The 70,302-nt window shown below is 39.5% G+C and overlaps 2 protein-coding genes and 1 long non-coding RNA gene across 14 annotated transcripts; 1 reads left to right on the plus strand and 2 right to left on the minus strand.

The window, feature by feature from the left end:
- Positions 1-8,443: 8,443 nt before the first annotated feature.
- Positions 8,444-31,683, minus strand: LOC135301796 (ras-related protein Rab-26-like). 2 transcript variants are annotated; one of them, XM_064422235.1, is made up of 7 exons: positions 30,979-31,683; positions 26,383-26,463; positions 17,881-17,954; positions 17,376-17,469; positions 14,900-14,967; positions 11,605-11,675; positions 8,444-8,957 (listed from the first exon to the last, which is right to left on the minus strand). In XM_064422235.1, the coding sequence occupies exons 1-7, from the start codon at positions 31,666-31,668 to the stop codon at positions 8,908-8,910; spliced, it is 1,128 nt and encodes a 375-aa protein (XP_064278305.1). In that variant the 5' UTR covers positions 31,669-31,683; the 3' UTR covers positions 8,444-8,907. The 2 variants fall into 2 exon arrangements, with proteins under 2 accessions (XP_064278305.1, XP_064278306.1); XM_064422236.1 differs by lacking the exon at positions 11,605-11,675.
- Positions 31,684-35,698: 4,015 nt separating this feature from the next.
- On the minus strand, positions 35,699-43,895 carry SPAM1 (sperm adhesion molecule 1). 2 transcript variants are annotated; one of them, XM_064422234.1, is made up of 4 exons: positions 42,927-43,895; positions 41,362-41,451; positions 39,093-39,531; positions 35,699-37,436 (listed from the first exon to the last, which is right to left on the minus strand). In XM_064422234.1, exons 1-4 carry the CDS (start codon positions 43,893-43,895, stop codon positions 37,423-37,425), a joined length of 1,512 nt encoding a protein of 503 aa, XP_064278304.1. In that variant the 3' UTR covers positions 35,699-37,422. The 2 variants fall into 2 exon arrangements, with proteins under 2 accessions (XP_064278304.1, XP_064278303.1); XM_064422233.1 differs by having other exon boundaries at positions 35,699-39,531.
- LOC135301798 (uncharacterized) lies at positions 38,862-45,184 on the plus strand. Of its 10 annotated transcripts, XR_010363538.1 has the most exons (5): positions 38,862-41,283; positions 41,393-41,483; positions 43,436-43,851; positions 44,087-44,146; positions 45,148-45,184. It is a non-coding gene; the product is annotated as an uncharacterized LOC135301798 (long non-coding RNA). The 10 variants fall into 10 exon arrangements; XR_010363532.1 differs by having other exon boundaries at positions 43,436-44,146; positions 44,522-45,184; XR_010363535.1 differs by having other exon boundaries at positions 43,436-44,146.
- Positions 45,185-70,302: the final 25,118 nt, after the last annotated feature.

A 70,302-nucleotide genomic window follows, 5' to 3' on the forward strand; every position in this document is an offset into this window, starting at 1 on the left:
TCTGATTTTTGTGTAATTGATGCAAATGAAGCATGTAATAGTGTTTTGTCAAATGCATGAAAAACAGCTTTAGGACTCCCTAGTTATCAGAGAAATGAGAATGAAGAGAATTCAAGAAGTTAAAGGTTAAAAACACATTAGATAATTTCATTCATTCTTCTGATCAAAATGCCTTCCAATTCCTTTTCTGCCTCCAAGCCTGAGTGTGTCCTTCAACTGGGAAAGAATAAACCCAGATTACCAGAACTGGCTGGAGAATAACCTGCTGGAAAGCAACTCTGCAGAGAGGGGTCAGGAGGTTCTGTTGGACAACAAACTGTCAATGCCACAGCAATGTGTCCTTGTAGCCAAGGTGGCCAATGGAATCCCAGGGTGCATTAGGAAGAGCATTGACAGACACCAAGGGAGGTGATCGTGCTCCTTACTCAGCCCTGATGAGGCCACAGTGTTCAGACCTGGGCTTCTCAGGACAAGAGAAATGGAGCCCCTGGCGCAGGTCCAGCAGAGAGAAACAAAGATAATTAAGAGACTGGAGCATGTCTGTTGAGAGGAAAGGCTGAGGAAGATGGGGCTGTTCAGCCTCTAGAACAGACAGCTGAGAGGTGGCCTCATCAAATGCCTACAAATAACTGAAGGGAGGGTGCCAAGAGAATGGAGCCAGGCTCTTCTCAGTAGTGCTGAGCAACAGGATAGAGGCAACAGGCAGAAACTGATGCATAGGAAGTTCCACTTGAATATGAGGAAGAACTTTACTGTGTAGGTGACCAAACAACCAGAAAAGGTGGCCCAGAGAGGCTGTGGAGTCTCCCTCACTGGAGATGTTCAAGAAGTGTGCAAACACAATCTCATGCAATGTGCACTGGGATGACCCTGCTTGAGCAGGGAGGCTGAACCAGATGATCCACTGTGGTCCCTTCCAACCTGACCCATGCTGTGTGACATGCTAACTTAACTTTTCACAGATAAAACACATTTGCTTTCTAGACTATGCAGCAAACAGACCAAGGAGATTAGCAGGAATATGAATGGTATGTAGAATAAGTCATGTGCATTTGCTGATGGTCATGGGCAAAACAGAAAACACTTCTGGATGTTAGGCACTTACTAAGTTGTCACTATATTAAGTAAAATAGTATCTTCAAACAGAGGTATTTTATGTCCTATCCATTTTTTGTCACTCAGTGCATTTACAAAAGAGATAGCTGCTAATCCAAAAGGTTGAAACTCACAAGTAATAACATTTAAGAAGTTCAATACAGGTTGGGTCATAAACAGTGAAAAAATCTCAGAGTGCAGAGAAGACAGTGCAAAGCCAAAGAAATAGGGTCTGAGGTGACAAAAAGGTTAAAAGGCTCACTGCCTGGAATATCTGGCTTCCTCACAAGCAAAACTAACAAAATCAAACTCTCAAGTCCTGGAAATAGACTACAGCCCTCCTGAGAATTTTATATGAAGAGCATATATTCTCTTCCATTTCATTTCATGGGAGACTTGCTTTACAGTGACAGTAATTCATCTTTCTCAAAGATGATGCAATTTTCCAAGGCAAATGAAACTTACTTTTTGACCAGCCCATTTCTCCACTCCTCAGGAGGTCCTCAAGAAAACCAGTGGAGTTTTCTGTATAGCACAAGGGAATAAATCATCTGATAAATAGGTGCATGATAAAAATTGTTTCCTTCACTCAGCATGGAAGCTGAGGTTCTAGAAACATGAAAGTTGTCTTAATGTGGCAGTCGTCAGATTAACAGTCAGACCCAGAGTGCTCAGGGCATTTTTCAGCTGCTGCATACCAAGAAAATGGGCAGAGTGATAGTTTGGGAGCTGAACTCTGGGGTGCTGAGAAATGATCCAAGATGGCATGTACTGAAGGCTGTCAGATGTGGAGTGGTATTACAGGCTCTTAATTCATCTGATCTGAAAGCTGGATTAAGTGGCACAATGTATGATAAATACCAAAATTAACGTGGACTATCTTGATAGATTCTTTCTGGAGCACTTAAAGACCTCCATGCACCATAAATACACCAAAAATGCTCTCAGATAATTCACATTAATTTCTACAGAAGAGAGGCTGCGTAGGGCTCTTTCTTTCTTGTGACTGATGACCTCTCCTTCCAAATATATGGTTAATTTTTACCTTAATCAAGTAAGCAGGAGCCAACTGGATGTACAGCTGCATGTACAACTACATGTAAAGTACATGGATGTACACTTTTATGTTCCATCAAAGTTGTTGCATGTGTGTTTGGGGTTGCGACTGGATCAAGACCTAGGGTGTGGATTTAGATTAAAGGTTTAAAAATAAAGCTAAAGCCTAAGCCTTCAAAATACAATTTACTGCTTTCTAAGGACTGGAAAGGAATAGTGACTGTTTTCCTAAAAGTATCATTTTAGCTTTTTTTTGAAGAATACACTTACATATTGTCCAAGAGATGTCAAGAAATCCTCCTTGTCTATGTCTGATATACATTCAATCACTTCATGCACTAATACATGCATATATATATATATATATATATGCATTTCTATGCTGTTTTATGAACTATAGAGGCATCAGATCACCTCCTTCTTAGTCAGACTGTTGCATTTCTGGATACAGAAGCAGCAGTTTACTCTGTGAGATCTACTCATCCCTAGAGTTTCTGTGTCCCTCTGTGAGCAGAAAAGGGAAGCTGACACACCATATGTCACCACTAGACTTCAGCACACCTGCCAAAAATAAAGAAAAAAATACAGCTATTTGGGTGTTTTAAAACACTCTATTCAAGTTCTACTGCTATAAACTTTGGGAAGAAAAAAAAAAGGTGCAGGAAGGTACAAGATGCTGCATAAACAGTCTTGACTACCTTAGGATCTACTCCAATCTCTTTTTCAAAAGACTAGAGGACAACATCTCCATAGCATATAAGGAGGATAATCTTGCTTACATAGTGTTATCAACATTACAAGGAACAGGCTGTTCGAAAATATGGGATATCTTTTATTCTTGGATCTTTGCAACACAGTTCTTGGTCCAATGTGGCTGTACCATGTCCAAATCAAGTGACATGCTGCAAACTTGGATTTCTTGTCCTTTAATTGGTAAATAACTTTAAATACCAGGAGGGCACATGCCTGGTTTTACATTGAGGGATGGATTAGGGAAATATATATTGACTTGCTTTCCACTAGAGTGAAAATACTTTCCTTGAGATCTATAGATAACAATGAGCAAAGAGTCAGGCAATGCTGCTTAACAAATCCACTTACTTCAAGTGCACTTATCTGTAAATAACTTACCCAGACAAAGTATACTGCCTACATAGATGCATCACACTGCTTCAGTTTTTGAAACTCAAAGGTAGACAAGCTACCCTCCTTGGGGACCATTTTGCAAAATTATATGCACTAGGTGCAATCTGGTCCAACTCAGAGAAGAAACAAAAGCATTTTCTAAATTACTACCTTTGAGTCCCAGGAACAAATTGCCTCTATTAGCAAGGATTTGGTGTTCAAAGATTACAAAGATTTCTTCAACTCAGTGGAGCTTTTACTCCATCACAGGATGTGTTGGAAACATGAAAAGCCCATGAAAAGTAGACTCATCCAGCACAGCAGCTTTCAAAGCAAAATATTAAAAGGCTGCACACCTTGTCCACACTATCATGGCCCTGGAAAGATATTGGGAAAATCTATACAGAGAAGGCTAACCCTTCTCAGTATTTTATTTCAGTGCAAATCCTAATGCTGGCTGGCTGACAGTCACCTCCAGAGGGACCAAGGCCACCAGCGCATTCCAGCAGCAGCTGGAAAAAGTCTGTTCCATGGGAGGTCACAGGACTGCCTGTCCACTCCATTAAAAGCTGTACTCCTTCAAAATTTCTTAGACACAATAAATGATCCCATCCTTCATCAGAATGAGTGCACTCCCAGGTGCCTGCAAGGAGGATTGCCTAATCATGTCACAAAGAGTCTGGCACCTAACTGATCACGGAGAAACTGTACAGCAGGGCAGTAGTCTTCCTTATATTCCTCTCTCTTTTCCAAGTGCAGAGCAGATACTCACGGATGGCTGCCTTGAGCTGCACATCTCCTGTCCTTTTTCATTTCCAAGCCATCAGGCCTGCAAGGCTCAGCAAGCACTGAGCCTTGAGCAGGGTGCTGGCCACAGGACTATGGCAGCATCAAGCATCAGCTTTCTGCCCTTCCCCTGCTCAGCAGCCACACTTGAAAGACGAGAGAGGCAGTATTGCAAAGGCCAGAAAAATACAACCACACAAGTAGAGAAAATGTTGGGATAAGTGAGGGGCTTGGACACTGCGTGCAGCACTCAAGGGCTGCCACTGTCTGCTCCTTGACTCTGCCACAGCAGAACTGGGGCCTGGTGAAGGGACTATCCCTGATGGTGGCACACCACAAACTCATGTTTTCTCACACTGCCCATACAACTTGGACTGCATTTCCTCTTCAGTTTTTCTTGTTAACCCAGTTTCAGATTCCCTTTTCTTCTTGGGGTTCTGTATGTAATGCTGCAATGAAGAGAGTGTCCTCAAGAAACGGGACATGATGCATTCTTTCAAGGTGATTCTAGCACTGAGAAGACTCTGGATTACACCCATTTTGTCAGGAAGTGTAGAGAGAATGGAAATAAACAGCAGCTTCTGAAAAGGGTTAAAGCCAGGATGGACAACTGTCAGGTCACTTGTCTGAGTTGGAGAAAATGCCTGTCATGGCAGGAGCCAACTGAGAAAGGCAGAGCTCACTGCTTGTAAGGGTATCACCACTGCCAGTATGCTACAAGTAATCTGGAAAGGCTTCTGCTTAAAGCTGAAAACTCAACAGAAACCCGTCTGCAGTCTATCATGGAGTCCTTGTATCTGCTAAGCGAACAGAGTATGACTCCTCACAGATGTCCCATTTCTTCTGCAGTGGAGGAAAACGAAAGTAGTTTACCCTGTCCCATGCCCTGAGGCTTTTGGATGACCATATCTTCTGAGAGCCTGGAATACTGTGTTCTTTTAGTTTACTAGTGATGGGTAGTCTATGATGACATGAATCATTTGATTTGCATAGTGTAACACCATCTCTTGCCAGGGATAAAATTTGATCATATCACATTTGACGTCACATGATGTTTGTTCTTATTCATTGCCCCCCATATCTTAAAACCATCCTTCTCCAGAAGTAAGGAGGATGTAAGGACACCTCACGCTTGATTTCAATATCTTGTCCTCCACCAACCACTCTGTGCTGTTGACCTCTAGCTCTAGACTGGATTCACAAGCACTCCCCATAAAAGAGCGTGTCTGATTCTTAGGTCCCAAGCACAAACATATAATGAAGATATACTAAGGCTCTGGTCAGTGTACCCTGGGATCTTTGAAGGGAAATGTACAAATGTGTCCTGTGCTTTGAAGGCATTTAAGTAAGACAGATCCAGAGGAACAAATGCTGCACAGTGGAACGGTATAGATGGATACTTATTGACTCCAAGACGTGAACTGGCCTGGAAACCACAATGCAGGAAACAGCCAGAAGTCAGCCCTTCTCCCAAACTCCACTCCCTTACAGGCTTCCAAGTGATGATATTGTAGTCTGAGTTAGGCAGAGTTTGCTGTGCTGGCCCTTGCAGGATCACAGGGTGTGTGACACTGACCAGGCTGGGGCACAGCCAGAGGCAGAAGAGGCATGCTGGAGACACGAGCCAAAAGTACAGTCTGTTCTGTTCTACAAACTTTAAAATTTTGAGGTTACCATACACAATTCTTGTAAATGTTCCATCACCTGCTCAAAAATCTTGTGACAGCTGCTACATACACCCTGTCCTAAAGCATAAAACAGAGGCATTCAATTTAACATGCTGCTCAGGTGATTAAAAAACACCACCTCACAAAACAGCTTATTCAGGAACAAATTATGTATGTGTCACTGCTCTCTGCAATAAATGCAGAAGTTTTATAGTGCATTTTTTAAAAAACTTGACTTTGAGGGTTTTTTGTAATATCATTTAACCAAAATTTTATGTTCATGATTGCTTCCTACAATACACAATGTAAATGGAGAAGAAATATGGGGGGAGTTACATCGCTAGCAGGAAAAAAAAAATTATAAATAAAATATGCTGGAAGTAAAACAGATGGTTGGCACCTGGTGGTCCTTTATAATCCTGGGTGACAGAACTGATCCTACACTTGGAGAAGGAAAAAAAGGAAGTGAAACTTGTCTGTATCACTGTTACACTTGGGCTGCTTTAGGGTTCTTGACATTATAGGGAGTGGGATTTCTAGCTAAGCCTAAACTGAAGGTCACTCCTAGCTCCTCAGCTGTCCACATCCCCCAGTGCTGCTCTTTTCCCAGAGCCTGGAGGACGTTGTGCATGTAGATCAGACTACCAGCACTACCCATCCTGGGTGGGCACAGTAAGGTACTCACCACCTCCCAAGCAGAGCCAGAGCACAACAGCAGCCTCTGCTGCTCTGTCTTGCACCTTCTCAGAGTGCTGAAAAGCAGAAAGCAGTGTGGTCACTCCTTGTCTCTGCATGGCCTCCCTGCTTCTGAAACAGTGAGTGTGGATCCACGCAAGGCACTGCATCATGAATTGCTGCCTGAGCAAGTGGACACTCCCTGCACACAGGCTCCCTGGCTGGCATGTTTGTGACTCTCCAAACAATTTTGGTGCAATGATGTCTTGATCTGGTCTTGATCTCTGTAACTCTTCCTAGCAATATAGTCTCAGAACTAAGATGCCACAGCTGTCAGTCATCGACAATTCATCTTTCCCACAAAGCTATTGGATGTGACAGTAAACGCTCACCTTCAGCTAAGCCCATTCTGAAAAATTACTTGAAGGCAAATTGTTGAAAAACAGACAGGCGGTTGCAAACTGGAACAGTGAGACCAGTGCCTGTGCTGATTTGCCTAAGGTATGGATACAAGGTCACATAGTAGGAAATGAGAAAAAAATCAGCATATCATGCATAATGGGATAATTTTAATAACAAAATTGCTGATTTTCACCTCTTATTCCCAAAGATCCATTTGGCCAACCTGGAACCTGAGCTCCTCCTCCACAGGCTGTTCTTAGGTTGTGCTGGTACTTTTTGATACCACACACAGGAAGGTCACTTCATTGGTCACCTCCCAAGGAAATACTACACTGAGCAAAGCAAGGGAAGGATAGAAGCCAGCACTGCTTTTTTACCAACTGCAATAAACTTGCAAAGAATTTGTGTCCACTCCCACAAACCTTCTGCAGCAAGGGGTGAGAGAAGGGGTTCAGATTAAGGAGTGATTCAGTGAAGGGGAGCTCTTATGCCAGAAGCATGACTTTCCATGCCAGAATGATAGTTCTGAAGGACGAGGCACTACTGCCATAAAAAGCACAAGAGGGAGGATACTGAGACCACTGGTGCAGAAGTAGCTCTTCTCATGTGTTGTATGCATAGTGAGTACAATTCCAGCGTATTCTACAATGGCTCTACTCCTACAAAAGTCCACGAGCAACAAGAGCATTTTAAATTTACCACATTTGCGACCGAGTGCTGTTTTTTCATCATACAAATTGTCACTAGATGGATTACACGTCAGGTTTTGGAAGGTCATACGCACCATCCCCTTTCAGAAGCATCTACCACTTATTTATGTACTGAGCACTCAGCACTTAGCCAAATTGTTTTCATGTTACCCCAGAATAATGAGCCCCTGTAGCCACACTTCTGCAGGTGAGACTACAAATATTATCAGCAAGTGCTATAACATTTACCATGTCTGCAGTAGCATTCATATAACACACAAGAAACATGTTATCAAGTCTGTGCCGGATGCTCTTAGCAGCTTATCAGAGCCACTACCCTAAAAGCATTCTCAAATAGAAGTGAAAAAAAGTTGCTATTTCTGTAGTTGATGTACTTAAGTGCAAGAACTGCATACATGACTTATAGCCCTTTCAATACTATAGCAATCGATGGATTTATACCATCTTTAGAACACCATGCCTGAACTTCTCCCTCTTAGATCCGAAAGTGAAACACTTGGCCACTGAGTGTATCTACTGTTTCTTGACATGAACTTTCCATACGTAATAGAATTTCCATACTCACAGAAAAGTTCCCACCAGAGTGCTTTCTAAGTGAAGTACTTGGAAGAAGGTATCTGTAAGATGTCAGCAAAGCATCAAAATTTAAAAGTGAATTGCTTCTTTAATCAGTTTCCAAAGGACTAATCCTACTTCAGATACCAGCTATTTTATGTTGTATACTTGAAAATTCTAAAGGTTCAGGAATGGACAGAGTAGTCCATAAACACCATTTCATTTACAGTAACAATGCTTACGAAATCCATGAATTTTGGGAATTAATAACATCAGAGAAGATGCACATGATCTCAACTGCTCTCTGTTTCACTTTCTGTTCAAGAAGTGCTCTGAATATCATAATTTTGTTCAAATATAAGAAGCTCTTAATTACAGTTTTAATTGATTAATTTATTTAATTGATTGAATGTACTTAACTACATGTGTTCAGAGGGAAAACATTCTGTGTGAATAATTATATGCTACATTAAAAAAAAACAGTCATTTGTTTCCACTGCACAATTTATTCAGTTTCAAATTAGAAAAAAAAAGTACTATGTATTGGACAATTTGCATGCATAAACTCAAAACATTTAATCTCAAAAAATTATTGATTTCTTCCAGTCTTGTATTAAGGCGTTCAGGAATTTCACCTAGGCAGACAAATATCTGGATTCAAAAAAAACCAAAACAAACCAATCAAAACAGACAAGTTACAAGTCAGATTTACTTCTGTTAACAAATATGACCACAGTGAGTCCTGGTAGTAGACAGTTGCATTCCTTATCTTTTCATTGTGTATAGCTGATAGGAGTCAAAGTGATTGGGGAAGAGTTATCTTCAACAAAGTTTCTTCAACAGTTTCTTGATTTGGAGTGCTGAATAAGCCATTGTAATGTTATGTCTGTGGGGACAGATGAAACAAAATGAAAAACTCAACAGTCTCTTTGCAGACCACAGAAGCACAACAAAACACCAGCACGTTAATACACATACAAAAACCCCAACCAAACAAAACCCACAGGTTGTCATTCACACATAACTGAAGTTCACAATGTCAACCTCCAGGTGGCCTTTTATTTTTGTATGGTTTTAAATCATGTGCATTTTGTATTTTTTCAAATACAACATGAAGTTCTCGAAGCCATAGATAGATAAGGAACTGTTGAAAAAGCAAACATTTAAGATGACCATAAAACAAACTGTAAAATCCAGACTAGAATGAAATGCTGAGTGAGAACAAAGGCAAATACACAAACAGAAGGAAGGAGAAGGGCAAACATCTAACAATATATTAAGAAGCCATTTAGGTAGGTTGTAGGAGTCCAAGGTCTCTGAAAGACATGCAACATTGGACTAAAATTTGATAGCTGAAATTGGCACCCCTCCTGATGCAATCCAATGCACTGAGCTGAAAACTGCAGCAGTTCACAAACTGATTCATGAGCAGATTAGATTTTTTTGCCTCAAGGCAGTAACATCTGTCAGGAAGGCAGGAAGGATGTCAGGGGGCAGCAGCAGCTTTAGCCCTCAAATTGAAATTTGTTGCCATATTTGTCTTAAGTTCAAGACAGCACGCCATGAATATCCTTGCAGACCAGCTTAGGCTCTGAGACTGCAGAAAAGATCAACCCACTATTTATCAAAACTAATAACTATAATTATCTTCCACAGTCTCTCAGGACACAGTAACTGGCAGCCTTACACCTACACCTCCTGATGAGAACAGTTAGCTAGGCTGCAGTTCACACTGAAATACCAGTGTCATCTCATTCAACTTCACTGACATCAGTCAAAAATACAGAGGAAGAAGTCAGCTGCCAGTCTTCTCCTTAACAGACTAATAGTTTCATCACTTTAAAAAGAAAGCATAACAGTCTTTCTTTGTATATGGTACTTTCCAGCCATTTGGTCTCCCTCGCTTCTCACCCAACCTCTTTCCTCAAGGTCTTCTCAAATAACAAGCACATGGTGCTCCAACAGTCTGAAATGGTATACACAGTGGGCTCCCATTTTTTGTTTTGTTTTTGGCAAATATTCAAGAACCTGACTAGTCTTTCTAGGCACAACATTACACTGGAAGATACCTGACCAAGTCTCAGTTAGGATTTGAGCCTTTTTTGTCACTACTCCCAGAACGTTCACAAGTAAGGGATCTATAATGTTCTGCATTAATGATCATTCTTTCATGCAAATTTTATCATGCTTTTTGCTGCATGCTTTTCTTCTCCAGGCATCCAGATAAATGGACTGGGATCAAAATCTATTTCTCCATGAGTCTTTCAGAAATTAATCTGTTTTTACTAGTTTCCAGTCACAATCCCACTTTCAAGACTCTCCACTGCAGCCCTGCCAATTTGATGAGGATCAAGAACAGCATTTCAAAAACCTCAATTACATTCACTGCCCTTCAACTACTGAGATTATCCTGTGTTGTCTTCTACAGTTCTTATGTCGTGAAGTCTAATCTTCCCCACTGCAGCAGCACCTTCTGTGCATCTCCCTCACTCAGAGGTAACAACTGCACCCCAAGCTACAGTAAACATGGGTCTGGTCTCCTTCTAACATACCCAAGTCATCTACACCACTTGCAGGAGAAGCCCTCACTGCCTAACACATCTCTGCACACAGATGAACTGTCCCCCAGCTCACTGAAGTCCAGGTGCCATGGTACAGTCTCCTCGCCATCTCCACTACCTGGTTCTCTCTGTGTAGGTTGGAAATTTCCCCTGCTGCTGTGAGAAAGTGGCTATCTTCCTATTCCCACTCTCACAGTTCCTACAGAGCTGCCCAGCTCTTCTATCAAGTCTGGTTTCCTCACAGAGCAGCTATAAATATCTAGCCAAGCTAGATCCCATCCCATCCAGCACCACTTGTTTCAGCAGCATGCAGAGAAGGGTGGCACAGAGGTAGCATACCCCCAGACAATTGCTGCTGCTGCTAGCTTCATCCCTTCCCTTCCTCCTGCCCTGTGCAGGGAAGGGAGTGGGAGAAAATGACAGAGGAAAAGGACAGGAAAGTGGAAGATAGCAGAGAGAGAAAAGGCAAAAAGCAAAGGCAAATGGAAGACAAGTTCATGGGGGTAGATCTTCACTGACTACAGGATACACTCATTGCATTTCCACTTGGAAAAAACACTCATCCCTCAGTTCGAGGAACAGCCACATGCTCAGAAAACCATGTATGAAATAAATCATCAACATTTTTTAGGATCACCTAATAACTGGAAGGCCATCATCACACAGCTACTGTTTTTTCAAAAGTAACACAGGTTTCTTGTAAAGGATTCAATTACTCCAGGCTTTAAATACACTTTTCCATGATCCCTGTCAAATTAACTTCTCATGGAACTAAATACTTCTACAAGTTTTTTCCTTAATTAAACATATTTCTATTTTGAAACAAATACAGTGGCATACAATATTTGCAAAGTACCGTTCAATGTAAATTGAGATCTATTGAAATCTTCAATAATACAGTGGAGGTAGATGTTCAAACCTGATCTGATCCAAAATACAAACCATACACTGATGACACTAGAAACTGCTTACCTATGTTATCCCTCTCTTTACAGGAAATAGAATAGCAACAGATTTCTCTGTCTTGAATAGCTGCAAGATTTCTAGAGAAATAAAAACAGTAAGTACTGTTATAACCCCATAAACACTCAGAACAGAAATTTCCATTAAATTATGCTTTCTGCTTTTTACTCAGTGGGTTCAATTCTATTCTCAGATGTTAAATTCTTAAAATATGCCACTGCACACAGAAAACCACACATTTCTTAAACTATAAGGATTAAAAGGTTATAAAGTCATTTCACAAAAAATTTGCATTTCTCATTAGGTCAGAGTACTAGTGAGGAAAAAAAAACACAGAAATCCATAAGCTAAAAATAATGTTCTGTAGTTGCAACCAAGTATTACCCATGTCTTATCATTCATCTTTTACTCTTTTCACTTAGAATTCTGAGGTTTTTTATCCAGTAAATCATAACAAGATATCAGTGCTCAAATGATCACACCATTTATCTTCAGGATGTTTACTATATCGTACTTAATATATCACATCTGACTCCTACTGAAAGGATGCCTCTATATTTAGGAAGAAACTGATTCTCAATCAACTTCTTTCTGGGAATTCTCCAACCCCCCTCAGAGCTCCTGAACACTTTGTTATTTTTCCATTTACTTATCCCCACACAACTGACACAGACATGCATAAAAAAATTTCCTGAAGCACGTGGGAAGTGAAGGCACTGAGAAGTCTGAAGACCGTACAAGAGCAGTAAAGAAGGGAACTAAATAGGGACCTCCCTGGAAAAGTCCCATGTAGTTACGCCCCGTAGCGAAGAAGGACTAAAGAAAGCCAGTTAATATTCAAAATTCATCTCCAAATTTAAGAATAACCTATCCTAACTAGCCTGGAAAAAAAGCCAAAAGACATTAAGTAGATGAACAATAAGCTCTTGGCAAAACCCAGTAATTAAAAGGAAGCATACAGAAGGTTGAAGTAGAGACAGGTAACCTGGGAGGAATACAGAAACATTGTCCAAGAATGCAGAGACACTGGCAGGTCAGCCAAGGCCCAGCTGAAGCTGGATCTCATGAGAGATGTCAAAGAAAATGAGAAAGTGACAAATGGAAGACAGAAGAAAATGTGCACCCACTGCTCCATGAGACAGGGGACCTGGTTACCCAGGACATGAAAATGCTGCCTTAGCTAGCAAGATTAGCCTTCAGAAACCCCAGGCCCCAGAGATCATGACTAAGAGCAAACAAGTGGTACCCTTCCTTCATGTAAGAGGATCTAATCAGGTAATAAATAAGCAGACTTGATATGGAGAAGTCCATCAGCCCTGGTGGGAAGCACCTACAAGTGATAAAGGAACTGGCTGATGTCATTGTGAGGCCCCTTTGAACAACCAAGTCAACTGGGAAAGGTGCCTATGAGCACAGGAAGGCAAATATCACTCTTCAGAAAAAGGAGGACTTGGGGAAGTACATGACAGTCAGCCTCACCTTGACTCCTGGGAAGGTGGTGATGCAACTAATCCTAGAAACTATTCCCAGGCATGTGACAGACAAGAAGGTGACCAGGAGTAGTCAGCATGGATTCACAGAAGGGAAATAATGTTTGACTAACTCAAAACCTTCTACAAAGAAATCTACAGTTTGGTAGATGACAGATGAGCAACAGATATTGTGCACCTTCAGCTGATTAAGGCTTTGACAGTGCCTTCCATAATATCCCCATAGACAAGGTGAGGAAGTATGGGTTGAACACACAGGTGGCAAGGTGGACTGAAGACTTGCTGAACACTGGGTGATCAGTGGCATGAAGGCAAGCTGGAACCCAGTGACTACCAGTGTACACCAGAACCAATACTGGTCCACTCCTGTTCTACATCTTCATTTGTTGCGAATGATGGGGCAAAGCACAAATTTGCTGATGACAGAAAACTAGGAGGAGTGGCTGGTACACCAGAGGGTCGTGCTGCCATCCAGAGAGACCTCCACAAGCTGGAGAAAAGAGATGGCAGTGGACTTCATGCAGTTCAACAAAGGAAAATGCAAAGTCCTGCACCTGAGGAGAAACAACCCCAGGCACCAGGACATGTCAGATGCCAACTGTCTGGAAAAGCAGCTTTGCAGGAAAAGGACCTGGGAGTCTTGGCAGGTCACCAGGTTGAACACAATCAAGCAGTGTGGTAAAAATGCTAATGGTATTCTGGGGTGCATTAGGAGTGCTGCCAGCAGGCTGAAGATAATCTTTCCCTTTTACTCAGCACCACTAAAGCTGTACCTGACCAGCTGTGGACCATCAGTACAAGAGGGATATGAATCTATGGAACAGGGTCCAATAAAGGACAACTAAAATAATGAGTAACTCACAGACTAAGAAAGGCTGAAGAGCTGGGACTGTTTAGCCTAGAGAAGAAAAGGCTTAGGGAACTTCTTATTAATGTATACAAAACTCTGAAGGGAGCCTGTAAAGAAGATGGAGCCCAGTGATGGGACAAGAGGCAATGGCCATGAACTGAAACACAGGAAATACACAGAAACACTTTTTACTTCTGCGAGTGACCAAGCACTAGCAAAGGCTGCCCAGACAGGCTGCAAAGTCTCTATTCTCAGAGACATTCAAAAGCTGTCTGGACATGGTCCAGAGCAATCAGCTCCAAGGGGCAAAAGTCTCTGCAAAAGCAGGTAGATGACTTCAAGGTTCCTTCCAACCTCAGCCATTCTGTGAGCCCTGTTTAGTAGCCCTGTCTTTGGACCACCCTTACTATAGCAGAACTTCACTTTCTACTAATTAAAATTATGTGACTTGTGAATCCTATTTTAAAAAATTAGTGTTATACTGGTAATTTTTACAAAATTGTGTATTTTCTTCACACTTACATTTACTATGCATCCATCTCTTAGTTTCAGTAATCCCTAAGTTATGCTTTGGCATAAATATGGCAAAAATACCTGACTTGCATGAATTTACCAACACTAGATTGATATGGTCCTGTTCTAATGCCATTCAAGCATTAAATTGCACTGCATTGTACTGCAAGAAGTCAAAATGACCCTTTCACTATCCCTAGCAGCTCTTTCCTCAGTGATGGGAAAAGAGGATTATCTGAAATAACTCTGCACAACCAAACAACAATAAAGAGAGATTCAAATCTACAGTTATCAGCCTAGATCACTACATCAGGCGCCAGCAGAGCTTGAAGTGGAATATTTGAAAATGCAAAATAGCATTTTTTATAGTTATTGTCATAGACTACCAATAATTTGACTTACATATCAAACTTCACAGTGTCTCAGCATTTTACAAAAGCCAGCTACTTACAATTTCTCAATTAACTGCTTCTCATCCAGTGCACCTGGGAGGTCTCGTTTATTTCCAAGAACTAACACCTGAAAGAAATAATTCATATACCTATTAAATCCAGGAGCAATGAAATTTTGTCTGTAACTTTTTGATGGCATTATTCTGAATCTTGCAGCTATTTAGAATGTAACAGAGGACATATTCAAAACGACCAATGACTGTGGGAACATCACGGAAATCCTGCTCCTAGTCAGGACCAGATGCTAGATGCATATCCTCTGAAAACTGGATCAAATTATTTCTGAGTGTGTTAGTATCAAAAATCTCCTCTGGAAGTGAATCCCTCCATTCTGGGTGGCATTACAGGATGGTGTCAGATTAAATGCAAAGAAATGTGGAAGACAGCACACATCAGGTGCATTCAAGCCACCAAAGGATATTCAGTTCAGAGGACCAGACTGATGTTAATCAAAAGTAGGGCTCCAGCAGCAGAGGCTGGTCCTAAAGACCCAGACAAAATTCTCTCTATGATTTTTGCTCCCTTGTTTCTTAACACTGATGCACTGAACAGCTCAGCCTCTGAACCAAGTACCACTTAAGCACCAGCCACCTCTCTGTCCAGTTTGAGCATCCATGGTAAAAATCTGAAATCCAACCATTAGGAATTAAGTCCCAGAAATGCAGAAAATTTACCAAATAGATGCTGGAACTTCGGAGTTTCTATTTAAGGCTTCAAGTATAAATGAAGGTCAGATAAACGGGTTGAGCACACTCTAAGATGAAGTAAGCAATGGAAGGTTTTTCTAGTTATGATTGCATTATTGTTTTCCAGATGTGCTACAATTCTAAGACTGTCCCATTATATCCCATGAATCTGGAACATATTACACTCATTACTTGCAGTAATTTAGATTAATAAAGTTGCTCTAAAATCTATAGTGCCAAATCCTGAGCACAATAAATTGAAGGAAGTTCAATACTAATTACTACATATGAAATAAAAGTAAGTAAAAAATACATCACTGCACCTTGGAAATTACTGTGTGGGTCAGCCTGGGCATTATGGAATGTGATATTATAACATATGAGAGGCAAGGAACTTAATTAAATACTACTGAAGATATGAGAGACCAATCATTTCAGCAAGGAAAAGTGAGAAGCAAAAGAGCACGCAAAGAGAGTGCAAAGGACAGGCAATGTCACTCCCCATGAACAGCGTAACTGTTGAGTTCCATAGGATTTGTTCAATAGATAATTAACATATAAAATCACAACAAAAATAGCAAACCTTATAAAAATGGTGAATCACTTGAAAAACTCTCCTTTGAGAATAGTGGAAGGAAAGTAGGGAGAGAAAAAGGGAGACTGACTTCATGCTGGAGGTACCATTTTTATACAGACCAAGTCCCAGGTATCCAAGGGGTGTAGATGCCATTCCCATAACTGATGGCATGTGTACAAACACTTCTTTTCCCACAGTTTGCCGTGGTGGCAACATTCAGATAGGCAGCATGTTCAGATGCTAACTAAACATTCAGCTCCATTAGGCTGGAATTAGCTTCTGCCTGCTGTGGCATCTGTGCTTATCTCAAGTTCCTGCTGTGGTGACATATCTTATGGGAAGTTTCTTCTGTGGCTTTGACAGTGTTTTGACACACTTCAAGTGCATTCTTTAAGCCCTTACACTGTCCACTCACCCTCAGGTAACTTTGATTACTTGTAGTGGCCAAGTGTCCAAATTATTGCCTACAAAAAACGGAGCCAAGGAAGAGCCATCAAGTTGTAACTTCTTCCTCATTTTTATGGATACAGGACTGTTTTCTTTCTTATAATCAAGGTATGAACTCTTGTTTGGTGACATCAACATAAAGACCAGTGACAACCTGATGGATTTTTAAATTGGCAGATTACATTTAAACAAACAACATTAGTCTCTATCTTCGCATTCCTCATTAGAATTTCAGCTGAATACACTTCTTTGACACTTCCAACTGGAGAACAGATGCATATTTGCATTTTTTCCACACAATTTAGTTTGAAATACTGAGTCAAGAAAAAGTCAGGACAAATAAAGAAAGCTCCTACACAATGTCTGGAGACAGAGGACACTACTTGATGTTACTGTCTGCCAACCTGCAGAAACACTCATCTCCCATAAGATAACTGCCGGAAACATACCTGGGTCACTGGCTGAAACCCAGCCAACAATGGACTGACTGGAAGTAATTACTGTCTGATAATGCCACATGTGAAAACACAATTTTTCGAAATATTTTCTGACCTTTAGATAAGAAAATGTACAAACACAAAGCAGTGCTCCTAAGTTGCTGAGTACTATGAAAAAAAAAATCACAGTAATTTTTCTAAGAGTGCTCAATGTATCAAGGCTGCATCATATATAACCTAGTACTTTTAAGAGACCAGAGAAACCAACTCAGGAGGATTTAGGCCACATTGTCAACATTCAGGCAAGAACAATAATGAAAATACTTACTGGAATTCCATGCAATTGTGGCTTATCTATCAAACTATGAAGCTCATTCTTTGAAGCTTCTACTTTTTCTAAGTCTGCTGCATCCACCATGTAACTGCAACAAAGAATAGTTATTTATGGTATTGACCATTACCTGCTGAAATTTGCATTAAAACATCTGAAATGTGACAAAATGTTGATATTGGCAAGAGCATTAGAAAATGCAAAGTTTTATAAGCCCTGCATTTATTGATATAGGAAGATACTGATGTAAGAAGATAAGAGATTTAGGCTGTTAAATACAGCCTGTGGGGAAAAAATGGTCTGGAGTATGCAATTACTTACGTGTCTGGGTTGCTGCACATGTAAAACACACTACTTTTATTGTATTGGGTCTTCTTATGTGATGGAGGCAGGCAGAAAAAAAAAGTCTATTTTCTTCATGTATAATATAATGCAATACCTAATTACATAATAATATATATTACAAAGTACATTTTCTATAGACATGCAAAAGAAAACTTACACAACTGCATTGACTCCTCTGCAATAACGCTCCCACATGCTTCGGAACCTTGGCTGTCCTCCAATGTCCCACACCTGAAAAGGTAAGAACACTCCAGCCTCAAAATATTTTTTAACTACATAGCCCTAACACAACAGAATAAATTAACTCTTATATGCAGCATGCAGGCTGCATTGCAAATTCCAAAAATTTTATTAAAAGGTCTTCTTGGCCCCTTCTAGCTAATGGAGGAGAATATGTCAGGCCTGTGACACTAAAAGCACTAAATGCTCTTTTGCAGAATGTTACCCTTTCCCACTCACTGAAAGAAAAGTCTTACTCAGATACTGAAGTGAATTATTGCAAATGCACAGTCTCAAAACAAAAAAAAAGTATCATCATTGTACAAAACAGTTATGGAAGTTAATATTTAATGTGGCTAGGGAGACCTGAGGTAAGAAGGTTATCAGACTTTCAACAGGATAAAGACAGATAGTAAATAAACAAAGAGCGGATCAGAGACCAGACTGAATCCACATAAGGGATGATACTCCCCACTCCAAGGAGCTCCAAGACCTCCACAGTTCTCCCAGTGGTTCAACAAATGTGCTTTAAAAGACACATGGATTAATTAATCAGAACCAGAAAGGAAACAGTAGTACAGGTAGGCGTGAAGTAATTAAGTAATGTTTCTTGAAGAAAGCAAGCTCAAATTCTGCTTATTGTATTACAAAAGCTCAAATCCTATAAATACTTACACATGCTATTAATGCCCAGCAACCCCATGGAATTCCTAAATTTGTTAAAACATTAACATGCTATTTTTCTGTACAGGAGTTAGGTATTCTGCTTTACTTGCAAAAAAATTGGTATTTTTGGTGGATGACAGTATCTTGTTTCAAAACTGTTTCTCAGATCAAAGTACCAGGTAACATACATACATCATGCAGGTCAAGGTTACATGATAATGTATCTGTTACAGCTACATCCAAAGACAGTTGTGTTACAAGTGACACACAGATTAAGACAGTGATGAACACTGAAAAATAAAAGCAATGGATTTGTTCCTCTGCCAAGGACAAAGAGAAGTTATTATTTCTTATTTTAAGCAGATTTAGCTATCAAAACAATATATACTGTATACCAGATCTAGGAGGCATATATATTACAGAAGGAACTAAATTTGGAAGTAATATATACACAGCAACAAATTATTTTAAAAGTCGTCCTCACATTTACACTATAAATCCAAATTAAGCCATCTGTGGCAACAAAGCTTTTCACAAAAGAGCAAGACTTCACAGACCCATGGGATAGGGCCTTTTTCAATTAATGTCCACTATTTTTTAATTTCACAGCCTGCAAATCATTTTTATGTATCAATTTCTATATAATTTTCAATATCTTATATTTGTATTTTAGAAATAAGTATTTCCCAATTCACCATTAAAAATCTTTCCCTGATTGATATCTTAACACTCCTTCCAATATAAAATTATTGTATCACCTAAATGTAGAGTGCTTTCTGATCCCCTGAATAAGATCAAAAAATTTTACACATGAAAGAGCTTCTGACCATGAAATGGGTATCAATTAATATCTGTACTGACATTTGAAGCACTGTATCAAAGGTCTGAGTAAAATAAACCTTTATACTTTAAAAGCTTGAACGTAATGAGTATTCAGCATTATGGTTAGGTGACAAAACTTACACCAACACTAATTACTCCAATAACTCATCAAGACCTTGAAACTATCCAAAGCCATCTGGTGCACATCTGTGTGTCTTGAAAAAGAATCTGTATTATCTTCTTGGTAAACCAGAGGAAGAAAAAAAAAAAAAGGGAAGATGATAGGGCAGGCTAGTAGTCAGATTAGATTTTTGGAATGCTGATAGCCATGAAAATCTACAAGATGCTGTAGCATGGACTAATCACAAAATAAATAATACAAGATAAAAAAATCCTGGGTTTGTCCTTGCCTGATGATATACTATATCTTGCAGTATTAAATTGCACTGCAGAACAAGATTACTCTCATTAGGAGAAAAAGTCACCTTGAAACAATGGAAAGATAAGTCATTTCCAGTCAGTTTCCCTAATCAGGCTCACAGCTATTCATTAAAGTACAACAAGAAGGACACCATATAGACTAGGTGTTTTTAAAAGAGCTTTAGAACCAATTTTACATTGAACCATTTTACAATTTTACAATATAGTAATAATTATGTGAAATATTAAAAAAATGCATTCAATTTAAAAAAATCCTTACCTCTTTCCCTTTGAAGTCAAAATGGTTTTAACAGTAATTTTCTAATACTCTTTATTATATTGAATAGCCAATGAAAGAGTGAACTACTTAATTCAAAACACAAATTGCTGCACCAAACCATTTTCACAGTACACAACTGAACAGACAGAACTGTGAGAATACAAGAGGTACCCAGGAAGGAAAGGGGAGAGGTCTAAGTGTTAAAGAAGTTCTCTTGCATGAGCCTTGCATGTTTGGTATATCAACTATTTTTGCATCCCAGTATTTAATACACACGTAAAAAGTATATTCTGGGTATGAATGGGGTAGGCAGGAGACTAAACCTTAACAGCTGAACATACAGCTAGCTATAAAAAGAAGTTTACTTGGTCTGGTTGTTTTTAAAAAGAGGCTGGTCTTCAAATTTCTCCCATGGCTTTTACTGACCCCTCAGGAATAAAAGTTTCTTAATATTTAAAAGGTAATTTTACCCCAATTGATAAAATTGTGATTTTAAGAATCAGCAAAAGATTACAGAATGACTACAATGAGAGAAAGTTTCTTTGATACCCGGTACCATTGCCTCACAGGAGATAAAAATCTCAAGGATTTGTTGCTCGGGCTCAATCTCAAAGGCACATATCTTATTGGTACTGCATTTTAATCTGTTTTATTTATTCCTATCTACTTCTATAGTGTAGTAATTCTTATTGCTTGCAGGTCTACACTGTCATTAATTGGTGCAATATTTTAATCTGTAAACTAGATCACCAGGATGTAAACACTGTTTACCACGTACTTACCTGAGATATATCAAATTTTTCTAAAAGAGGAAATTTTGGATTTATCTCTTTCCAATTTTTTCAGGAGGATCTAAGGTTCCATCTTAAGACCATAGCTATTAGCCATGTTTAAGGAGCAGATCCTTTTATTTTGCACAGAGCTCCATCATGACAGTTGAGCAAAAATGCACATGAATAGGTTCAAAGATTTTTTAAAGCTTTCAGTTACAGGAAGGTTCATTAACACTCTAGCTGTGTTTCTTCAAATTAGCTCATATTGTGGGAAGGCTTGATAGTTCATGAGAAAGTTGCAGGAAAAGTGTTTCCTAGATGTCATGTTACATGGCTTTTTTCAGACATGCTGTGTAGGAGATTTCTGGACAGAGATCACAATGACAAATTTCTATCTTGCTGTCAGTGTGTGGGTTCAGTACCTACAATCTCACAGCAGTCAGCAAAGTCTAGACAGCCTTTCAGCTGATCAGATATAACATCTTGTTTAGGATGATAGAATTATGCTGTAGGCTTGACAGCACTGACTACAGGCTCCTCTGACTATTATTAAAAGAGCTTAAGCCTCACTGCATTCATATAGCTGTTTACATGCAGACATCTTAACCTGCAAGATGAATCCAACACTACAAATACTGGAACTCAGAAATGTATCTTTCCTCTTGGAAGCAGAAAGTATTATCCATAAAACCTAACCTAAACAAACAGGTGAGGAATTTGTGAAGCAGAGAGGAGTATTTGGACAGAACAAGGCAGCACCAGTAACATCCACCACCACAGTGTACACAGGGAAGCCTAAGATGCGACCAATGAGCTCACACACACACAGCAGTCATCACATTCACAGACAACTCAGTATGTAATACAGAGCAACTGGAAAGCATGGGACAACTTCAATCACCTCAAATTTAGGCCTTTAATCCAGGTGACCAAAATTTCTCATTGGCTACTAAAGTGCCCAGAGGGCACCAACAGCAGGAAATTGTTCTTTCACCCACCTTGCCTACCTGGAGAAGCATTCTTGCAAAGCACCCACTGCTCCCCAGCAAGTTCAGACAACTGGCTCAGACTGGGTTACTCACCACATGGCTAAGCTCATGAGGGACAAATCCTAAACAATCACCTATTCTAGACTGGAATCTTCAACCAAAAATATCCATCTTTTTCGCCTAATAAACAGAAGAATAAAAAACCTAATAAACTTTTTAATAAATTGTCCTATATATACAAATCTACACAGCCAGACCTGTAGTACCTACCAGTCTTGTAACTTACTGCTTTAGAATACTTACTACTTATTATACTTAATTATATATTGGAAATGCCTTCATAGTTGCTCTCAGAGTCAAAAAAGAAGTGCAAGATGGTTACATTTTCTGAAGGCAATATTTCTCAGAACAGTTATGTTCTTTGAAATCAGTCTTGGCCCTTTAAAGAACTCTGTTCTCCCTCCTCACTGGTGATGAAGTCCAACTTTTAAAATAGCATTTAGGCATTTTAATCACATATGCACATTTCAATGTTCATAATTTAATCATAATATTCTCACTAAAGAACTGGAAATAGACTTGCAACACAAATGTTCACAAATTATCTTCAACTCTTGACAACAAGCACAGAGGCATTTTAATGGGAGGGAGTACTTCCAAGTGATCAGGGGCTATTTGCCATTTCATCAGAGACACAAAATACAATGCTAGAAGGATCAACAGGTGGATTTTAAACACAAAATCAAAGTCCTTGTACTTCTTTAACTTCCAAAGGGTCCTACCAGTCCATTTCTCTAGCCTGTCAAGGTCTTTCTGGATGGCAGCAGAACCCTCTGCTGTACGAGACACTCTCTCTAGTTTTGTACTACCAGCAAACTTGTTGAAGGTGCACCCTGTCTGACCACCCAGGTCACTAATGAACACACTAAACAATCCCAGGGATTTAGCACTAGTAACAGGGCTTCCTGCTGCGGATCACAGCCCTTCTGAACCACCAGTACAGCTCTTCCTTAGAGACAACTATCATTAAACACTGGGACATCCAGAAAAAAATATTTTTTTACAGAAATAACCACTTTGACTTGAAATCAGGCCAGACAGCACAGCTTCTTCAGAGTGATCCAAGTCATACAGAATAGCCAGTATGTGCTGAAACACTGCTGGAACCACACTCTGAGCACACACACAGGCTTGTATTACTACATGACATTTGAAATAGCAATATGATAGGTAAGATAACCTGAATAGCAGGAGGAAGCACTACAAAGCAGGAGGATTCTGCTTCTATGAGGATGCACAGAGACATAAAAACACTACTGTCCAGAGCAGGAGTGCTGCAACAAAGGAAGCTGGCAGAGGAATGCACAGAGCTGGCATCCCTCCTTCTCCTGCCTCTCTGCCACACCAGAGCAAAGTGCAAGCAGCAAGAAGCTCAGCCTTGCTCTCCCGCAGCCAGGCTGTGCAGGGTGTGGTGGAGGGACACCGGCATCTAGCGGTGACAGCCGGGGTGACCACAGCCCACCCCGCCAGCTCCAGTCCCCTGAGCACGCGCTCTCCGCTCCCTCCGGACCGCTATGGCAGAATCCGCCTGGCCATGCTGTTTTAAGAAAAACAAATACAAGAGCAAGGAAAATGAATCTGTGGCATTATCTGTGTGTACACGTCTGTGCTGCTCTATTTCCTTTAAACTGAGACTGTTCTAAGACCATCACTGCAAGAACCAAAGTTAGCTTAGCTGGAGGTTCTCAATCACTTTAAATAGCAGTTCACAATTCAAGTCTTCTGAGGTTCTTGAAACTTGGCTTGTTAAAGTAAATTTTATTAATTGCTGTCCAGCTTGTTGAACAGTAAATCTCACCTAAAGGACTCCTAATACTAAGCAGATCCAAAAAATGGAAAAACCGCCAAAATCAAATCACTCACCAAACAGAAAAACTTGTTGGAATTAAAATCTCAAAGCAATTCAGTCAGATATTTTTGTCAGGGAAAAAAAAAAAGATAGCCATCAGTTTTGTAATGAACTTCAATAGAATAGTTCTAGCAGAACACTGTGATACATATAATACTTTGATGCTAGAAATCATCCTGTACTTCAATACCTCAACCACAACCTCAAAATATAAAGTTCCTAGCTTAGATTTCAAACACTGTGTGGTAAAATCCTTCCTTTATTGCCTTCTCTTCTTGGAAATAACAGGTGACAGGTTACTGAACATATTGATAAGTCAAAATTTGACAATTCATGGTGGAAGCGGACAGCCTTACATTTCTAAACAGGTTTAGCTTCAATTCAAGAACATCTGAAACCAGCATCTTCCTACGAAATGTTTTGGCTTGAGTAAATAATCAGTGTTTTTCTTTCGGTGTGGTTCAGATAAATACACATACACACACACATGCCAGTGACCATACATTTACACATTAAGATTACAGAATAAAAATGAAAATAAATCTACCAGCTTTTGGAAATGACTGCCAAAATCAGAAGAAAGGAAAGAAGACCATGCGTTTCAGCTCCTTCTGCCTTCTGGAATTGTATGAAATCTGCAGATGGAACTGAAGTAAAGAAACTGCACTAGAATAGTACTTCCTTCTTAGTGGCCTATCTCAAAATAGAGCAAACAACTAGAGATAAAGAATTAGTATCTTTGTCTAAAGAATTAGTATCACCTAATTGCTGGATTTGCAGCTTACGTTTCCAAGTGATCAATCTTAATACTTCTACAATGCAAATTTTTCACTTGATGACTTTTTGACCCAGATGACTTCTCAGCCTCAACTTTATAGTAAGTTTAATTAATTCTGTTTTGCAGTGTCCCCTGAAACCTTCAAAAAACATCAGACACAATGTCAGGTTTTTGCTTAGCATAAACATCATTCCTGTCATGTTTAAAGAACTTCACGGGTTTAGTAAAATAACACTTTATCCACTAATTTTCATAGTTGACTATCATAATATTTCTATGAGAATGGTTACCTGTTTTGTACAGTTCATAAAAGGTTTCTAGCAAGAGGCACCGGCTCATCATTCTTGAGTCATCAACTTATTAAAAGATTATGTCATTTTTCTCAAAGTAAAATAATTTTGGAAAACTTATCTAGCAATAACCTAGATACAGGAATAATGGCATACAAGTAGTATATCCTGACAAACTCCTAATAAGCGTCGATGCCTAAGAGTCATATTACCCCTTCCTTGCACTGAATGCTGTTATAGCAGAGAGACTGTGAGAATGAGTTATCATCCTATGCAGACTGGCTTCCAAATTAAGTATGGGTTTTGAAACTAATAAACATAATTAATTATGTTAGCATTATCTCCTTACTCTTAAAAATTCTATTATAGCAACTATCTGTAAAATTACTTTTGAGCATGAAGAGTAAAACAAGGCACAGTTCCACACCAACTTACCCACACCCTCTCTGCACAACTTAATCTTGCAACATCATTTGCCCAGACAACCCTGGTATAAACTATTAGTCAGTTCCTTCTTGAACTATCCTGGCTCAAATAAATACTTTATCTTGACTGCTTACTAGTAAAAGATTTTTGCCTAGTTTAATGAATGAACCATCAACAACTTTTCTGTTTTCTTCTACATCTGACAATTCTGCAGCAGCATTGGTACACCCCTTCAACTATGCCTGTGTATTCTCTCTATCAATCATGGCCTCATTGCTTCTGTGCAAAAGAAAAAAAAAAAAGGAAATTCCTATTCCTGTGGATTATTTGTCAACTATGGTTGAATGCAGTAACTTTTTTATTGTGGCACCTCTGGAATTTCATCAGTGGTTCAGGAGTCATACCAAACCAGAGGAAGAGAAACTATAGAACTGAGGGAGAAAAGAAATTATATATTATGGAAAAGGAGGGAAAAGTCAAGGTAAAAACAAAAATCTAGATTCCCTTGATTTAGCTAGAAGTTGTGAATTTCATCAAGACTAATCAACCAAGCTCCCTTCATAATCAAACAACACAGTGCCTTAATGCTACCGGAGTGATTTATCTCTATTTTGATGCTTATGTATCTCTACAGCTGATTCTGTGATAACTGAATTAAACTAGATGTTCTATTTCAGCAAAGCTAATGTGTAAGCTAAACCACACTCCCCACTGAGATTCCCAAGTCAGGAGTCAAGTCGCTCCAGATTTCACTTACAGTTGGGAGGAAGGGGGAAGGAGAAGAGAGAAGATAGATACACCCCCAGGAGTCAACTCAGCTAGCTCAGAATCTCCACATTTTATGACCTTCCTAAATCAAAAAAGTGCAACAAAGCTTCTGCCTGGCATGGAATACAATGAAGTCAAACAGATTAATATAACAGAGAAATATATTACTATTGCTTTAAAAAAAAAAAAGTTAGCATGGAGATAGAAAAACAGATAAAGGACCCTATAATCTTAAAAGAAATTTCCTGTCTTTCATATTTCCAGTTGAAATTACTCTATTATTTATTCATTCTGTATCAATTCAAACATGCACACCTACCTTTATGGTAACATTGCCTTTTGTTATTTTTCTCATATTGAAGCCTACTGTAGGAATCATATCTTCTGTGAACTGCCCCGACTAGAATACAAAACCAAAATTATATTTATTATAAAACAGTTGATACGTACAAGAAAGGTTCTCATTTGCAATCTAAAAAGTGTTATTTTACAATACTGTAAATTATCACATTCATTTTCAGCAAGAGCACTGGCCAGCACTTCAATTACTGCATTGTCACATCACGGAAGACTGTTCATTTCAGCCCCTTTAAATGATCTTTTATTCTCTTCAGCAACAAAGATCACCCCAGAAACCACGAGACTTCAGACAATTCTTTATCTGATCCTTTGGCAGCAAAGCTAAAATATAGAATTATAGATGATTTGAGTTGAAAGAAACCTTCAAAGGTCACCCAGTCCTACCCTCAATATGATAAAGTATTATAGAACTGGCTACACCATGATTTTTCCTGTAGTTTCACTCTACTGTTACCAGTAGTTTAACTCCAAATATAAAAACAGTGAAGGACTTCCCATGCAGAGAGAACTATGTGCGGACTTGCTCCTTCTGTGCAGGTGACAGCAGAGGAATCCTGCCACAGAGCTAAGAGAATGCCATTAAGACAGGAATGTACAAGGTGCTAACTCAAGTGTACCATAAACACCAAACACAAAGCCCCAGCACAAAAGTGCTGCCTCCTCCCCCAGTTCAGAGAAATATTTTCACAACAGAGACACTTCTCATCAAAGCAATGGGAATCTTACTTCTACACACTACAGAAGACACCTTTTGAGGATAAAGACAGAACTCAGATCTGAGTAGGAAACTCATCACTCATTCTTCCCTTTGAAAATGAATCATTAACGAGCTATTGTGTCTCCTGGACACGACAGAGTAACATAGGCACTTCATTACTTATGTCCATACAGAGGCCCAGGTGCTCTCTGAAACAGACACAGCAATCCTGGTTTTCCAATCATCCAGCAAAGAAAGCAGCACCTTCCAGGCCTGCCACTGCCCTTCCGCATCTATCTGCCTATATTTACCTACCAATCCGTGTGCCCTGGGTTGTTTGGTGTTTTTTTGGAAGAAAATATGGGTATATGGACAAGGCAGGATGCAGTCATGTTCCATCAGTTCCCTCTCATCTGAGAAATCAGAGCTTGAGGGTGCACTGGAACAGCAAGGTCTCTCCATCTATCCCTCCACAGCTACTCCCGGGATCTGTACAGTTTTTGAAACTTTTCTCTTTCCTGTTTGTGGTGAAGTGAGAACACACTCTGCCTCCAGTTTGCATTTACAATTAAAGGCTAACAGTTTTTAATCGGGGGCTTCAAAAGCTGTATAACTTTTGAGTTACATGATTGTCTGACAAGATTTTGGAATTAGATCCATCAGGAAAGAAACAAGTTGAACAAGAAATCCATCAGTTGTTTGTTCAACCTTACTTATGGGAATCTTCTTGCTAAATTCTGTACTATACATATTCACCATCTTTTGTCTTTTTTTTGTTTTCCCTGCTTCAGTAACTTTTCAACAGCAATAGGGAAAAAAAGTGAAAACAAAAGGCTCTGCAGTTTCATGCAGATACACATACCCAGCACTGACAGAAGTTTTTAGCTGGATGTAGTAAGACAAACCCAACCAGCAAAGACCAGTATCAGGTACTGGTCTGCCCAGGAAAATGGTGGTCACCATCCCTGGAAGCATTCAAGAATGGACTGGATGTGGCACTTTGTGCTATGGCTTTGTTGACAGGGTGGTGTTTGGTCAAATGTTGGACTTGATGATGTTTGAATTCTTTTCCAATCTTAATGATCCTATAATTATAGGATTTTTTATAAAATATGTAGTATCTGTATTTCTGGAGGACTGTATAAACACATGCATAAACACACACGAACATATAAACACTGAAAATGTAACATCATTACTCGAGGACAGGAATGCCTGGAAAACCAGACAGTTGACTCAAGAGGCTGTAGAAAGTCAGAACTCTACTTTTGTCAGCAAATTAGACATCCCATGTAAATATGCTAAACTGGAAGACAAAAAAATAAAAAAATCAAACCACCATAACTCCTCTAGTACTGCAGATAGAATGTAAAGAATTATCATCCTCTTCATTGGTCTTCAGTCTTTTCCTCTAAAAATTCCCCATTCTGGTTGAATGGAATCAGATACAAAGAAAGTATTATGTCTACAGTTTTTATTTTCCCACACAGTGAAGAAAATAACGGAATAGTTTCAATTGTTTGCTCATGTTAGTCTCAGAGCTGTTAACTGTGTTGCAATGACCTGACCACCATAAAGTAAAAAGTCTGCAGTACTGTGCTTGCTAAGGAAGTTTTACATGACCTAAAATTGCCTTTTTTTGTGAATATTTAAGAAGTGCACCAAATTTTTTGGTCATATTTCAATAAAAAAACAAATTACCTCCCGACACAAATGAAAAAGAACTGATGCTAAGAAGTTTGTAATGTCCTCTAAAAGTTTCTGAATATTGAACTGATAACGAACACTGTAATTACCACCTACCATATCAACAACCATGGGCCAAATTCTACTGTATTATATCAATGCACATCCACAGTACAAGGCAGTGACTTTATCCAAGGTTTCCATTGGTAACTAAGGATTAAATATCACTCGAACTCTGAAGAGCAGAGACTGTCTCATAGGGTGTATATTCAGTCTTAGCACGACAGGATCTTTGAGTGCTCTTGCAAAGTGAAAAAAAATTGTAATTTCCAATGTTTTTTTCTCAATCCACTGCAGCTTGCATTTTAAGTAGCCACTATTTTGCAACAGCTATTTTCATCATCACACTCTAGCCACATATTCACAGAGTTCCCAATCTGTTTGCCCTTCACATATTGATGGTATTCAAGAGAAAACTACTATTAATATGAATATAAGTTTATTATAGTTACTAAATATATAGTTATTATGTATAACATTAGTTAGCCTTATCCTAATTTTTTTTCAAAATTCTCCAACCACTTTTCTTTGGTGATTATCATGGCACTTCATCTCCAGACTGGAGGATCCAAAATCTACAAAACCTGCAATGCATGACCCTCCCTAAGTCACAAAATATTAATTCTTTGTAAAATACTCTTAAGAAATGACATTTGCAGGGAAAATCAGACCTGCAGTAACAGGAGTGCTCTGGTGTTGAAGATAACATCCCAGAGACAAACACCTACAGTGCCATTCCATTGGTGGAACAGTACAAGGGAGTGGACAGTTACACACCAAGTCTGGCACCACACACTACTGAGGTCTCTGAAATCCTGTGTTTTCTTTGCTCTGTTCATGAAAATAATCCAAGAAGCAATGTAATTTGTCATGCCTTTTTCCCATTCCTCAGCAAGGCCCTCCCTTGGGAAATGAACACTTCCAATGGGCGTAAAATGCACCAAGGCCTATCTTAACAAGATTACCTGAGTGCCTGACAAACCAACCAAAATATCAGCTACAGGTGTGTTCCACTGATTGCTGATGTCACCCAAAACATACTTTCACTGGGCATTCGCCATTCTTTTTTCTCCTGCTCTCTCTCGACTTCTTCATTCACAATAATGCATAATCTCTTATTTTTCCCTTAATCCATAATCATATACAAAAGCAAGTAACAAATATCATATACTCAGGTTTTCATTGCCTCAATCTCTCTGACTTTAACCCATACACCTCCCAGTCTGGTTTTTAGCTTTCCATGATAAGGATTGAAGAACATCTAGAAATTTTCATCTCATAGCACCTGAAGCTGTGATACACCTCACAAGAGATACCACCTTGCAGAAATGCTTCACTAAGCTTCATGATCAGTAGTAAGCAAATATAACATATATACATATTTATTTCCACCCTCTGACAGAAAGCAAATCTTTGGGATGGACCCAAATGCAGTTTGGAGGGCACAGCAAACAAAGAGGAGAAATGTATTTCGGCATGGTGACAAGAGAGAAAATGTCGTGGTAGGTGTCAGCATTAGAGAGGCTGCAGGGCCATCACCAGAGGGGGAAGAGAATGCTGGAATCAGACTTGAATGCTGGGGAAGAACTATGGAGGATTTGTGGGAGGCATCAGTATTGCTGCAACTGCTGGGAGGAGAGAATTCAGTAACGGGCAACTCGCGGCCTTCAGGGATGCACAGCGCATTATTCTGGGATACACCGAACGTGGAAAGCCAGCCTGAACCACGGCAACAGCCCATGCCTACGAATCTGCTCCAAGATGGGCACACTTCGCAGCCAGACCCAGCTTCCTCCTCCCTCTGAAAACACTCACACACACCTTAGCTTCCTGCTGTGAAATTCTCGAGGCTGCAAACGATGCAAAAGCCGCCTCATGCTCTCTCCCGCTCGGCCTCCCTCCCTCCCTCCGCATCCCTCCGCATCGCCGCGGGACCTCACGGCGGGCGGTGGCATCACCGCAGCAGCAAAGCCCGCACTTGTTGCGGGGAAAGGCGGCCCGGGGCGGCGGCCCCTGCAGCCCCGCCGGGCGGCCGCGCCCGCCGCAGCCCCGCGGCCCTGCCCCGCGCTGGGCTCCGCTCCGCACCGCCCTGCCCCGGGCCGGGCCGCGTACCGCCAGCACGGTGAGCAGCGTGGTCTTGCCCGAGTACTGCAGCCCCACCAGCGTCAGCTCCATCTCCTCCTTCCAGAACAGCGAGCGCAGCCACTCCAGCAGCCGCGCCACCAGCGACAGCATCCCGCCCAGCGCCCCCGACCTGCGGCAGGCGCCCAGCCCCAGCGGCACCGCTTCGCTGCTGGGCATGGGAGCGCCGGAGGAGCCGAGGCGAGCTGAGGCGAGGCGAGGCGAGGCGAGGCGGCGGCGGGGCTCGGGCCGGGCTGGCGGCGGCGGGGCTGCGCGGGGAGCGAGCGCCAGGCAGGGCCTCACGTGACGGCGCCGCCGCCCTTCTCCCGCCGCCACCCGCTGCAGACAGGGAGGGGGCTGGGCTGGGCCGGGCCAGGATGGGCCGGGCCGAGCTGGGCCGGGCTGGGCTGGGCCGGGCCGGGATGGGCCGGGCCGAGCTGGGCCGGGCTGGGCCGAGCTGGGCTGGGCCGGGCCGGGCGGGGAGCGGCCGCAGGACCCCGCGAGCGGCCGGCGCTGTGCGGGGCCGGGCGGCCCTGAGTGCCCCGCGAGGGGATGCAGCCGCGGGAGGGGCAGGGCGGCTCCCGCACCGCCGGGATGCTGTGCGGGAACAGCTGGTCCCTGGGTGTGGAAGGATGGCACGGCCCGGCGCGGTCCTGCTGCCGTGGGCGGGCTTTGCAGCATCCCCACCCAGCGAAGGGGGCCCAGGCCGCGCTGGCAGCGCTGCCTTGCCAGAGTCGGTGGGCTGGGGCTGCGTTGTACGTTCATCACATCTGGTGGTGGCAGTTCTCACACCCCTAGACTAGGACCTCTACTGTTCCCAGGAAACTCTGCTTGAATTCTTCATTGTGTAGTGACAGGCTTCCAGATCCAGGACACAGCATGGTTTTATTTGGTTTCTCCTGTGATAATTTTTGGAAAATCACCCGTAGTATGACTCCTTGCCTCAAGAGATGCTTGTGATGGTGGTTTTGTGTTGTGGTCAATGATGAGACATGCCACTTCACCAAGAATGTTCTGCCTGCACCAAATAAACGACATTCAGCATAGTCTTGCCATAGAGCATTAGAAAAAGGCTTGTTTTACCCGTACACACAGAGCTAACACGTCTGGATCCATCTGCCAGTCTTGGAATTTGCAACTGAAATGTGATGCTCTGGAAAGGTTGCAATGCTGGTGGTATTGGTTGAAAAGGACATTCATACAGGTGTAAAGCACATGCACCTTTACTGTGGATACCTTTTCTATTGAAACATGACACAATCACTAAAGCATTTTCAAATTTGGTTTTCGTGGTATTTTTAGAGACATAACTCAGCAATCTAGAGGATGCAGTTTGTGACAAAACTTCACTGGTTGTGTCAATTGGACCATAAAATCTTGAAGCTCCCAAGAGCAGTTGGTTGTTGGCTAGCTGTCAAGGTGCAAAACTTCATAGTTTTTCATGCCCTGGTTTTAGATATAGTCAAAATTAGTAGTGTAATTCTTAAAGTACTGAGCTATTACTCTTTAAAATTTAATTGCACATTTCCAAAATTAAATTGGGCACTGGAGCTGGCCCTGCCACCCAGTGGTAGTGTTGGGGAATAATTTTTCTTTGCTTCTCTTAAATCTGAATGCTTTAGTACAGATTTTCTATTCAGCGGCAAGTCTCAATCAAAAGAGGTGCTTCTTTTTTATTATTATTTGTTTATTTTTTTCTTCCCCAGTAGCTTGAGGTTTTGTTCTGGCTACAGGTAGTCCATTTCTCCTAATGCTGTTCCCTAGCATTGGTGTTTTGGGTGGAGTCAGAATTTTGAATGCCACTCTTAAAACTGTGACACTGATCGTGTCTTTGTCGGTTTCAAAGCATGATATAGCTCTTGAAGTTGCTTGAGAATTGGTGGCAGAGTGAAAGGAACCAGGTTAGATCCTGCACAGAAGGAGAGCACAGCAGAACTCTGCAGGTTTACTTGTCTCTGAGCAGCAGCCAGATGGCTGCTCCATACATAGGTTCATCCTCACCAGCAGTCACAAATGTTTCAGCCAGTTTTCCATTTACACTACAACTGAATGGGGAAATGAGTGGAAAAGTTGGTGAAGTGATTTGTTCTGGCTGGATGTGTAAAAGGACTGGGAAATAACTCACAGGTAAATCACTAAACTTTCATTTTTCTTCTGTGTTCTTGCAATTTTTAAAAACTTGTTTTGGCCAAAGCAGTTACTGAATTTTGGGTGAATAGGTGAAATGTTTCTGGCTGCCTTAAAACTGAAAAATATAAGAATTCCCCCCATATCCCCTCATCTGGTGATGTGTAAAATAGTCAGTCCAGACTCAGATTTGTAGTTCAAAGCATTACCAAAGAGATTCAAGCACATTATCTATATTTTAAGCATGCGTTTTAGTGACAGCTGAAGATCTTAGCATGATTATGATTGGAAAAGACATCCAAGATCATCGAGTCCAGCCATTGAGTGACCACCACCTTGTAAAATAGACCATAGCACTAAGTGCCACATTTAGTTGTTTGTTGAAAGCTTCCAGGGATGCTGATTCAGCCACCTCCTGGGCAGATCTTAATGAGAAGAAGCTTTCAGCTGAATGAAGTCTCCGGAGAAGAGAGCATGAGAAGAAGTAATGTTTCACTGGTATATTCAGGTTTATCCTGACATACCAGATGTTTGGGGGAAAAACCTGTAGAATCAGTTATTTCTGCTGGTGAGGCACTACATTAGGGAATGACTAGTCATCTGTTCTGTTTGTAAGCCAGAGTCAAGCAGCTTCATTGCTGAAGGGAACAGAAAACCGTGTTGAACTTCTTAGTGAGATACCCACCAGTGTCTGCATGTGTCATCTGTGCCCTCTGCTGGCTGCAGTCCCAGAGCTCTAGTATGTGCCCTAAGTTCTTGTCATGCTCTGGTGAGGGAAAAGGTGAAGAAGGATTTCTGTAAGGACTGTTAAAGTGGCAGATTAAGGTTTTTAACTCAGAAATGCTGTGATTTGGATGCCTAAACTTGGTATACGCAGTTCATGCTGAAATAGTTCATAGGATTTACAGGCAGCCTAAATCTGTCATTAGTCCAGTGCCCTTAATTACTGGCTGGTCCAGAAATAAGGTACTTTGTGATCTATTGTGACATTAACCATATTATTGTTGTGGGACTGCAGGGTGCCCTTAGCCTCTCTTTAAACAGGTGGTTGTTTTGCCCCTGCCTCAGGAAATCATCACTTGACACAGGCAAGCTGTCTCTTGTCTCAACCTGCTAGCAGCCTGAGGGAGCAGTGTGGTCCATGAGACTGCTAACATATGGTGTATTTCTTCTGCAGGATCCTGAAGAGTTCTGTTGAATAAATATATTTCCTGATATGAAAACAAAGACAGGTGATTGCATATTGTCTAGAGCCCACATATATATGGTGCTTAACACCACCCTCTGGAATTGTGTGCACAGAGCCAAATTGAATATATTAAGTAACAATCCACATTAAATTTCATGCTGTCTGTTTGTGTCTGATTTCTAATCAGTAAAATATCTTATCAGTTATAAACTAAGCCTTATACAAGTATATACTGAAAACTGTTGTTTAATTACTACTGACCAAGGAGAACTACAATCAATATATCAAGATGGTGGTAACACATTAGTGAACATAATTAAATCCAAATTTATTCCCTTAAGGATGTTAATATTGATAGGTGCCCTTTACATTCTTGCCCTTTACTTTCTTATATATAACAAGGGGACAGCAAATGTGGGAAGCTTTTGCAGTCCTGAGTGTCAGTGACTGTGAAGAGAGTAGCTGCAAGAGTATTGGAACAGCTTCATGAAATAACTATTCTGTAAAGACCCTGGTACTTGACTGGTATACACAAAAGCTTAGAATTTATCTTGAATACAGCATGTTTACCTCATCATCATCATCATAATGAAAAATATTCTGAAGGAGGATTAATATTCAATTAAGTACTTCCAGAAAAACAGACAGGAAGGTCTGGGATAGCCACATTTTGGGAATCATTTAGAAGTGGTAAGGGATAAAGTTAGACCAGTAGGCTTTTTGAATCTGTTTCCAGCCATCTATACAATGGCTTTCAGTAGCACAGAAGAAAAAATTACAAGAACAACAAAAAAAGTCTTTTTTTCATCTAGGAAAGATGAAATCATTAAACAAAGCAGTATTTTTTAAGACACACAGTAAACGGGGGGGTTTTTGTATCAATGGTTTTTTTTAAATGAAACTCATTACTTCAACTTGAAATCTCAGGCCCTAATTTTGCTGGCTATCTGCCAGTGCAAAAGAGCTGGCACAGTGTGAAAAAATCTTTCAAGTAAGTTTTAGGTGCATATGTTTAAATGATGGAATTTAGTTGTCATCTTAAAAAGGTCATCACTGCTAAAAACTGAATGTGTTTTAAAATTATGTAACTGTCTCTGCTGTCTTGTTGTTTGTACTGAAAAGTGATGGATAGGTACATGTAGAAATCTAATCTGTCTGGAAATTGTCTAGAACATTAAATTGCACAGGTCTGAAATCTTCTGTACAATTCTTTGCTAGTATATATATTTACAACAGGATATTCCAGTGTGATGCAGGGAATAAAGCAAATTTTGCTGAACTCTTCAAAATTCCAGTCTCATCCTAGGCAGTCTACAAAGTGATCTTGCTGGCCTCTCAAAAGATCTCTCCATGTTGTCATTTTTACCAAAAAAACCCACAAAAATACCTGTAGGGTGATGATTAGACTATCTTTTTATTCTGTTCAGATTCTTTAAGTGCCAATTGCCATCTCCCTTTGAAGTACAAATATCTTTGTATGTCCCAGAATAAGCAACACAAGAAACTAGATCTAGATTATTCAGATGGAGAAGCAGAATTTCAATTAAAAATCTAGCATAATGTCAAAACATCGAAAGAGGGTATTTAACAGCTTTCACTTAAACAAACCCTTTCATCAAACCCGCTTTGCATTTCCCTGTCCCTAAGTATTGCCAGCCTGAGATTTCTCTAGAAAGGAGAAATACAAAATAATGAATGGCAATCAAAGTGAACTGTTTCTCTAGTGTTTAATCTTTTCAAAATTACAAGAATGCAAGAAATTAAAACTATAAGGCTAACTTATGATTACAGGCAATACAGTGAATAGAAGAAAATCTCTTTGGAAAAGGGTCTACTTTAGGAGAAAATAAATTTGGCTTTGAACACATGACAGCCACCAGCAATGCAAGGCATAGCACTCCTTTCCTTCTTTTTTCCTTTTACTCTGTGGAGACTAACTCAGGGTGACTCTTTATCATAGAATATAGGTAAGACAAGTATAAGAGAAAAAGAGAAAAATAATATATTTGGAAAATACTGTAATTTAACGCATACCAGACCTAAATCCTGAAGTCTGTAGGATTTAAAGCATGAATTGCAGATACACATAGGTGACATAAATAATCCTGAATGAACATTTGAAAGGTGGTTGGCAAAGCATTGTGGATCAGAGCACAAGGTAGGTAGCTACTTACACATGTGGCTTAGGAAGGCACAGTTCATTGCAGTAGACTGCTTTCCTCTCATCTTCCTTTTACTTTCCTGGTCCTGGCTGTTCTCAAGGAAAAAAAGGTATGGGTTTGGATGAAAAGGTCTAACATGTCAGTTAGTGTGTTCTTTTATCTTTACAGTGAGCCTTGGGGGAAAGTTGTCAATATTAAGTAACAGGTGGATAAAAATGCTGAATGAGAAGAGATCTGTCCACATTCCCTGCTGCTTCACTCTTTCATTTCTGCTGTTCACTTCCTCTGCATCCATTGGGAGGTCCTGGCTACACTGTTTCAACTCTTCTGTGATTTTATCCTCTCATTCCTCCTTTTTTTGGTGGTTTCCTGCTTGAATTATCACAAATGTTCTGCTTGCTATTAGGTGGCTGCTAGTCAAAAGTATTCATGGCAAGACTTGCAGACTTTTTGAACCTGCAAGCTGTCTTACCACAAAGTGCTACAGATCCAGTATCTTTCAGTTTAGCCATGTCAAAGTGTTGTGAAAAAAACAGAATTTCATATAAGTCATACAAGTTTTGCTATGTGATGTTTCCAGTTTTTAGAAACCATTTGATAGTTACCACAAATACAGCGTGAAGGGAGTTCAAGTACTGGAGTTATGATACCATGCCTTTTCTTTGCCCAAGATGAAATAACCAATATCAAAGCTGCACTGGAAAAAAGCATGTTTTTGCACAGGTGATCAAAACCAGATTGATTCTTTTGTGCTGAACAGTCTGCTGCATATATCTTTTTTTAATCATGATTCCACTTGGAACATTAATGGCAGAAACAGCTTTGACTCGTGGACTTATCACTGTAACTGGGATGAGAAAATTGTTAGTTCCTCTTGATAACTTGCTGTTCAAAAGCCATAAAATATTATTTCTCCGTGTTAAGTCTAAAGGCTTCATCTATTTTTCTGTATCTCTGTTATGACCAACAACCTGAAAATTCAAAAAGAAAATGGATATGATAATACGTGTTTTCTGCTAGATTAAGGAATGAACTTTTTATAAGTAAATGGCCACTATATTGAAGTCCTGGTTATTTTCATTAGTGAGACAGACTACATCTGTGAGAGGTGGTGAATTATTTATGCAGATCATGCCTGGCTCTAGGGAGATTTTTAATGTATCCATGCCAGCAGCTACTCTTCACCCATCAGAAGGCCAACTGTCTGTTAAGCATCTGACATAGTAATTTGAAAAGGTAATTTTATCAAATAAACTGCAGCTAATTGCTTCTAAATGCTTAAACTGACTATATGTTAATCATAGCTGGACTCCTGATATACTGGGAGTAGTTTGCTTCTGAGGTATCTCTGCTACTTGCACACTGCTTTTGGCAATGGAATAGTATTAAGCAAATACTTTCAGTTCTGTCAGCAAACTGAATCAGAAAGGTGGTCCTGAGATTGTCTCAGGTTCCCAGTGGCACTTATCTTTCTGCCTCCACTGCTGGGTTTTCCTAAGGAGCAAAATGGTTTTCACCAAAGAGCCTCTTCACGAATAACAAGGCATACAGTCCCATGTGCAGACTTTTGTCCAAATGGCACATACAGCCCTATCCAGTTCCTAGGGATGACTGGATGGAGAAACCAGCACTGGTGACCTGTGCTGACAGGGAATGCACAGGCAGAGCAGATGAGTTGTGAGTATTGGCAAGACAAAACGGGAAACCAAGAAAGGAATATCTGAAATAAGGGGAGGGTTTATGAGAAGAAAGGATAAACTGCTACAGCTCAAATTTTAAATAATGAAGCTGTAATATTCAAAGTCAACATTGACGCTGAAATTAGAACCTTTTGAAGAATTACAAATATATTTAATTAAAAGAAAACTACAGCATCCCTAAAGGTTTTGTGAAAAGTGGAGTAACATTACATTAATCAGATAAATTTTATGCTGCAAAGCTCCACAGATCTGAAGTTAAGCCAAATATTTTAAGAGATAATTCCATTCATATGGACTGAAATTAATTATTGCATAGAGCATCAAACCTGATGACTTATTCTATATATTATAAATTTAATGGTCTTAACTTGAAGCACAAAAAAGAGCATTGTCAACCATTACTTTTTTCCAAATATAATGGTTAAAAATATAAACCGTAAAAATATTTCTTATTCTGGATTATCCTCTCATGTAGCACAGTGTGTATAGATCAATATCTCTTTGGCACAGATAGTAGTTTATAGAACTAAACTGAGGAAATACATTCAAGCTGAAGTGGTACCTATGGGTTAGAAAAGGTTACCTGATCCAGATAAGACCATAAGCCTTTCAGGAATTATTTTGTTTGTTTGTTTTGTAAAAAAAAACCTTTAGAATTTCCAACATAGTCAAGGACAAGGATATTCTCACTTTCATGGATTATTTATATTAATGTTCTCAAAAGGAGAATTAAGTGAAACAGACTAAACATCCTTGTCTTATAGGATGAAGAATGACTGAAAGTACGAGTATCGTTCTCTTCTAAATCATAACTACTGGCAGCTGTAACAGTGTTATATTCTGCAGTTGTTATATTAAGTATATTATTATTTCCAAAGGTAGATTGGAAATCTTCTACTTCAGAATGTGTAGATAATGTCGCCTTACTCTCAGAGGTAAATGAAAATGCAGTTCTGTTAGACAGGATCTTTTCTTCAGAGGCTTCTATGTTAGAAAGTGAATTTGAGGATATCTGAATGCAAATATCTTCTGAAATGCAAGCATGGAGGTAATGGATGTCATTTATATCAGCTCTAGGTTCACAGCTGTGCCCTGCATAACAATGGCAATCAAATTTTTCTATGAATGTTTGCAGATCCTGATATGATGGCTGCCCTTGTAAAGTGTATTTTCCATCCTTTGTCATTTGAATTGCAATATTCTCAGGGTTCAAGTGAAGATAGTCACTGGAATTCCATTTTTTCCGTGCACAAGCACCAGAGTCTTGGCATAGCACTTGGCTACATATTCTGGCTGCCATTGTGACGTTGATGAGGTATGGGGTCAAAGTCCTCCTAAGGTAGTTGTCCAGAGTTCTACAGGTGTTCTGTGAAAAGAGCATTATACCTCCACAGTTTAGTATGGAAACCATTACAATGCTGTCATTCTAATAACAGTACCACAGTACATATCTATAAAAGTTTCCTCTGAGGATTTGATAACAACTATAAGTTGTTGTTAGAAGCAAGTTTATCTGAGAAGCTGTTATAAAATTTGAGGATCTTAGCAAATTTGTGTTGTGTAGTTGCTGGAGATGTTACAAAAAGCAGTTAGATCAGAAATCAATTGTCTTTAAGCTTTCATTTAATCTCGATATTTCATGTAGCTTTTTGAATCAGATGTATTTAAAGAAGTTTCATGAAGACTTGAAGTTCCTTTTTAAGTCTTAAATAGTTTGAATGCATCTGGGAAAAAAACTCATGCTTCTTCAGTCTAAACAAATGCTCTTCCTATCAAGTAGTCTCTGAGACTTTTCAGCTTTCCCCTGACCTAAACAGCTTGGCTACAGGGTAGGGACCTTTCATGGCATTTTTAAATGAAAAGAATTGTGGTTGGATGGTCAAATTGAAGGTATGCTAAGACAATTGATCATTCTAACTGATCATGAAATGTTACATGGCATATGTTCTGTGCATTCTTGGCACAGTTTAATAACCAGAAGGTATGGAACTCTCTCTTTGTTTCTGACATTATGGACATTTGGCCAATACCACGTGTAGATACACCTAATATTCGTACCTATGGAGATCACTTTGGTGAATCTAAGATGTATGTAGGTTTTTTTGGTTTTCTTTTAGGTATATATAAAAATTATATCTACTTAATATATACAATTTCTATATTATATATAGAAATTTTGGTTGATGGAGAAATGAGGCTTACAGTAATATTTAATTGCTGAAATGCTAGTGACTGTGAAAGCTGTAAAAAATCAGGTGCAATTAGTGCACAAATACATAGTCTGACTGGGCTGGTGAGTTCTTTTTTTCTCACAGGAATCTCAAAATTAAGACAATAAAATTTGCTGCTCATCTATGTTCTGATATTGAGATAATAGGCAGAAAAGTTCCAGGTGCAACTGATATCCTTTCTCAAAGGCAGGCACATACAAAAAAGTCAAGGTGGGATGCTTTGGGGAATAACAACCTTACAGAGCTGTGGAGCTGTATTTGGCCATGCTTTCTGTGACACGAGATCTGGCAGAGATGACGCATTTTGGTTCATTGCACTCAGAAGACTTCACAAGAGTCTTCCATAATAGCTTAAATCTAACTTGCCTGGTTATGAATTAACTACCTGGAAAGAATGATGAGAACATCCTTGTAACAGTTCTCAAACTATGTATTGCCCCTTCCTAAAACAAACTAGAGTTTTTTTCTTCTGACTCAGCTGTTTCATACAATGAAATTAATCATAGTATTTGCAATACACAGAACAGGCTAGGGCTGAACTTTTACAGGCTGACTTCTCCCATTGCTGCCAAGTTCACCACTCCAAAAAGCAGAAGGGTCTTCTAAAAATTGTTCCAAGCAAGCCCACGTAAGTTTTTCTTTACCTCATGACTAAAATGAAATGAAGATATAGGAATTCTTTTGTATACTAATTGAACAAGTGCTAACCTGACTGTGGTTGTCATAGTAACTTGTCCAGTTACCCAGAGTCACAGAACTGAGACATTGAAGGATTGAACTCTTGTTCTGTGTAGCCAGTGATGACCTTAATAAGCCTCAGATATGCTTGGGTTTTGACTACAAGAAGGTGCTGGCAATATGGAGTCATCGTTTTAAAAGTAGAAGATGTAAGTGATCATAATGTTTTACATCCTTTTCACTTTATTTCTCCTTTAAAATTTCATATAATAATTGATCAAGCATACCTTACTTTGTGTTAAATTCATATCACCCCAGATCACAATTCCAGAAGCACCCAGCGCAGCAGATTCTCCGATGGTATTTACCAGGTCATCCTGAAAGAAAATAGGCAAAGAATCATGCAAATGTAAGTAACCAATAAGGGAAAATGGAAAAATGCATCTAGTAAATGATGTATCCAAAATAATTACTTTGAAGACAGGAAGCAATGATACACCATGCAAATGTCCTGCTCTCAACTGCACAATTTTATCCTGGAATTGGATTGCACAGGTGATACCAAAAAATGTTGCCAACAATATCCAATTTATATATGTAATCTGGTTTTTAAAAAAAGGCTGTAAAACTGAGATAGCACTTAGACATATGACATATACTCCTCCAGCCATGTTATGGTTTATTTTGCTGCATTGCCTCCTGGCTGCTCAGAGTTGGTAGAAATTGGTTTCAGTAATGCTGTGGGATAAAGATACTGGAAAGCACATTTTTTTTTTTTTTTTAAACTTAATTTCTTTCACCAGAAAGTGCTAAAACAGAAAAGTAGCAAGAGAAAGAGCTTTCAACAGTAGGAATCTCCCTTTTCCACGGAATGTCTCTGGTCTTTTACAGAGTTTGATTCGGGAAATTTGTTTCTGTTCAGGTCTCCTTTTAGAGTCAGTTATTAGCCCAATCCTAGCAAAATGTTAAGGCCTATATAGGATGGGAGAGGACTATGACAGTGAAAAAATAATAAAAAAGCAAGTTACTGTAGGGCACAACAACACACACACGCACAAGAGTTAATGTAATGATTATAGGATTTCAGTTATTAATTAGGATCCCAGCAGGGCCCCTGACAGCACCCCTTGCTCTCTGAAAGTATCCACAGAGCTGGGAGAACACTTGCTAATGCTCTGTCCCGAATGTGGGAGGACACCAGATAGAATGCCGTCACCAGGAGTCTGACTTTCCTTCCTCATGGGCTGGAACAACACCAAGAGATTCCCCAGAGTGGTGCTATCTCTGATAGGGTGGGTGTCTATAAAAATGGTAAGGTAAAAGTATAGCCAGAACTGCAATAAGATGACTGGATTTTAATCAGAGCCTAACCTTAACTAATCCATGGCATGCTGAAATACCATTTTAAAGGCTACTTGAGTACAACTAAGGACAGATTTTTTTCACTAGCTTCAAACACTTTTTAAGGAAATAAAGACTTCATTTACTGTATTTTTTTTCTTATAACTTAAAAAGCAGACAGTAGATGAGCCCAGTATTACTAATTCTCTTTTCAAGATTTTACTCATATTTCTTTCCTCTGACCAAGTGTGCTAAATATGTTTTCTAGTTTTGTGATATTTTGTTACATGTGAGGACAACTCAGAGAATAAAACACTATTTGATAAATATAATGAGAAAGGTTTGAAAATAGACCTGTTAGTGTTTCGCTCAGTCAAATTTCTATGATGGATTAATTTAATTTTTTAGACAAAATTGCACACTTCTTTCTGATGCAAGTTAGTATATTTGCTGTCACCTGGTGATTTCTTGCCATATAAATTTGAAGTATTTAAGGTCTAACTTCACTCACCTCAGAGAGATATTCCTCATAGACATCTGTGAACACTGGACGTGTGTATACAAAAACTGGAAGGGGATGACTAGAGTTAGAGACATAGGAAGTTCTAATGGCTTCTTGAACTCTGTTGCGAACAAAGAGTTGAGCATTTCTGGAAGACTTTAAGGCTGTCTCTAGATAGATAGATGGATAAAGTGCTGTGCTTTTCTCCCACAACCAGTTAAGCTCATTATTTCTTTCTATTTCAATATCTAAACAGGCTCCTGTATAATTGTGTGGATTTTGTTTGTAATCATAGTTATAACAGTCTGGGTAAAGGTAATATCCCCACAGACGATTTGGTTTCATTTCTATGCCCAGCTTCAAAGTTTCCAACATAAATGATTTTGCTGCAAATTCAAATTCCATTTTAGCTATAGTTCTGGCTTCGGCTTCGGATAGACTGAGGTCTCTTTGCTGAACTAGCTCAATGGATTCCTGTCTATAAATATCTTTTGATCCCCAGTTCCTTATCCACACAGGTCTCCAGTTTTCCCAGTCAATGACAGCCAATCCAAGCTGTTCATCTGAAGGAATGTAGAACTGGATGTCCTCTTTGGCTTTTTTTAAATGATTCTCCAGCAGTGAGAGTTGAGGGAGTCCTCCATTGAATGCCTCTCCTGTGACTTCATTTTTGTAAGGGTAGTAGCCAAGCCTGTCTGGATAGAAGAGAGTGATGTTTTGCCCAATGGATGTCTTTAGTGTGCTTCCAATTAGAGGAAAAAAATTCATGTCCAGCTGCACTCCAGTCCTTTCAGTACAAAGTTCTGTAGGAGCATTCCAGATAGAAAGGAAAGGTGAATTAGAAACAAGTGGACGAGCTCTTATGTTCAGAGATGAGCAGCAAGAAACTAGAAGAGTGGCAAACACCACACCAGATGCTACAGGATATGTACAGGTAACACAGATGCCAAAACTTTGCATTTGTCTTAGAGTTTCCATTGTAGCATGTGCAGTTACATTAGGTGCTTCTGATCAGACAAAAATTAAATGCTCTCTGGGTGTTCAGAAGGTTGGTAGTCTGTCAAAAACTTTATTGTAAAATATATTTCTTCAGATTAATACCTATTAAAGCAATATTTCTTGGGTGTGAAATAGGGGTGTCTTTTTTACAAGGCTCTGTGTCATTTCAGGCTGCAGGAAACTTTTCAACAACTTCTCAGACCTAATGCAGAAAAAGAAGCAAATGTGAAGTAAGAAATTATAAATATTTAATTTATAACCTTGAAACAAGTACCATTTCTGATTTTGAATATATTGTAATGCTTGAATACATTTGCCCTTTGAAGGAAAAGACGTTTTACAACCATAGAGAAATAAACTGTACTATTCCACTGTCAGTTTTATGCCTAAAACTTAGATTTAAAAAACCTAGATTTAAAACAGGCAGTGGAACAGTATTCAGTGGCTCATAGATCAGAGTGTGCTCAGTAGTACAGACTGTGTCAGTTACTGATATCTGTAAAAATGAGCAATTTCACAGTGACTTATCTTAATCAACAGCAATGTATATATAATATTTCTCACCTACATAAAAATAAAATTCTGATTCTTTGTTAATTTTACAGAGCGCTTACAGGAAGATACAGGATAGTATAAAACAAACATGGGCTGTTTTACACTTGTAAAAAAGCAATCGATGGATGCTCATTTAACTCAATGCAGTATCTGAAATATTGTAGGCCCTCTATCTTCTGTCCAAGCCTCTTTTAAACAGGTTCAAACACCTTTGTATCACTTTGGTATATGGCTGGCTATATGTTATTTCAGGCCATTTGAGATGTACAGATCAGGTGGCTCCAAATCAAAGTCTGACCAGGGGTGCAGTTCATTAGGAAAGCTGAGGCTGTCCATACGCCCACGGTGAGCAGTCACATTTCGTGGTGATGCCTCAGTACAGGCGTCAGCACTTACAGAGAATCCCACTAGCTAAAGCATTCTCTGTGAAGTAACTCCTAAATATACATTCCTTCTGATTTTGAAATGGTTCAAATCTGAATCAGTCACTTTCTGTAGAAGCCTCGTGATGAGGCAATAGAGTATGTAAGGATTATATAGGAGTGTACACAAAAGTACAGGGGGTCACCATGAAGTGGGCCATGGAGTGGCTGGCAATGTAAAATCTCTTTAGGACAGATTCAAGAAAATAAAAAGGGAAATAATATTTACATTTGTATTTATTTAATTCATCCAGGAGTGAAATCTACAAATTTTTGTATAGAATCAGCAGATGGACTGAAATTGAAACATTCGTGCAGATATTTCATAATTCCACAGCTGCTGATGTGACAACTAGAGAAACCCTGCCAAGAATCAGTTTTATAAACTAGACTTAGATCATAGATCCAATTACCAGGAAAGAAGGTGTGGCTCTGTTCATTTAAATTGCTTCAAGAGCAGTACCTCATTTGCATGACATCTGCTTGATGAAACTTGTAGAAAAGCTGTCTGCATGCATTTCCCACTGCTGCCCAGAGGTGACAGCAGGAAACAGCCATCTCACCTCTGAGCTAAACAATTTTGGCTCTCTCATGTCTCCTCGTATGACAAATGCTATAATCCCTTATTCATCTTAATAGCAATTTCCTAGATTTGCTCCAGTATGCCCATTGCTTTATTGTACTGGGAAGCTCAGAGGTGGACACAACACTCCAGATGTGGCATCATCAGTGCTAAATAGAAGGAATAAACACATTGCTTGACCTGTTGGTGGTGTATACTTTTGTTAATGCCACCCAAAAGGCTGCTGGTCTCCATTGCTGCAAAGATTCATTACTCAATCCAGTCAACTGTGTAGAGCCTACCCTACAACAGCATTCTAGCCATTCAGCTCACAAGCCTGTTCTGGTGCATGGGGTTATTCCTTTCCAGGTGTAGGGCTCGCTGTTTTCATGTTGAACTTCATGAGGTTCCTGTCAGCCTCTTCCTCCAGTCTGTGGAGGTACCTGTAAATGGCATCATGATCCTGTGGCATATCAACCACTCCCAAATTGGGATTATCTGTAAACTTGCCACAGGAACGCTCTTCCCCATTGCTCAGATAGTTAATCAGGATGTTATATAATATTGGATCTAGTATGAAGCCTTAGAGTACATTACTAGAAACAGCCTTCCAGCTGGACTTTGATGGGCCTCCATCTGCACATCCCAGACTGATCTCAACCCTTTGAGCTTGACAGTTTGCCATTTTCAGTTTCACTGTCCAGTTATCTATCTTGTACTTAATCAGTGAGAACATTATAGGAGACTCTGTTGAAAGCCTTGCTAAAATCAAGACCAACAGTATCCAATGTCTCCCCTTCTCCACCAAGCCAGTCATCTCTTTAGAGAAGGCTGCCAGGTTGGGCAGGCATAATTTTCTCTTTATTAATCCATCACATTCTTGTTCCTAATGTAAATGTTTTCCAGGATTATTTGTTCTCTCAGCCTCCCAGGGTTTGGGATGAAGCTGGTCAGAGCAGCTTATAGTTCTTTGGATCTTCTTTTTTTAACCTTTTTAAGAAAGGAGTTATTTTTGCTTTCTTCTAGTCCTTGGAACCTCCCCTGATCACTGTGACTATTCAAAGATTATCAAGAGTGACATCAGCAGCTTCTTCAGCACATACCACTCCTTGCAGGCACATGCCATTATGTCCCATAAACTTGTGTGTGTCCAGTCTGCATAAATGTTCCTGACCCTGCTTGTCCTTTGCTACTGGATCTCTTGCCAGCCCTACTCAGCACTAGGCCCACAGTTTTTCTTGTCTTCTGCTGCTGCTATACCTCTGGAAGCCCTTCCACATCTTGCCAGATTCAACTCCAGGTAGGCTCTGGCTTTCTTAACCACAGCCCAAATAGTGCTTCTTGTTCTTGTGTGCTTCCTTTTTATGTCTGAGCTTTGCCAAGAGCTCATCATGCCTTTTCTTAAGTTCCTGTATGTGGAGATTGTTGAGCTTGGAAAAGGTGATTCTAAAAAATCAGTCAGCTCCTGGACCCTTCTCTCCAGGGCTATCTCCCAAGGAATTATTTCAAGCTGATGCCTCTATTTGCCAAAATGTGCTTTCCTGAAGGCGGTGGTTATGATCTTGCCATTTCCTTTGTTGCCTCTTTTCAAGATCCTGAACTCCACCATCTCATAATCACTACAGCCATGGCCCAGCCTTCACGTTTCCTGTTTGTAACTATGAGGTACACCAGAGCATCTTTCTTCCTGGCTCCTGCATTAGGCTAAGTGACACTTCCTGAGAGAATACAGATGGAGACTTGCAGGACAAACTTAAAGAATTTCTGTACTGAAAGTCTGCAGAAATACTTTTTCCATTTATGCAAATACAGCCTATTCAAATGAAATAAATTTTCACACATAACCAGCTGATACACACCAGCATTTGCCAGAATGGTGATCTTTTATGTGATTGGTTTGGTCATAGGAAAGTAGGAAGGCCTCAGAAAGAAGCTGTAGGAGAAGTTTGGCTTTTACTGTTTTTGGTTTTGGTTATAAGAGATTTATTTCCCCCACTGAAGTCAGTAAACTACGGAACACAAATTTTATTACTTGCTTCTGTAAGGTTTTTTGGGGTTTTTTTATGAATGGATTTGATATAAAGGGCTTGATATAAAGGGAAAGAGGAAAACATTGTTCGGAATATTACATTTACTGGTTTAGCTAGAATTCATTTATTACTGGCTAATCTTGCAAAGTTAAATTCAACTCTTTGTTGGGAAATGGTTTTCCTCCAAATCTTGCTGTGATGTACTCTACTGGGTATGAATTAACAGATTATTTTATGTGATAGTTTCCAGTTAAAAGGATTGCCTTCATCCCAGTCTAAAAATGACAGCTGTGATAAATGTTACTGTCTTCAGTCTCCTTGATGGTAGTCTAAGTGAGCTGAGTCAGAAAGCTGCCCTTCACCTTGTCAAAAATTCAAGTTAATGTATTTATTAACACTAATTGTTCATGGGATACCTGCCTGGAAGTACATATTGATGGAGCTAAGTGCCTTTTGTCTAGGGAAAAAGCTTGGACTTTAGATTTTCCCAAATCTGGCATTTGTAAAGGTTAAGCATTACAGGAAATCATAGTAATTTTATTGGCTTAATTATTGCATCATTTTTCACAGCATATACTGGACTGCAGAAACACACGTGGTTGAAAGTGCAAGTGTACTCTTGTGTTTTGGTAACTACGCAGTCATAGATTTGGGCCATGCCATATGTCCCTGAAAAGGTGTACTCTGAAAAGGTTCCACTAGACCAAAGAGAGTCTGAAAACAAAAAGGGAAAGAAGTATTATATATACTCTTGAACTTCACACAAATCAATGTTTGTTGCCCCACAAGTGGATGGTGAATTGCATCAAAAAGCATTGGTCATACTGTTTGGCTTATGTTCAAAGCTTGCCACTAAACATTAGAGGAATTCAGCTTTGAGGCTTTTTATGGAAATTAGACAGGAGAGTGCACATTCAGCCTTGATATAATTAGACATTGCTTAGTCAAGTCACATCTGCTAACGTTAAACTTAAGCCAGTAAACAAAAAGAGTATCTGATATTCTTATGTTCATAGTGTTAATTACACTTAATGAATTTCAAGTAGGAGTCTGTAAAATCTTGAACTAGTTTGAACACACAAAAGCAGGCTTGCTCTTCATGACTTCTAAGGCAGAGGGTGAGTGTCACTGAACTGTGCTCTTGTCGAACAACAGCATGTAAGAGCACTTGCAGTGCCAAGATCATCAGTGTAGTTATTTTAGATTACAGATTACATACTTCTCGTGTGTTTATTAACTGTTTCTTTCATCATCAACTGTATGATATTGCCTATTAACAAATGGCATAATAACAAAAAAAATACAGATGTGAAAATTGACTGGTCTTTTCCCTGTGCCAAATATAATACATATATAGAAGTTGGCATGTAGAACTGCAGTTTTTTATGGGACAGAAGAATCTAGCTCTTTAAATCTTTGCATATAAGGCTTTAAATACCTGAGGTATATGGTCAAGTATGCAGATAGGACCAGAATATTTAAGGATTTATTCCTCATTCTTTTGTTTTCACATAAACACTAGCTACTGCAGTATAGAAATAACTCTTGATGTTACAGACAAAATAAGGTATTAGTCAGCGTGACTTAAGCTCTCAGGAGAAGTTTCTTTGTATTTTCCTTTATCTGAAAGTTTTAAAAATGTAAAGTTGTACAGATGTCTGAGGACCCAATTCTAGCTTCTGTGAAGATGTCAGCACTGATTAAGTCCTAAGGAGAGATAGAATAGACTTCCAAGGAGCAGACTAAGTATATATTAAATGTTAAGGTATTTAAACTTGGAAGAAACCTGAAGGAGAATCCAAAGCATTTTTTAAAGTTACCAACAATACTGATACAGCCATACACAGTCTCTCACTGTGTATTCATACAGTCCACACTTCTGGGAAAGGGCTTTCTGAGGTCAACACATGTGGTGTTTATAGATCAGTGGAAAACAGTCAATGTGTCTGGTATCTGTCCTGCTGTCCTTGGGTGTCCCAGTGGTGCTACTGTGGGAAATGGCCCTGCTCCCTTCCATTCTGTTCTGGAGGGGTCTTTTTTCTGGATAAGGGGACAGTATCACTGTTACAACTTCAAATTAAAACCTCATGCTCTTTTTAGAGATGCATGTTCTGGCTAGAGGCTGTTTCTTCATTACAAACAGGTGTCAGACTCATGCAACAGCCACAGAAGAAAGGAAAGAATAATGCTGTAGTTGTATTGCATTCCCCATTTGTATCATTTTGGCATTTCTTAAAGAAGAGACAGTGACATCAGTTAACACAAACACACATGGGTGTTGTAATGATAACATGAACATTTGTGAGGAATAGAAAGCTCCACAGAAAGAAGGTCCACCTCTGGAAGTATGAGCCACCTGTGCTGCACAGCTGAGGGCAGGTTAAACCTGTGAAGGGTGATATTTGCATAGAGGATGTGGCCTCATTGTAGCAAACACATTAAGCTTGACATCTCCATAAAGTCAGAATTTGGTAAGCACTGATCTCGACACAGGGGTTTTAAAACTCCACCCTCATTTCAGTAGATTCTTCTCAGCTGAGCTAAGGCAACTGTTAATGAGGCCATGTAATTGTTGAGGTTGAAAATGCCTCAGTTGATATAGAGGAGAGGAAGGGCTTTTTAAAATTAGGTACATGAACCAGCAAAACTGTCTAGTCTAGTCAGCATGTCTGATTTAATAGATGCTTGTCAAACTACACCCCAGTGCTGTGGCTGTCCTTATCATCAAGAGCTGCCAAATCATCTCTTTCATCATTGGTTACTCCCATTCCTGAGTACAGAGCAATGAGTACATGAGGACCTGAAAAAAACCTCCTGAAAATTTCTGCCAGCATTCCTGACTGTTGCCTGTGGGGAAAAAAAAATCAAAATATTCCCGTGATGTAAAGGTCAGGAACTGAGCATCCATATTGTAGACAACCCTACAAATAAACCCTACCATAAAAATACCTATGCAAAAGCAGTCAAACAACTTTTTAATTATTTAAATGAGCTAAGTATATGGTTTTAACTCATTTTATTTAAATTGTTTAAAATATAAATTTTTACTAAACTTATCCAATTATTTTCATACTCTTATGATGACTGCTGCAGTGTTCCAGTATTACTTTCCTGTATTTAGTAAAATCTCTATACTTTTCATTCTCTTTTTTTTCTCTTGCAAGTTCTAATTCTTAATTTTATAAAAATTCTTAATACCATGCCTGTTAATTGATGTTCTGATTTGTTTTTTAGCAAGTTAGCCAAATAAACTATCTGAACACATTTCTAAAAGTACTTGGAAAAGTTTCCTTTGCTGTATTCTGTATAAATACATTTGGCAGAATTCAGATTTTGTAATGACGGTTTCCATTGCAGAGGAATCAGGGACGAAATAAAGAGTCAGTCATGTTTGACTGTAAAGTATTCTATCTCACTAAGACTACCCTGCAAAATGTTCACTGTCTGCTGATTCTCTAGTATTTTGTGGCAAAACAAGCCCAAACATATTCTCTATAGCAAGAAAAATACATTAGCAGTCAATACAGAATTTAAAAATATAATTGTATGTTTACCATGAATATAGGTTATTAATATATAGCTAATTAAAGGCAAGAACAACTTGGAAGCATATTTGGATCACTGTACTACACCACTGCTATCCTAGCTTAGAATACTGGGCAAATCACAGCCCAGTTTTTAAAAGCATCTAGTGGTTTTCTTTAGGTTTTTTTTTAGTCAAATATATTTTCAGTATATTATGCTGAAACCTCTCGAATAATTTTAATTAGAAACCTTCAAAAAATAATCACAAACAAAAGGCCCAAACGGAATTTTCTTTGGGCTTGTATATTCAGTCTATTCTTTGTTCTGACTGCTTCTCAAAGCAGGAGGTCAAATTTTCATAGTCACAGAATGGTTTGAGTTAACAGGGACCTTAAAGGTCACCTGGTCCAACACCCACTAGGTATATATATTACTTAAGAAGCCCAGTGTCATATTTTCTTCAGCATCATGTGTTCCAGCATAATTTTAAATGCTTTTGGACAGCAATATCTGCAAAGGGCTCTAGTGTAGATCAGTGTGCATGCTGCAGTACAAGAACAGGCTTCCTAAGCACTTCCCTGGATCTTCTCAGGGAGCTCTTCCAAACAAGACAATGTTATACCTACAAGTGTATAGACAGTATCAAAGATGGCCCATAATATGGAGAATTATAATCCACTATTAGTAAGCACTTAATGATCATCATCTCCCTTATGAGTACTATTTTGAAAAACAGAAGGCTGAAGCAAACATAAAAATATATATTCTTGCCTTCTAAGCCAACATGCAGCACAGAAATAACTGCAGTATATTTCTATACAAAACAGGTATCATTTCACATCTGTGTTAAAAGTATATTTCCCCTTCAAGAAACTATTGCCTTAATCTAGGATTTATGAAAGGAAAAAAAAAATCTACACTGTACAAAAGTAACTGTGCCTTTGGGAAAGGTGAGATTGCTCTGGAGAAGAGACCAGATCATACTTCTGCATACTCCTGGGAAGTATTGCAGTGTTTAAATTAACACAGAAGTCAATTCTGTATCTGAAACTGTTTGAATCACAAAATTGTGCCATCCTTTTTAGAAAAAATAGAATCTTCGATAAAGATGATAATGGTGTTCCCTTTCAAACATAAGGGAGCAGAAATGCCCCTGGGGTAAATGAAACCTGCATGGATGAAATTGTTCCTGGATATTCAGTAGCCACACTCTGTAGAGTGTGTTGCTAGAGCAACAGGAGGTGGTGGTAGCAGGGGGAGGGGTCCTCAAAGCAAATTATTTGTGGAAATAAATATGTATTATTAACCTCATACCAGTTTGTGCATTAACAAATGTCTTCACAGTATGACATTTCAAGTTCTCTTCTGCAATACCTGAATGCTCTCTCTTTTTAATCGTCCTCTCCTGGGACTGTAATTCATTCCATATTCCTTTCTCCTGCGATTGTATATAAATAAATACAATCTGACAAAAATATGAAACTACAGTAAAGAAATAAACCTTGCCTCAAGAGTAATTTCTCTTTCACCTGCTGTTCCTTCACAGCCCTCACATAGCCTTTTGTTATTTTGATAAACCTACTAATACCAAGAAGCCTGTCTAATTGCCACCCATCCCTGGAGATAAGTGGGAGAGATGGGTAAACAGATGTCAAAGTCTCAAAACAAAAGTGAGTACAAAGCTATGCAGAAAACTGGTGATTTATTAAGGAGGCATTAGCATTTATCAAGCATTGTTTTGGGAAACTGGTAGGCAGAGAATTAACAGTTCAACTGAAAAGAAGAAAGGAGCTCAGTTGGGCCTGCCTGAGCAAGAACATTAGCATAACCCTTGGAGAAAGCCTAAGGAAAAGGATTTACAGCACAGGAACTGAAAGCAAGGCCTTGTGGCTCTGAGCTGAGGAAATGAGTTCTTTTTGTTCGGGCCTGGCACTGATTAGGGTGGCAGAGTTGGTGCTGTCTCTACCAACATACAGCTGGGACACCCCACCCCACCATCTCTTCATCTTCTAACGGAGACAACCTGCAAACCCTCACAAACTCTGACTAAACAACAAAGCTGAGAAACACAATGTTGTCTGCTGGTATTAAGAGACCTTAACATGTTGAGAGAGTGAGTTTGGACCACTTGCCATGGGAACTGGGACTTGGACAGTGTGTGGCAGTCAGGCATGGCTCTCACTGCCCACATCCCCACTCCCTTTCAGGTTTTCCCTCCTGGGAGGCTTTAGTGGATACCCATGCCAGCCCTCACCTGTGTGAGATTATCCAGCACGTGCTCCATTGCTTACATGCAGCTCTGACTCAAACCTCTTGCCTCAGATATTTTGTGGATTGTCTTGCCTGCCTGTGGCTTCACGTAAAAAATAACTATTACACAGCACCATATCATTTACCTGAGCTGAAAGGCTAAAAACATGCAGGTGTCTTTTCTTTCACGCCTGATTAGAAGCATTCACTAGGTAAAAGTAACTTCATATTGAATTTTCACAGGTGTAGGTTTATACCGATAAACTTTAGATTCCTAAAGAAACAGAAATCCCTATTAGCACACTCACACCTGTAAAGGAAGCTTATTGCCACAGCCTAAGAAAAATTGCCTACACTAAGGACTTAGCCTAAAAAGCTTGAAACAAGACTTCTTTAAAGTAAGGTTGTTTTAACAAGTTTGTTTGTCTGGAGACATAGATTTTACTCAATACTTCTGACAGCTATATATGTGCAGTTAATAATTAATTTTTTGTGTAATAGTTCAATGAATCACTGGCACTGAGAATAGGAAGTTAAATTACAATGAGAAAAAAACAGCTGATAGTGATAGATACACATACACACATGTGTGTGTAACACAGGTAAGTGGTTGTTCCATCTCACAACTCCTGACAATCTTTTTAGAAAGTCCTATAAAGTTTTACCTTCCTTCTGTGAGATTTGAATTTAAAAATAGTAAAAATTTAAACAGCATAAAAATAATCAGTAAATACTCACCTCAATGAGTCCACAGGTCAGGACTTGCTGAAATGAATGAACAGGTGGGTGGACAAAATTATTACCCTTGTCTAGAAAGGCAGGGCTCTGGCCCAGCCAATTGGAATTTGTCATTGGTGAAAGCCTTAGCATAATTATAGGGTAGTCGATCAAAGGTGTCTCCTGACATGGCTGATTGCAGTTCAGTAGTACAAAAACATGTTACTTGTCAGAGGTCTTGCACCATGTTCTGTAGTTTACTGAACAAATTCTTTGAAATAGTTCCTTTTTTTCCCAAATAAAGAAATACAATTTGACTTAATTTTGTTCTCAGTGTAGCAGGGATTTTTCCAATGGAGGTTAAAAAAATAATGGGGTAGGGAGAGCAAAACCATGTTCTGCTTTGTCAGAATCTAGAGTACCCCCAGGTGATGCATTCACACAGAGTGTGAAACAAGGTCAAGAAGAGATCCTGTGCTGGAGAGCAGATACCAAGATTGCCACGCTTGGAGATCACTGAGCAGAGTGCCACATTGGACCCTCTGATTGCTCTCACAGAGATTCAGGCAGAACCCTTCCTTGGAGCTGTATAATTAAACAACAAACCTCTCTCTGTCATTAAACTCCCAGCTCTGATTATGCTCACACAGCACTTTGGGTTGGTTGAGGGCTTCCAATGGGATGGCAGTCACTGCCACACGTTAGAGTCATTTTGAGTTGTGGACTCACTGCTATACCTTCAATATTGCAGTTTACTTTCAGTATTGCAATTTAAAAACTATTTTTCATCTTCCCTGCATAAAAACAATTTTGTCTTTGGAATCAATTTCAGTTTCAGGACATTCATTTCTATATTGAAAGGTTTTTGTCATTTTAGATGTCATACATTGTTTTCTTTGTGTAATATTATTTATTATTTAAGTGTATATAATGATAAATCATCCAAATCAGAAAATAATCAAAATATTCAGCTATCTACCTTTTTTAAAGGTCAACTGTAGAACAACAATTTTAAATAATTATTTTGTAAATTTTTTTAATTAATTTATAAAACTATTCTAAAATTATGAGAAAATATATTCTAAAGCAGTTTGCTGTGATGAAGAAAGAAGATAGAATGGAACTTATCAAATTATACATTTTCACTTTATCATTCTTCAGTAACATGCTAATATATCCCTTACTCTTATTTTGCATAAGAACTTTAAATAATTTTTTGTTAAAGTCAAGAAAAGAAATGAAAATAAATTTTGGAATTTTCAATTTCAGTGCTAAAATATGTTTTAGTCTGTGTCGAATTCTTCCACCTGCTACTTTTTCGTGGAAAATAGGCAGCCATCTTTATGTGTCGTGTCAGAAAAACAAGGAAAATAAGATAAACAGTAATTAAACTATGTAGGTCAAATTACTGCAGAGACAGTCACGGTAGCAGTTGCTGTTTCAGCCCAAGCCATGGACCTCAAGGCTTTACCACTTCACAAGTAGCAGTGGTTTTGTCTCCTGTAACGTTGCATCTTTGTGATGCAGGATCCACTCCACAGTATTCTTACAGTCAGCAATCCCATCCTGCATCTTTACCACTCGTCTGCTGGTCTAGCATTCACTTCCCTAGTCAAATAGGAATTTCCTCACAGAATAAGCTATCTCTTTTGGGAGCAGCATTAAATAATAAGAGGAAATAATTATCAACTTTTGAATTACTGTACTTGGTGGAAGTGATGGTGCAGAATAGAATAAAGCCAAAGAGCCTGAGGAGTTACAAAAATGGGTCTGCAGAGATATGGGATACCAAACGAAAAGAGGTCAGAGAACAATAATCAAACCACTCTTCACACCTCATTAAAATCTACCAATTTGTCTCCAATGTCCAGCAACATCCTCCTGGCTTCTATCATCAAAATATTCAATATTTTTATTTCAAAACAAGACTTAGAGTTGCTAGTAGAGAAGGTTCCCTTCCCCACAGCAAGCCTCACACAGGGGTGGCCTGCAAATTGTTCACTCCAGTGCTCTTGGGCTTTTCTTTGTGGATACTGCTCAGTGTAAGAACAACCTCACCGCCCACTCAATGTTCCCCTGCTGAGGCTGCCAGCAACAGTGTTAGTTTTTGTTTGGGACTTTATGAGGTGGACATCTGTCCATTAACAACTGGAGAAGAGCCACCAGTGTCATGCCCCACAGCTGCCAGCCTGTCAGCAGGCATTAACAATTTCATATAACATTCAGTTGCTGCTGAGTGAGCTGGATTCAACCCAATAACCTGGTGCTAAACATTTCTGTGCTCCTTCAAATCATAAGAGTATGGCTTTGGGTGGCTCCTGGTTTCACTTTGATATAACACAAATTAAGTGTTCCTGCTGGCTGTGAGGCAGCAGGAAAGATGAAATAATAGAACAGCCACACCTGGCAGCTAAGAGAAGCTGGTAAAGATCTTGAAATACCACAATACACTATAAATAAAAAGCAGGATGCATAATGTGTGAAGGCAGAGCTGGTGGAAAGCTTCCAAGCAGTGTAAGCAAAGGTTGAACTCAGCTGATCCAAGAATGAAACATGGAAGAACCAATCCCGTTATTAATGAGTGGCAAAAATCAACATTGTGATTTTGGCAGAATGGATTGCAAGGCTGAAGGTACATGGAGTGGAGGGATGGGAGGCAGGGGACTTATCTGAGGATGTGGGATCTCACTTTCCTTCTCCCCACACATCACCTCCTCTTCTGCCAGTCTGATTCCACTGAGATGAGTCCCACCTCCTTGGCATCAGCCACTTCATCTCCAGCAGAGAGATAGGCACCTGTAACCTGTTTCTCAGCAGCTGTCCCCTGAGCCTCAGTCACATGTCAGATCCTACCCTGCACACACCATATCTATCCCCTTTTCCTAAGCCCACCCTTCCTCTTCTCTTTCTCGATTCCAGCACATCCCCACCTCCAGCCCTCATTTCTCCAAAGTACCACCCTAACCTCCACAAACCCCAGGCAGAAGGGCTTTCTCTGTACAATGCTCACCCACCATGGCCATGGGACAGAACCCATCCTCCAATTTACACTGGTCTGGGCACTCTTTTCCTTCAGCCCTTCAGAGGATGGGGCTGATTTCCCCAATTTGCTCCCGGGATTCTTGCCACTGGTGAGCATTGCCCTCCCACGCAGTCAGACCCAGGCAGTGTTGTGTCTCTTGCAGGTAAATTATGGGAGCTCAGGTTGCACTGGTAGTTCTGCTTAGCACCACATGCATTTGGCATGCCCTGTGCACATCCAAGATTTGCTTTCCTCATTTACAAATTACTTTGTCAGTTGCCTTTGTCTTGATTTACCACTTATTTCTCTTTAGTCAAGATTTGCTAAATATTTTCCACAGTTCTTTGCCAGCTCCAGCCTAAAGAATTCAAACTGCTTTTGGATAACTATGACTAAACTCCATCCAGTCCCCCCTATCTGGGGTTCAGCTACCTATAGATGTGGCACATTATAAGCAACTATTACTTGTGTCTTCGTTTGTTTGAGAGAGTCACTTTAGGTGCTAGTAAGGTTGTAAATCTTTTTCTAGGACTGGAGTCTGCAAGAGATCTGACCAACAAGCACATACTGTGGACATCCTCAAATCTTATTGTCTGAGCATCTGTGTCAGGGGACTGACCTGAATACACGTGCTCTCATTCTGGCCTTTGTCACCAGGTTTCTGTACTATGGAAACCAGGGCACTGGGGAAGAGACATGGAAGTCAGTGAGCTCCTCCTCAGGATGTACATTAACCATACAAGGAAACCAGGGAGCTTGGGAGGATTCTGTTGTTTAACCTGAGAGTATTTTCCTTCCTATGTGTGCATAAACTTTCCAGGTGGAAGTATGTCCTGAATGCACCAAAGTCCTCTTCTGTATTACAGCAATTCAAGCCACTGACAGCTCCTGCTGTCCACTGGGGCATCTGATGCTCTGTGGGCGAGTCTGTTTTGTGCAGTGGAGACCAAATAAGTGTTTAACTTTTTTCCAAATAAAGCAGTTTACCTGCAGGGTACAATGAAATACCCTGAGAGCAGCCTGGAATTTTTAAATGGTAAAGCATGAAAAATTGCAGTATTTGTTCAGTGTTGAACATTTTTAGTTTTCCTGGCCTATTTTTGGAACCTGAGATGGTCTCAATGTGGAATAGTTCTGTGCTGCACCTTCTAAGCCCTAAAGCTGCCACTGACCAAACTGGCAGGTCTCAGTCCCACACCTCATTTGCAGAGCAGCTCTGCTGTTGCTGTCTCTGCACACCCTTTAGTTTGGACACAGCATTACATTCCTGCAGTTACAGTTTTTTTCCTCTTCTGGCATCTTTGCATATGCAAGGCTACCTCTGACTCGTGCTTCTCTTTGCAGCTAAGAAAATACTAAAAGGAGCAGCAGAATTCTCCCCTGGGAGCCTCCTACAATGTGGCTTGCACTCAGTGCTTTCCAGGGCTCAGATCTAAGCTTTTAAAGGCAACACAGAAGGCTCTTTTTCCTTTTTTTTTCTCTACAATTTTGAATAACTAACTTGTTTTCCTTTTGAGAATGACAGATCTAATTTATATTTAAATCTTTCTAATCCCTTGCCAAGCTACCATGACAATAGGCATTGAAAAAAGTCAGTAAATAACAATTTTCCTAATTACCTGATTGCCCTGATTGCCATTCATGTTTCGTTGTCTTTTATGTCATTCTATGCCAATGCACTTGAAAGTTATATCTTCCAAAGTGAAAGCTAAAATCAATCTGGGTGAAATAGGTTTATGTCAAGAAAGATATATTCCTGTTTATCAAGTGTACCTAATGAAAACAGCAGCTTCAACAAATGAGCAGAGAGAGAGACACCCTTCCTCACAGAGCCCAAGTGAAAAAAGGTTTGGGAACATAAACTCCAAATTAAACCAACAGCACTAGCACAGGATGCTTTTGAAGCTTATCTCATGCTGAAGTGTCACTGGTGAAAACCCAAACAATACAGGTAATTAACTGCTGCATGTCTGCAGATTTATTCCAATGAACCCCCATTCCTTAATACAGTGGGTATTTGGAATCATGCCTTTAGCAAGAGTAAGTAAACTGGCCTATTCCTGTGCACTGGTGTGGTCATCTGGGAAAGGATCCTTTCCAAGGTTCAAAGCACACTTGGGAAGAGAGAGAAGCACACATCCTCACCACAACAGCAGAGAACAGGAGCTTAACCAACTTTGCCACTGTAAATACTGGAGAGTACAAGAGGCACTTACCAGCATTCCCTGGACTCCTTAATTCTTGTCATTCAGGACACCACTGGATCTCAGAAAATCTGGCTTCTTGTTCTCAGATGACAGACTTTGCTTTTACTTACCAGCACGTGTCTGGTGGGCCAGAATATTTATTTTCTGTTAAGGACATGTAATCCACCTGGGTGTTACTCATGTAGTAGACATGCAAAATCCATGTTAATATTCTCCACCCACTTTTTTTTTCTAAAATACTGATGTTTTTATTGGCCATTACAGGGAATAATTACAGGGTAGAGAGTATGACAGATGATACTGACTAGCAAAAACTCTCTTTGGTTCGGAATCTTGGCCTTTACCCCAAACATATGAAAACATATCACTGCCCCAAGCAAAGATACACACAAGGCTCAGGGGGGAGGAGGCTTTGTTTCCTGGTTATTCCTTCACAACATGTCGTGTAAAAGGAAGCAGAAGGGAACGAGGAAGGAGGAAGAAGAATACCTGGGAATAAGCTCTGCCATCTGTGTCTGGGGTGACTGGGGGAGTTACAGTTCCCTTACATCTCTCACCTGGAAGATCTCTACATGTGCAGCAAGACAGGTAGAACAAATGTGGGCAGCCAAAATCACCTTCAGCTGTCTTTTACTGGAGCACAACAAGCGGGAGCAGGGAGATCAGTTCCTCTTCTATTTCCAACTCTGAGAAATTGTATTTGACTCATCAGTGTGGACTAGATTAATTTCTTTAAAACTGCTATTTTCCCTACTAGTTTCTGAGAGGTATTTTTATTTTTTAGAACAGATTGGTGTTTTCTCTTAAAAAATAGTTTGATCAAATTGTTTCTATCCAGTAGTCCTCCACAGTGCAGCTGATTGACAGGGTCTTTGACATCCTCATCTTTGCATGTACCAACTTGATTCAGATTGATTTCAAGGATTTTCTTCCAAGACTTTCTTGGTGTTCTATCTCATGAGCATTAAAACTTGTCTGGTGAGTCTGCTTTCCCCCCACAACCTGCTTGTAAAGCCAAGGAGAGTTAAAACTCCTTAAAGCTTTGCTATAACTATTAGTAAACTGAAAGAAAATTTTGGAATGTAGACTAAAAGCTTATGACCAATATTTGCTCTGTATTGTAAAAAATTCAAGGGTTCCAGAAGCCTTTTTTGTTTATTTTCTTTCCCTTTTACTGGCTTACATATCACTTCTGAAGAAATCAGAACTAGATCAGTACGCATTTCTGATTAGATCTATCTAGAAGTGGTTTGTTCCTCATGCAAAAACTACTAGAAGATTCTTCTTACTTTTTTCTACTGCATTGAGCATCAGACCCAGATTTGCTTATGATTTCCATATTGAGAACAATAATACAAGTCATTTTAAGTCCAGTCTGACAAAGCCTTTATGCACTTTATGAATTATTTAAAAAAATAAGAATCTCAGTTTAAAGGAACGCTTGAAGCAACAGACCCTGTTGTCTGTTAGCTTTAAAACCTAAGTATCCCATTTACTAAGCCTGCTGAGAAAAGTGCCCATTAAAGTAGGCCATAAATGTTCTGTGTGAAATTGTCTACCTGAATTTGAATTAAAAATAAAAAACCCAAGACTTTTCAGCGGGACTGGGGTAGGAGGTTGCTTACCTGCTAGCTCCCATACCAGTAAGTTTCGACATCTAACACAGCTGGAATGCAGCCTTAAAGAAAATCTGCATTATAAACTGCCTTGGAACTGCTTCACCTGCTTGGGGAACTAATTTAAATGACTTCTGAAAGCTACAGAAGGAGCAGTTCATTTGGATTGCAAAGCAGTGTAGAAAAGGTAAGTGTTTTCCCAGGCTAGCAATCTACATGTTAAAGACATGAAAAGAACTACTTGGAGTCGTAAAGGCTAGTGCCAAAATACATTCAGGAAGACCCATGGTAAGTGAAATGGTGATTCTAGGCAGCAGTGACAGCATTCATGGGTTATTTATCTTGCATGGTTTTAAAATGTTGTTGTATGCTATGGAAACTGCACTACACTTCAAGACAGCAGTATCCAATATTTTTAGACCCTAAAGGAATAGCTTTAGGAAATGGCAATTTCCATGAGAATTTCATGTCTAGACTACATTTGATTTCAAATAGCTTAATTCTTTGCAATATAGAAGCAGAATTTCTGGAGGGTATTTTTTATACTCTTCAACTAGTCATTTGAGAGCCATTAGAGTTTCTTCTAAGCTTGACTTTACTTGCACACTGTCTATATAAAGATGATATACCATCTGCTGGAATGCCTCTACAAAACAGAGTGAATTACTTATTTCCATTTTCACTTTTCAAACCATACAGATATTTGAACTTGGTAACAAAAACATCTATAATCAGATCATTATGAAACAAGCAGAACATGAGTGTGAGACAGAGATTAAAAAAATCAAAAGCTTTATGTAGGATTGTTTTAGGTAGTGGGGTTTTGCTATTTCTTGCTTCTGTGTTGAGCAAACCATCTAGGACAGGTGTTTCTCTGAACATAAAGGAAATTATCACTTTACTGAGGAAAAGGAAAAGATCTTGCAACTGGTGAAATATGCAAATGTAGGAACCCCATTTTAAATATCATCAGCAAAGAAGAAATGTCAAGAAACACCTTTTTCTCTGCTGTTATATTGCTTCTGGATCCACATGCTCCCAGATAAAAGAAGAATTTAATAATGGATTAGACAATAGTTAGAGTTTCCTATTTCATAAAGAGGAATTTTTGCATACTAATTTTTTAAGAAAAGCTTATGGAAGTAATAATTAACTTTCAAATAAGTAAATCACTTCTAATTACCACAGGATACACAACCATTTTGCAACCATATTTAGTAGAATATCTTTTATTGCCTACAGGTCTGCCAGGGCTCTGGCCTAGGATGCAAAAAAAAAATTAATTCTCACATGTAAGGAATGACCAAGAAAGTTGGATTCTACTGATTAGAGACATATGCAAAAATTTATATTGCGGTTGAAGTAATCAGCTAAGCAGCACAACATGGAAATCAGTGGAAGCCTAGGAGAAACGAGGGAGGGAGGGAGGGAGGGAGGGAGGGAGGGAGGGAGGGAGGAAGGAAGGAAGGAAGGAAGGAAGGAAGGAAGGAAGGAAGGAAGGAAGGAAGGAAGGAAGGAAGGAAGGAAGGAAGGAAGGAAGGAAGGAAGGAAGGAAGGAAGGAAGGAAGGAAGGAAGGAAGGAAGGAAGGAAGGAAGGAAGGAAGGAAGGAAGGAAGGAAGGAAGGATACTTTAAGGGAGATTATTAGGAAAATATGGTAATAATTTTTATTGTTATGAAATGGAAAAAATATTAAAAGGGATGAAGGAACACTTACATTCTCCCTGTCCACTAGGGTTTAGACAAGGACTAAGAAAGCAAGGGGTAATCAGATGATTTGCAGACTCTTTCAGATGATCAAGACTTGAGGACATTAAAATCTTCCTTAAACTGTCATCTTTATCCCACAGTTAAACAATACTGGTCCTTTTCCCATCTCTTCTCTTAATGTGTTCAAAGTATCTACCATTAGATTTTTTTTTGCTTTATCATGGCATCACAATTAAGTTGAAATTCCAGTCCCAATCTATCCAGTTAGTATCTAATCTACCTGTTTCATCACATAAAATTTGTACAGTGACTGTTCAGTGCTCTGGCATCAAATCTGTGGTACAGCTGGAAGTGATTGAGTTAATGGCAATGAAGACTGAGCTATTTTCCCACTCTTCAGGCAAATTGGAGCCTAATAACTTCAAATGACACTCACATAACATTATAGTGAAGTTTTCATCCTGCTGCCTATTTTATCCTTCTGGGCAAAAAGATGACAGTTGAGCTGCCAAATTGATACTTTCCTTTATCGTTTAGGATTGGATTTCTCTCACCCATCTAAAAGTTATGTCTCTGCTCTGAGGTAGTTATTCCAGACACTCTATCACTGACACAAAAAGACAGAAACCCCTAAAGTGGGACCCATCCCATCTTTGTACAACACCCATCTAGTAGATTTAGCCTTGCCAGGAGATACTTTCTCCTTCTAATAATGACTGAGTAAATCATGGACACATAACTGGGTCCACAGACATAAATGGTTGAAGTTGTATGAGCTGGGTGCCACAGAGCCCTTTCCAGGTAATTTCAGGCATTCAGCTGAGATGCTTGTCTTAGGAATGCAGCTGTCAAGGACTATCTCTGCAGGAACCTCTCAAGTCCTTCTGAAATCCTCAGCAGTGTGTGAGGGGAGCAGCCTCCCTGCAGAAGTGCCTGTCCCTCTAAGTTGCCTGCCGGTGGTACCTAATGAGAGCAGGCCTCTAATTAGCACACGAAAGGTAAGGTAGGTGAATTCAAGACCTAAATAGTCAGTTATTCGCACAGAAAATGAAAAGTAATTTCTCTCCCTAGGAGATGGAAGTGCTTTCTGCACTGTATTGCACTACTCAGGATGTGATAAAGAACAGTGTGAATACCATCACACAAAATTGCTCAATTTGAGAGTCAGTGCACAGTCTGGAGATGTGCTGGGGACTCACTGGGGCAGCAGCTCTCTGGTGTAGTGGCTCATCTATTTCTTCTCCAAGATACTGCATAACTGAATACTTGATGTTCAGCCTAATAGTCAATAAACTTATATAAATTCTAATAATCATCTACTTAAAAGGAAAAAAAGGACAAAAAGCAAAATGAAAACATGTATATTGATAACTTTTCCAAAGAGCATACTGTGTTAGACAGTTAAGTCAAAGCATTGCCTGTACCAGCTTAGCTCCAAAAAAATGCTCATTATATAAGCAATTGGTTTAATCCAAAATTATTCAGGCAATGAAAATGTACATACTAATTATTTAATTTTTTAAGTACAGGAACAAGGTGTCAGATTAACTTCTTTTATTGAAAAGTATTGATGGTATTGAAGTTAATGACATTTCATTTCCTGGATATATTTGGCAGATTCTTCCAAGTGTGATAAATTTTAATTGGTCACTTGGTCCCTTCATTGAAAATGTATGTATAACCCCAAAATTCACATATTCTTTTCAAATACTTCCCACAGAGTAAAATAATTTTACAACTTTTATTCTACTCTAATATTCACCAGACCATTCATAATTTTTGACATCATACAAGATAAATCCTCCCTTTTCTGGTACCTACAGCAATTTTTATTATAGCCTATGATTTTGTCCTTTTACCAAGAATCATTGTATAATTATATATTCAAAAACATACACACACACACACATACATACATACAAACATATATAAATATAATATATATAGTGGTCTCTTTCATTCTTGTTCATATCTTTTCCTCTAAATTCCTTACAATGTTTAACATGTTTTTGAGGTAGGGTTCTATTCATATCAGTGTGCAATATTGCAAGAGCGGGGACACTGCCTTATTACGTCCCACTGCTACACCAAATTCAATTGTTTGGGTTTTTTTGCAGTTAGATGAAGCTACTTGTTTGTTAGCCACTGATATTTGTTATGCTCTTTCAGCATTTCTTTTCCTAGATACAACTCTTTCACTGAGCAAATGTTTTTTATTATTTTTCTCTATCTCCCTTTCCTTGAGGGAGAAAATTCTCTGATTGCTACCACTAAGTTTCCCCGATGCCCAGTGGCCTCTGAAACTTGAACAATTTACTACAACTAATTCCCTGAGAACTGCCACTAACTCAGAAAATGTACTCTGATTGCCAGTGAATACAATTTACTTTTTCACTGGCTCTTCTTGTCTCTGAGGGAAAATCAAGCAAACACAGATCTTTTCTTGCTTTTACTTGTGAATGAATCTGAGTTTGTTCATGCAAGGTAAAACTAAAATACTGCAAAATGGAAATACAGGTTGAAAATATTCAGGACCCTCTTATAACACAATCTTTTTGATAACTGGGAGGAAGAAAAACTTGGTCTTGCCTAGGAGTGCTAAGGAGCAATTCAGAAATAGGACAGGAGGATAAAAAAGGTAACCAGATTCAAAAATATTACAGGTTGCTAATACAAAGGAACAAAGAAAAGAGAATGAATGTATATTGCGGGGGGGGGGGGCACTAGTAAATATATTTATTTATTGCCTTCATCACCAGTTTTTAAAAATTGCTTATAAAATGCCTTGCCTTAGGATCTGACCCTGTGCCATCAGAATCGAAGTACTTTTGTTTTTGTTGATTGTGCTATGAGTAGTACCAGCCTCTAGAGATACCCAAAGATTTAGAATGTGAAAAAATCAGTGGAATGTTCCAAAGAGCTGAGGGAGAGGATTATTTTGTAAATGGAACACAGGCACACTGCTCTGCTGTAGTGGATTTTTATGTTGAAACTTGGACTGAAAATATTTCCAGGAGCCACAGGAAGGCAGTGTGTAGCAACTTCGTTGTAGTTTTGAAGGCTACATGCCCAATATCAGAGGAAAGTGTGATAAATAGCAATTTTGCTACCTGAACTCAGCTTAGTTGAATATTTTTCAATGGCACATTAGTTTCAGGCAGAAAATGTTGACTCTTGACCTTTTGCTTAATTCTGACCTTATCGTTTAGATTGCTATAATGTAAATGACTGAATGTAAATTTGCATGTAAATAACCACAAGGTTGTTTGGCATTTACAACATTTCCATCTTCAAAGTGAGTTGGCCTTCTGTGAATGACCTGAAGTGATTGCAAAAAAAGTGAGTTTAGGGCAGTAAAAGATGAGATGTGTCAGGCAGCAAAATGCCTAAAGCCACAAACACTCAAGCATCTCTCCCAGCCCTGCTGGCCGAGGCTGGGCAGACAGGATGCTTTCTGAAGTTCCCTTACCACAATGAAGAGGCTACCCAGGACTCAAAAATCCCAATTTCAGAGACAACTAATGTAAGCAGAAGGCAAAGAGCCCCTCTTTTGGAGGGACAGGTTTTAAAGACACAGATGCTTAGGTCAGATAACCAGGATACGTAGTGTGACCCAGCCTGTAATTTCACTCCTTCACAGCCCTCCAGAGGAACTGGCAGGTGGAGGAGGTAAACCCTCACCTCTTCTCATGTTCACATACAAAATGGCTGAAGAGAAAAATCTGTGTTTTCATGCTCTTCCAGGTCCAAAAAGTAAGATATTTTGAAGGGAATCATCCCAAACTGCTCGAACTCCTCCTTTCTGGTTCCTTGCAGATAATTACAAGAATCACAGCAACCATTAATCCAGAGCTACGGGTTAATAACCCAGTGTGTGATTTACATGTATGGGGGGAGGAATGGGGCACTGGTGCATAAAATCCCCTGAATATTGGTACTGAGTGGCTGGTGTGTGTCCTGGTGGAAGGGATTCATCCTGTTGGCCTGTCCCCAGTGCTCCCTCTCTGCTGTCCCCATCTTTGGAAATCTGGCTGTACCAGCCTGGGAGCTTGAGTAAACTGAATTCCCTGCAGAGCTGATAACGAAGTCTCTGAGGTGTCTGTATGGAAAATAACGGTTTAAACATTTCTGGCAAATAATTCACAATCCTATTGGATCCTATGTAAAATTTTCCAATTTGACCTACATTTTTCTTTTAGATCACCACATTTTCTAACACAGTAATTTTTTCCCCACCCCTAGCCTGATACTCAGTCTTTTTGGCAATAAAGCAATCATATGAACTTTCTACATATTTTACTATTTTTCAAAGGGAAGAATATATTTTCTTTCAAAAGTCATTTTTCCAAGTTAATTAGTTTGCATTAATACAGATTTTTCATTATGCAAATCACCTTACAATCCCATTAGCTATTGTGGCTTTCACTGGTATTCTTGACTGGTTTAATTCTGCAGAACAGTGTGCAGCAGCCCCACACAAAGGGTTCACTACAGGAACCAAAACCTTATTATCTCACTCACCTCACAGGGATATATTTCAGCCAAGAAGAATTTCAGAGCAGCTTTGTTTGCCGATGGGTGAATGTCTGTCACTGAACTTGGCTTTTGATAGGGGATATAGAGAGTTCTTGCAGAAAGGAAGCAGAAGATTGAGAGGGAAGAATGGTTTTGCAGGAGCAATAGAAAGTGTAATAATAGTGGGGGAAAGTGATATGCTGGTGAGTTCTGCAGTTTATATGGGGTAAAAAGGAACAGCTGGCTTGTGACCCTTAGAGAAGTTTTTTGAGGTATTTGCTCTTTGCAGTGTGGAAAACTGACAACATTCAAGCCCCAAAGGGAAGAACCTTCAATTCTGCCCAAAGCCAGTGAATTCAGTGTCTTGTTTTGTGACCTTTTTACATGCTAAACTTTCTGTTTTGCCTAAAGTGCTGGTTAAAGTATAAAAGTCTGATTTTATATGCAGAAGTATAAACATTCAAACCAAAGTTTTCATCAATATGAGGAAATTCAGAGACCTGAATATTCAGAAGGTTTATTCACCTTGCAAAAAGCTTTCCAGCTGTAACTGAAACTCATCTAAGTTTTCAGAACCAGACAAATTTCCTAGGTGAGGTTTTTTAACGCAATTTCCAGTAATTTCTCTGTTCTTAATTTTGGTAAGACCATCAGAATAGGATACATGTGGCATTTTTTGTGCCATTTGTAATTTTAATTTTAAAAAATTTTTGCAAGAAGCATAGACTGTGGCAGACTGAAAGAAAACTGTCCACTTTTTTTCCCTGGGAGTTCAAAATTAGTTTGCTTTGGGCAAGGATTGCTGAAAGATGCAGGTGACTGTTACTGAACCTTCTTCTCTAGCCTCAGTTTTTACTCAAATTTGAGTGGTACTTCTTGTTCCTATTTTCAGTGCTGTAATCCCTGAATTACCATTATCACTATACAGTAGATCAGAGGGAGTAAGGTTTAGGCCCACAGAGCCACTTAACTATTTAAAGCTCTTCAAAGCCTGAATTCTGTTTAAATCTGTTGGGGCTGACTGGTAAAATACATTATTGGGCACACGTTAGAAAGAATATATCCCTAACACCTGTTTATTTACATTCTAAATATCTCAGTCTTTAAAATGCTGAACACTTTCTGCAGGGGTACAGAAGCAAATGTTTCAAAGAGTATTTTGACTTTAGTATTTAAAGCACAGGAGGTAAAGCTGATAGAAAAGCTGTTTCACCTTAAAATGGGGAGCTTTTTCATTAAACTTATTTCTGGTATAAATGAAATTGTTTCTTTTTTCTCTAACGTAAAACCTCAGTGAAAAGGGGAGAGAAAGTTACAACAATATCAAAATGTTCTGGGAAGAAAAGTTTGTCTGTTAGTTGAAAATACTTTTCATTTTAATTTTGTATTTAAAAGTTAAAAAGCTGAAGGCAAAACCATTTGTTGAAACGAAACAGCTATAAAAGGATTTTGTCATTTCCTGACTGAAAAAAGAAAAGAGTCTTTAAAGCGATGGCCAGAGAAGCATCTGGATTGCATTATCTGTATCCCTTGGAAATAAGAGGACATAAGTGCTGGAAAATGCAGTTGAAAATAAAGATCTCTGACACTTGTTCCAAGTTGTTGTTTCTTTGGGTTTTTTCTCCCAAGCCTTGCCTTTTGCCCGCAGGTTTCTTTCCAAAGCCCTGGCACTGCCCTGGCTCTGCGGGTCAAAGCTGGCCCAGGGCACCGACACTCCCCTTCAGGAGCAGCAGGATCATCTCCTCCTCCAGGAGCTCCTGTGCAGCTGGGAGTGCCCTGGCCTGGGGTCCTTCCCTGTAGGACATTAATCCAGGGAAAAAGCAGCAAAGTTCCTCAGCCATTGCCCTCATTTATGTCCTAGCTCTTTCACTTTTGGCTTTTTGCTGCTCTTTAGGAGAAGGAAAAGAAGAGCTATATTTTGACAGGTGACACTTCAATAAAAGGAAATCCTTTGCATGCTCACTTCTAAAATCTTCCTGTGTTGATTTGGCTTACAGGCTGTTTTATGCTCCTTAGTAGGTGAACTAATGGTAAAAATAAATTTATCACAATGTATGACCCCTCACAGGAATACAGCAGGCCCTGTCTAGGCTGTAGGATGTTCTCTTACATAAAAAATGGGTGGTGGAATAACAGTCCAAAAATTGTTCTATTTAGTATACTGCTCATCTGCCTAAAAGCTAATTATAGTACCTTGATAGAAATAATTCAAAGTGACAGGTCTTTCTTTATTGCCATTACCATGTGCAAACACAATGAGCTGGCAAAGATTAACAAGCTCTACCATTTTGTACTGATGGAGTTTGTCCACCTGCCAGCATCACTTTTTTCCCCTAAATGGGTCTGTCTAAGAGAAGGTGACTTTTGAAATCTCACTACCATTACTATTGACATCAAACTAGTAGGAAGACATCTTGAGTATGTGTCAATTCTCAGTTATTTTTGATATTGTAGCCCCAGGTTCTGCCTGTTAGGAGATATTTTACTTTTTACAGTGCCAGACTGGTGGGAATTAATGTACACACTGAAAATCAAATGCACAGTCTCGTTGTCAACACTAACTCTGTTAAGAGCAGCAACCAATGCTGTAATGTTTATAACAGGTCTGTCTGTGTATGTGCAAATAAATTTGACAGATTGTGCAATATATTAATGAAATGATGCCCAGGATCCTGGAAAAACAGCTTTTAGTAGATACGACTCACAGAGTTCAGCTATTTTTTTTTCCCAGAGGAAGCAATGCATATTTTAAGTCATTTGCTATTCTGTGTGTAAAGCTCTTTTTTTTTTTTTCTGGCTCATTAGGGTATTAGAAGCTTTGTGTTCAAAATGAGGGGACTGTGCACTTAAGATATTAAGTGATTTGGAGGGGTTTTCAAACTTGTAATCAGAGAATCTGTGTGGTGGAGCTTTTTTTTTTTGTTACTCTTAGCTTGTTACTAAATGAGGTTCTTATGTCTGTCTTAGTTTTCCTTCTATTTCTTGTTCCCTACATTACTGACCTGTCTCTATTCAATTCTGAAGTTAAATGAAACAGACATTGCTTTAAAACATATGTAAATTCCAGTCAGGAAAAAAAAAATTGTATTGGGAGTAATTAGTGCTGGGTATTTCCACATCAGATCCCATTAAAATGATGAATTAAGAAGCTTTTTGAAGGTGAAAAAGAATCACAGACCTTCATAGGGTCACCAAGAGTGTTAAGGACAGAAGGCAGAGCAGCTCTGACAGGTCTTGACTGAGCACTTTGCCCACA

The sequence above is a fragment of the Passer domesticus genome, chromosome 5 (assembly GCF_036417665.1).
Source record: "Passer domesticus isolate bPasDom1 chromosome 5, bPasDom1.hap1, whole genome shotgun sequence".
In the NCBI taxonomy this organism is placed as follows: Eukaryota; Metazoa; Chordata; class Aves; order Passeriformes; family Passeridae; genus Passer; species Passer domesticus.

Bases quoted from the DNA above. Each gene is read 5' to 3' on its own strand.
- LOC135301796 (XM_064422235.1), bottom strand. From the start codon at position 31,668: ATGCTGCAAAGCCCGCCCACGGCAGCAGGACCGCGCCGGGCCGTGCCA. The intron at 14,968-17,375 runs GTAAGTATTTTC...TATTTCTTTCAG, and splicing joins CACAATTGCATGGAATTCCA to GTGTTAGTTCTTGGAAATAA. The intron at 8,958-11,604 runs GTAAGCAGTTTC...CTGTCCCCACAG, and splicing joins TAAAGAGAGGGATAACATAG to ACATAACATTACAATGGCTT.
- SPAM1 (XM_064422233.1), bottom strand. From the start codon at position 43,895: ATGGAAACTCTAAGACAAATGCAAAGTTTTGGCATCTGTGTTACCTGT. The intron at 41,452-42,926 runs GTGAGTGAAGTT...ATTTTCTTTCAG, and splicing joins ATGAGGAATATCTCTCTGAG to GATGACCTGGTAAATACCAT. The intron at 39,532-41,361 runs GTATGCTTGATC...CTCTTTTCACAG, and splicing joins TGAATTTAACACAAAGTAAG to AACACCTGTAGAACTCTGGA.